The sequence below is a fragment of the Cheilinus undulatus genome, linkage group 15 (genome assembly GCF_018320785.1).
Source record: "Cheilinus undulatus linkage group 15, ASM1832078v1, whole genome shotgun sequence".
NCBI classification, from domain to species: domain Eukaryota; kingdom Metazoa; phylum Chordata; class Actinopteri; order Labriformes; family Labridae; genus Cheilinus; species Cheilinus undulatus.
This window is the reverse complement of record NC_054879.1, coordinates 2,291,753-2,352,700: the sequence shown is the minus strand read 5'-3', so window position 1 is coordinate 2,352,700 and position 60,948 is coordinate 2,291,753. Positions and strand designations below refer to the sequence as shown.

The 60,948-nt window shown below is 43.2% G+C and overlaps 2 protein-coding genes across 2 annotated transcripts; both read left to right on the top strand.

The window, feature by feature from the left end:
* The first annotated feature begins 9,974 nt into the window (after nt 1–9,974).
* Nucleotides 9,975–33,009, top strand: LOC121522573 (MAGUK p55 subfamily member 4-like). Its single transcript, XM_041807103.1, has 17 exons — nt 9,975–9,996; nt 12,672–12,793; nt 12,875–12,952; nt 14,564–14,647; nt 14,723–14,854; nt 21,622–21,703; nt 23,587–23,672; nt 23,912–23,992; nt 25,500–25,696; nt 26,024–26,082; nt 28,122–28,160; nt 29,042–29,209; nt 29,314–29,394; nt 32,155–32,248; nt 32,363–32,471; nt 32,559–32,693; nt 32,824–33,009. The coding sequence occupies exons 1-17, from the start codon at nt 9,975–9,977 to the stop codon at nt 33,007–33,009; spliced, it is 1,755 nt and encodes a 584-aa protein (XP_041663037.1).
* Nucleotides 33,010–59,321: 26,312 nt separating this feature from the next.
* LOC121522921 (olfactory receptor 6N2-like) lies at nt 59,322–60,242 on the top strand. The gene has a single exon (XM_041807619.1). The coding sequence runs from the start codon at nt 59,322–59,324 to the stop codon at nt 60,240–60,242; it is 921 nt and encodes a 306-aa protein (XP_041663553.1).
* The last annotated feature ends 706 nt before the right edge of the window (nt 60,243–60,948 follow it).

Here is a 60,948-nt window from a genome sequence, read left to right as displayed (position 1 = left end):
AAATTATTATGCAAATGACATTTTTCTCTTATTTTCCTAAGTAGTTGATGCAAATGACAGTCAGTATAATTTTCAAGTCATCAACCATCAGAGCATAAATCAAACTTCCCAATGATAACTTTTTTTCCCAAAAATAAAAAAACTCAAAATGCACTGTTCCACATTATTAAGCACAAGAGTTTCAAAACATTTTATAGGTTGTAAAAAACTGAAAATGGTCATTTGTTGAGTTTGCAGCATTAGGAGGTCATGTTTACTGAAATCAAAGCTATTTCAATCAAAAACATCTGAACAGGCCAAGTTCCATGTTAACATAGGAGCCCTTCTCTGATATCACCTTCACTGTTCTTGCATCCATTGAACTTGTGAGTTTTTGGAGAGTTTCTGCTTGAATTTCTTTGCAGGATGTCAGAATATCCTCCCAGAGCTGCTGTTTTGATGTGAACTGCCTCCCACCCTCATAGATCTTTAGCTTGAGGATGCTCCAAAGGTTCTCAACAGGGTTAAAGGTCAGGGGAGGATGGAGGCCACACCATGAGTTTCTCTCCTTTTATGCCCATAGCAGCCAATGACACAGAGGGATTCTTTGCAACATGAGATGGTGCATTGTCATGCATGAAGATAATTTTGCTACAGAAGGCATGGTTCTTCTTTTTGTACCATGGAAGAAAGTGGTCAGTCAGAAACTCTATGTACTTTGACGAGGTCATTTTCACACCTTCAGGAACCCTAAAAGGGCCGACCAGCACTCCCCCCATAATTCTGGGCCAAGGCCAAAACATGACTCCGCCCCCTCCTTGCTGATGTCACAGCTTTGTTGGGACATGGTGGCCATCCACCAACCATCCACTACTTCTCCATCTGGACCATCCAGGGTTGCACGGCACTCATAATAGGGTTGGGTGATTATGGCAAAAACCTAAATCATGATTAATTGAACTTTTTACCTTGATTAAGATTAATGAGCAAATATTCCACCCCTAACCTGCGACTCTGTTTGTTCTGTAAATATTTGTGTTATTTTAAAATAAATAGTTGAAAAGAACAAGCGCAGATGAACAATTTTCGGTTATTTACTGAAACAACTGAAATCAAAACACACATTAGCTGAAATTAAAAATTTTTTGTATAAAGTCAAATTTTCCAAGAAAAGTAGCAAATAAACAACTTGTATGTCCTGCTAGCAACCAATGGTGTGCACGGGGGGTAGTCGCCCACCCTCGTGGCCCAATTGTTAAAAAACGCGTGTTAGTGTGCCCTCTTTGGAGCCAAAACACATGCTTAAAGTGCCCTCTTTGGAGCCAAAACACACTAGAAGTGCCCTCTTTGGAGCCAAAACACATGCTTAAAGTGCCCTCTTTGGAGCCAAAACACATGCTTAAAGTGCCCTCTTTGGAGCCAAAACGCATGCCAAAGTGCCCTCTTTGGAGCCAAAACATGTGCTTAAAGTGCCCTCTTTGGAGCCAAAACACATGCTTAAAGTGCCCTCTTTGGAGCCAAAACATGTGCTTAAAGTGCCCTCTTTGGAGCCAAAACACATGCCAAAGTGCCCTCTTTGGAGCCAAAACACATGCCAAAGTGCCCTCTTTGGAGCCAAAACACGTGCTTAAAGTGCCCTCTTTGGAGCCAAAACGCGTGCCAAAGTGCCCTCTTGGAGCCAAAACACACTAGAAGTGCCTTCTTTGAAGCCAAAACACACTGGAAGTGCCAAAACGCTAGCCAAAGTGCCCTCTTGGAGCCAAAACGCATGCTAAAGTGCCCTCTTGGAGCCAAAGTGTGTGTTAAAGTGCGCCCTTGGCTAGTTAAAACATGATAAACTGCCCACTTGGGTTGCAAAAAGGCATGTTTAAGTACCCTCCTCGTTGGCAAAACAGACTAAACTGCCCTCTTGGGTGGAGAAAACACACTAAACTCCAAAAGACCGTTAGGACCAAGAATTACTATGAAACATTACTGTTGCAGTGACTTTTATGTTGGGCCCTTTTTTGATCTATATTGATCCAGAACTATATCTCACAGAACCAGTTTGGATTATCTGGCGCTAATATGGTGTTAAAAAGCACTACAGGAAATGGCATCTACTTCATTGAAGAGGATGGGAAGACCCCCAGACCCCCTAGGGATTTATTTATTTATTTCTGTGTTGTTCACAGTCCAGCGTTGAATCTACATGTTTCTTGTGGATGCTGATCCTAACTACAAACTAACTTGAGTAGTCTGTCTAGTTAGTCTGTTTAAGGCTATGTAATGTGCTGTTTCTAGAGCATATAAACATGTCTAAAGTGCCCTTGAAAACACGCCAAACTTAGTGCCCTCTTCAGTGGCGAGAACGCGCTGTATGTGCCCTTTTTTCCTTTTTGCCCCTGCCCTTGAAAAGTCTGTGCATGCCACTGCTAGCGACATACAGTCCAATGTGTGCTCAGAGGATTGAAGACAAAAATCCTTTGAAATTGTCCTTAAGTTTGTGGTTTCCCTCATTTTTAAAATAGTTAAAGATCTGGACATCTTCTAGTGTGTGGTCAGCTGTATGAGAGGACGGTTTTATAAAGCAGAGTCCTCAATTCAAAACCAGAAGGAACCAGCAGAGCTGGGCAATGTTTGTCTGTCGTCAACATACTGTGTGATTGTTTTGGTTTGGAGCCACCTGGACTGTTTTACATACTTTGCATTTAAAGCTATGGATGCACATTATTATCAGTATATTACCAGAGTGTTAGCTGATTATAGGTAGTTTGGGATGTGGATTTTAAGAAAAATAGTTGTGAAGCCACTGTCAACTATTCAAAGAAACTACAAAGATTCTAAGAGCTAACCTGGGATGTACATCTGAGTTTGTTAGCTCTGTGCTAACATGAAATAGAAATTGCTGGCGCTGTTAACAGAGTTAGCACTGCTTTTATATCAAAAAACAATCTTCACTTCTATCCATCCATCTTCAAGGCCAGAGACGCAGCTGTAGACTCCATTGTAGAGTTCCATGAGTGCTTTTATTGTGAACACCCACAGCAGGAAATATGTTGTTTTTAGTAGCAGCTTGTTGAACCTCAGCAAAAGAGGAATTAAACATGAAACTACAGGTTCAGTTATAAAGAAGAGAATATACAGAGAGACTTTGAAAAAAAACGTGCATTCAGGACTGTAACCCCTGAATCTACATCTAAAAGCATTATTATTCAGTTTTGCAATACCGTGATTATACCATTACTGTGAAGGGCAGAAAAATGCAGTGATATATAGGAATGGACAGGAATATTAAAAACAGCCATGGTAATGCTCTAATTACCATCATGAAGAAGGTACTGTGTAATGAGTGAATGTTTATAATACATTCCTCTAAAATGTGTGTCCTTTTCCAGCAGCAGCACCACCGTCTGTGTGAAGATGATGACAGAACTCATGTTAATGACACGGGGCTAATTTGGCAAACAATATACACACGCAGTTACAGTTGAAACCAGAAGTTTACATACACTTTATAAAAAGGCACATGAACTTTTTTTTCTCACCGTCTGACAGTAAATCAGATTAAACTTTTCCTGTTTTTGGTCAATTAGGATTATCAAAATTATTTCTATTTGCTAAATGCCAGAATAATAAGAAAAGGACAAAAAAAGACTATTTTTATTACGTTCTTTAAAGTAAGAAGTTTACATACACCAAGATTACTATGCCTTTAAACAATTTGGGAAAGTCCAGATGATGATGTCATGTCTTTGGAAGCCTCTGATAGGTTTATTGACAACATTTGAGTTAATTAGAGGCACACCTGTGGATGTATTTTAAGGCACACCTGAAACACACTGCTTCTTTGTGTAACATCATGGGAAAATCAAAACAAATCAGCCAAGATATCAGGAAGAGAATTGTGGACTTGCACAAGTCTGGTTCATCCTTGGGTGCAATTTCCAGATGCCTGAAGGTGCCACGTTCATCTGTTCAAACAATTATACGAAAGTATAAACACCATGGGAATGTCCAGCCATCATACCGCTCAGGAAGGAGACGGGTTCTGTGTCCCAGAGATGAATGTGCTTTGGTCCGAAAAGTGCATCTCAACCCAAGAACAAAAGCAAAAGACCTTGTGAAGATGCTGGCTGAAGCTGGTGAGAGTGTGTCATTATCAACAGTCAAACGAGTCCTGTACCCACATGGGCTGAAAGACCACTCTCCCAGGAAGAAGCCATTACTCCAAAAGAAACATAAAAAGCCAGATTACAGTTTGCAAATGCACACAGGGACAAAGACCTTAATTTTTGGAGACATGTTCTGTGGTCTAACGAAACTAAAATTGAACTTTTTGGCCATAATGACCATCGTTACATTTGGAGAAAAAGGGGGAAGCTTGCAAGCCTGATGAACTGGTGCACTTCACAAAACAGATGGCATCATGAGGAAAGAACATTATGTGGAAATACTGAAGCAACATCTCAAGACATCAGCCAGGAAGTTAAAGCTTGGGCGCAAATGGGTTTTCCAAATGGACAATGACCCTAAGCATACTGCCAAACTGGTTACAAAGTGGCTTAAGGATAACAAAGTCAATGTTTTGGAGTGGCCATCACAAAGCCCTGATCTCAGTCCCACTGAAAATTTATGGGCAGAGCTGAAAAGGCATGTGTGAGCAAGGCGGCCTACAAACTTGGCTCAGTTACACCAGTTCTGCCAGGAGGAATGGGCCAAAATTCCTGCAAACTATTGTGAGAAGCTTGTGGAAGCATATCCAAAACGTTTGACCCAAGTCATACAGTTTAAAGGCAATGCTACCAAATACTAATGAAATGTATGTAAACTTCTGACTCTCAAGAAGATAATAAAAAAAAGTCTAAAAAATGATCTCTGTCATTATTCTGGCATTTAGCAAATAGAAATAATTTTGGTAATCCTAATTGACCAAAAACAGGAAAAGTTTAATCTGATTTAATGTTAGACGGTGAGAAAAAAAGTTTATGTGCCTTTTTATATAGTGTATGTAAACTTCTGGTTTCAACTGTATACCCGTGCACCATGACCTGGCACAGCTCTGGCACGGCGCCCTGGTCATCTCTGAGGTCAGCCTGATAAGCGTCAACCCCTGGCTGTGATGTGATCCACAGCTATGGGAGTTTGAAAAACACTTTAAATTCTTTTTTCTGCAAGTCGATCAGCAATGACGAATGATAAGGCTTATCAGTATCCACAGGTGCTGCGTCCTTTTGTAGGCTTCCCGTATAAAAATGAACTCACAGACAGAACTTGCCATCGAAAATCAACGTGGAAATAATATTTCATTCTGATTTCTATCTGTTTAAAAGCACATGGAACATTACTTCACATTTCCAGATCCTATATGATAATAGTTGATCATTATTTCTCATACCACCTCAGGAAGAAGTGAGGGAGGAAAAGAGAGTGCATATGTGTCAACAATGGAGAGAGAGAAACTTTGACCCTCCTCAGATCCTGTTGAAATTGTGCTGCGGTGTAATATATCAAAAAGCCAAACAATCAGTTGTTTTAGGCATGGTTCATTTGATTTTTAAGGTTGAATTGTTTTTATTTCTTTTCTGTATCTCACCAAACAGTTTAACTTGAATTCTAAATACTTGTAAAGTTCATCATTTATAACAGACTCTAGCAGAAAAAAGTCTTCATGCTGTGTCTCAGACTTTTAGAGTTTCTGTGAAGCGGCACTGGCTCAGTCCTATTTCTAATTTTACCTCTAATTCTCATGAAACGGGAGGACCCTTAAAGACCCAGTTATGTCATCAGTAGTCGTTGATGTATGATGTTTTACATAAACATTAACCAATATTCTCTGAGTGTGCCCCTAAAAAGTCTCTGTTTAAATATCCATGTGTGGCTTCCATTTAACCCTGCCAATCCAGTCCAACAAGAAAGAGGACACCCTACCCCTAACGTAAATGTGTGTTAGTCTAAGGCCGGCCACACACTACAGGTTTTTAAGCCCGATTTGGGGTAAGATTTGCCTCCCCCGACAATCGTGGGGGCGTGTACCGACTGGATCCTCGTCTCAAACGATTATTTGTCTGAGTAGTCTGCATGTGTGTGGTGTCAACACGATTCATTTACTGCACCAAATCGCGTCGTAGCCTCCCACACCCTGAATCGTAAATTTCAAACATGTTTGATAGGTCGTAGTGCCGCTGACGGAGTCCCCACAACAACCAATGAGATCAAGCACACCAAGTAGCGTCACCAGATGAATCACATATACTTTCACCGCTCACAACCACAAATACAACTGTAGCTTAATTCCAGCCAGGATTTCGTCCTGAGTCTTTTCCCCTGTTTTATGATTGTTGCTGCACCTGTAGCACACGCCAGGACAGCCTGTTTGTGGAGAGACAGCAAGACGGTATCAACAGACATCTGTGTTTTGTTTTTTTTCTGAAGTCACATGATCACTGAGGGTGTAGGCAGGTCAGCAGGTGTGTGGTCTCCAGTGATCCGACAGTCTGGCCGAGTCGTCTAGTGTGTGTTCAGAGGATTAAAGATGAAAAATCTTTGGAAACTGTCCTGAAGTCTGTGGTCTCTCACGGTTTTAAAATCGATTAAAAACTGTGTAGTGTGTGGCCGGCCTAAGTCAGAGGGAGAGTGTATTGGGATTGAGCTTTGTGTGCAAGTTGTGCTTGAATGACTCTCAGGTGTGTGAAAGCTCTTCCTTAAAGAGAAACGGAAGCTGAAGAGAGATTAGAGGCTAAAGAAGGGACGCAACCTGAAATTAGCTCACATTCATTAGCCTGCTGCTGAAAAAAGAAGCTTCAGAATAACCCGAGCAGTTATCTGATTGTTCAGCTCTTTATTTGTCCCATGATACCAGGATCATAAACTTTTATTGATTAAACTGAAAACAAATCAATCCTTTGATATACTGGCGACAGAATGAAAGACCTAGGTACCTGATAATGGATCATTTCTTAATTTTTCAATATTAATATAGCCACTATTTTTTTGCAATGGCAGCGCTTATTTTTAATCGAAATCTGTGTAGCTGTAACCTGACATGCAAGATGGATGTGTTTCACACATCCATCTGGAAAACCTTCAATACACAGTGTTTGGGAAAGGGCCAAGCCTTTGAAAAAAAAGTAAATGAGCAGGAAATAGGCCTCCCTGTGGACCTTTAACTGAATATTTGTCATTTTTAGCTGTTGGTAGTGTTTGCTGATGATGCTGTTCATGTGTGAGAGAGATGGTAAGAGTGGTTTCGTCGCTGTTTGTTGTCCCAGCTTCACTGTACAGAGTGAGCACTCACGCCATGTCCTATCAGCATGCTAGAGTCCGACAATGCAACGCATTGTACAGCAAAGCATGCTGGCTGTCCACACTGGATCCCTTAAATGTTTATTTCTCTGTCTGATGAACTTCAGTTTCTAGTGACATCTAGCTTTTTTATGGAGAAATGGAGGTGTGGCTTTGTATTTATGAGCCTTTAGCAGCTTTGAGCTGAATAGTTTTGTGTGTGTGCTGACACAAGTCTGAGTTCAGTATCTTTCATACATGAATTTAGATATTACTAAATAGGGCTGAGAAATTAGTCGTAAATTAGATTAAATCGCTGGTCTGCTGCAATTTTCAAATCGCAGAAGATCCAGTTTTTCTTTAACCTGAAATTTGTGTCAAAATACCAGTTTAAGACTTTATTGCAGCAGAGACTTTATGCATTACATATCATGCAAACATTCCAGTGGCATATTTTTAGGATAATGAACCAAAAAAATCCTATTTTCTTAATTTTTAATGTTTCTTGTTTGATATGAGAATTACATATAAAGCTCATTCCCTTCAATACAACCGTTCATATCCAATTTGCAAAATGAGCTGAAAAACCCTTATTTTAACCTCCGTCTGAAACGCTTCGTTTTCACTGCTGTCTCTTTAAACCCCCCCCTCCACGGACCTGCTTTCCTCTGATTGGCCGATTTCCCGGAGCTGGCTGGTGGCAGGACTCAATGTTTTGTGCCTGCCTCCTCCAATGTGGCTATGTTGCTATGCTAGTACTTCTAAACTTTGAATGAACCGGTCCGACTGAGTAAAATATGGCGAATTTTGATATACATCTGTACGTGTTAGACCCTGATAGTTTGGTAGAGAGAGGGGGAAGGAAACCAGCAGCAGCAAAGGACAGAGCAGGACGTACAAACCAGTCAGGAGATCCTATAACGATGACCTCATCAGTTCGCTCCATTGAAATCTCATCTCGGGAAGATCTTGGAGAGATTTCGGAGAGATTCCCAATGAACCGTTTTCATCACCGTTTACACTCTAATTCCAAGATTACTGCCACATACATTTATCTTGTAGTTTGAAAATTTGCAGACGTGAAGTATGGACAACATTGTGACTTTGTATTTATGTTTTAAAAATCGGAAAAGTATAATCCCCCTCTTTAACCTAATATTGTGCTGGTTATAGTATAGAAAGAATTATTGCTCGTTTTTGTTAGGAAAATGCATGAGATGAGGAATGTAAAAGAAATAATTGCATAGTAAATCGCAGTCACAATGTATGGTAAAAAAATTGCAATTTATTTTCCCAAATCATTCAGCCCGTTTACTGAAGCACAGCTATCTTCACTTTGTAAAACAAGCTAACAGCTCTGCAGACCTCGCAAGTGACAGAAAAATCAAAGGAACATTCTGTTTCTGTTTCTGTTTCTGTTTGGAGGCGTCTGAGCAAACTGGTGAAAAAAGCTGGCTCTGTGGTCGGAACCAAGTTGAAGTCACTGGAGGATGAGGTGGAGAGACGCACAGTGAAGAAGGTGGAGGCCATTCTGAGGAACATGGATCATCCACTCCATATCTCCCTAAATGACCAAAGAAACAACGGTGGTGGACGGCTCCTATCCCTGCGCTGCAGGACAGAAAGATTTAGAAAATCTTCCATTCCATCAGCAGTTAGACTTTATAATTCTACTGTAAACAGATGAGAGTCCAGACAATTGAATTTCCCTGCAGGGAAAAATAAAGTTATTGTATTGTATTGTTATTGTATTGTTTGGCACTCATTGTGTCTTGTTATCCATCCGTTTTCTTGAGCTTCTCCCACCTCAATGTGAGCAGCAGAGAGGAAAAACGGCATCCTCACTCAGGATCGTATAAAAGGAGTCAGTGTAATGGAAATGATCTCAGTCTGATGCTGGCTCGCATCTCTCTCAGTGAGGACACGGTGCCAGATGTGGCTGACCATCAGATCTACAGCCTGATGTTCTACCACAACTGATGCAGCTGGAAAATGCACTTTACTGGCCGTGTCAAAGGTCAGAACCGTCCTGGGCTATCAATTATTAGGTTATCAACCGTTCTGTTCTCTTCCCCCTCAAGTTACAAAAAGACCTAAAACTTAATGACCAGACCACATAAACCCATTAAAGCCTGAAGACACAAATTATTGCCAGAAAATTCTAATTTTATGTTTTGTATCTCATTTGATACATTAGGTGTTTCTGGTAACTCATAATCCACTTGAAGGCACTTTTATCATTTTTCAGATGGTACTCAGAAGTTTTTTTTTTAGTACTTTATGATCAAATTGATTAGATAGAGGTATTATAAAAGTATGATACAACTTTAAGGGGTCAGAACTCTCTGAAGCTACAGTACATCCTGTTTTCCCGCTGCTGTTCTGTTGCTGTATCTCATTCACGTTTTCTGCTGCTCTCCTGTGATGGACCACGATTATTCTCTGACATCAGCTCCATTTTCTGTGGCTCAGCTCCTCCAATCAGAGTTTGTTTTCAGCAGGGGTGGGGAATGAGAAGAAGCGTTTCATTCCCATGATTCCCAGCTATCATCAGCATTATTTTTTATTGTTCTGCTTGAGATCCCCATGCTGATGGAATTCACATACTTTACATTTAAATTTAGGGGTTAAATGAGTAAATAGTGAGTTTTGTTCTCCGCACATACTAAAATGATTTCTTCTTCTTTTTCACAGTGGAATACGCCTTTTCTTCCTCTGCTGTGACAACCACCATGAGACAAGCCATGGAGGATGGTAGGAAGAACGCACAAACACGCTCATAAATACCCTTGAATATCTGACTTTCATGTAATTAACAAAATTTGCAAGTTAATTTCTGCACACTGTCAAAGTTACATAAAAACATTGTCAAGATTTCAATGCCAAAATGTTTGTTTTCAGTGCTCCTTTCTCCCTGCAGCCTCTTCTTTAGAACACGACTGAAGAATAAGCCTTTACCATCCATGGAAACAACAGATGCTGAATCATTTTTAAATATTTCTAATGATTGAAGTACTGAAAAATGTGGCCACCTTAGCCTTAACCTTGAACTTTGGCATAAAAGCAGACGTGGTCCCTGGGTTTAATCTGAAACCTAATTCAGATGGTATTAGTGTCTGTTAACGAGGTCACGGCTCCTCGGTCGAGTTAATCCCATCGGTCTGTTTTTACCTTCTGCTCAGAAGGAACTTTAAACATCTGCTGTCATATTAATCACTATTAACACGATATGTAATCCGCCGCTGACCCAAGAAAACGACACACACGACCCTGAGTGGCTCCAGCGTACGCAGCGATTTCACTCATGATGGTGGAATTTTAGATATTTGATATATCAATTATTCATGAATCAGCCTTTAGAGAGGAAACTTTATGCAGGAGACATGAGCAAATGATCACAATCATGATTTTAGCACCGTTCCGTTCTGATTTTTTCAGGCTAATTTCTAAGTTACTGTTCAGAAACAAACAAAACCATGTTTCCTTTTTATATTTAGATGCACAATGACTGTTCAGGCGTCAAGTCTGTTTAGCGTTCTTACTCTTTCTTCTGCTACAAGCTGATGATCAATGCATGAGGTATTTACATTTTTGCCTTTTCATAGTCAGTACCTTTAGGAAGGAGGGGTCAGGGGGTTTCTTCAGAGTGTAGAGCACCAAACATTTATCTCCCTGCTTTCTAATCGTGTGTCCAGTTTCTGCACCACTTTAGATTTATGACTTACTTGTGTGTCCTTCTTGTGTTTTCTGTTAAATGTTCATCAGACACGTTGTACACTGTAATATTTATTTAAAAAGCTTAAATTAAGTTCTTACTGCTGCAGCTTTATACAAGTAGCCTGTTAAAACCAGCAAAAATTATAAAATGAGATTATTGAAACAACTAGACAACTAGAATGAGGTTAATTTCTGTGGCATGTGGTGAAGGAGTAATCATTTTTGATTTTAATAATCTTGGTTTCTATTTTTAAAGCGGTCAAGAGAACATTTTGTATAGCGGTTAGTTTCATGAGGAGAGAGAGCTGCATGTAAATAAATGCTTATATCATTTAACAGTTTTTATTGATGATTGCAGTCAGGACCTCTGGGACATCTCCACCCCTGTAAAAATAACAGATCAAAGAAATTTCTGGTTTGATTGTCTATCTGGTGTAGAGCGTTGAGCAATGAAAGAGCATCCAGGCCAGGACTAACTCTGCAGCCATGAATCCCTGCTCCAGGGCTGTAAGGCAGCGCAGGGGTTAGCGCTCACAGTAACCCTTTCTGTGCAGAGTTGGCATGTACTCCCCATACATGTGTGGGTTCTCTCTGGGTACTCCGGCCTCCTCCTGCCACCAAAGACATGCTTGCTAGGTTCACTGGTGACTCTAAATTGTCCGTAACTGGGAGTGTGAGCGTGCCTGGTTGTTTGTCTCTGTCAGCTCTGGGATTGACTGGTGACCAGTCCAGGGTGTGCCCTGCCTCTCACCCAGTGACAGCTGGGATAGGCTCCAGTCCCCCGCTACCCTGGACGGGATAAGGGGTGTAGAAAATGGATGGATCCCTGTTCCACCAGGAAGCAGAAGGGGAGGTGTGAGTGATCATGAATATATAGACAACTAGAATGGAATTCTACAAATTTTCAGCTTTGGGTGTTTTCTAATACCTTCTATTTATATGAGGCTGCCCTCGCTGCAGTGCATACTGGCACGCAATAAAGACTCGACCCCATCAATGACATGATCTGCTGCATTCTGCTAGTAAACTAAAGCACGGCTTGTTTTACGTCAGCAAAGCCGTGCATGTAGCGATGGGAATTATGACTCTTTTTCAGAGATCTGGGTTATTTGTCTCAGCTCAGTAATAAAAGGAGGTCTTAAGCTTTATTTGGTATCAGTTTGCCTGTTTTATATCTGTAGAACAAAAAAACCCCAGAAAATAAAGGAAACTGCCTTGAATGGAGGCTGGCTCACAGCGTTCACAAGCCAGCTCTGTGAACTGGCTCGTCTGTGAACGACATCACTGTCGTTTGAATTTAGTTGTAATTTTAATCTGCCCATTACCACACAGGATATATTTACTTGATGGTATATCAGCGTGCCCTTAAAAGCATGTTTATGACAACATGAAGAGGAAAAGCTGTTAGAGAGGCCCCACTAGCCTCTTAGCTTGTGGCTAATTGACCCCCATTTGTTCTTATCGGCTGCACACAGCATGCAGGGATACCAAGAGAGCTACAGAAATAATGTAAAGGCTATTGTTAGAATAAGAGGAGGGACAGTGAGTTGTTATCTGAATGCCCGCTAATCTGTGATAATGCATCATCTGCTGTCTTTTGACTCATTGGCAGGGTCAGTGGGCACAAAGCTGCATTTTCCTGTTATGACTCAGGTTGTTTGTGTTAAATTGTGATTATTCATGTCTGTCTGTTTGTGGTTGTGTTTGTGCAGGCGTCAGTGAGGTGCTGTCCAGCGTGGTGGAGGATGTCAGTCATGCCATGGACAGAAACATCAGCGGAGCTCACATCCTCCACGAGCTACTGAGCGCTCCGTGGCTGCGTGCCGTGCTGAAGGTAAAAAATAAAACTCAGCTGAACAGCTGTTCACCACCCAGGCCTCAAACAATGACATCATTTCCTGTTTGGTCCCTCCAGATGTACGAGTGCCTGTTGCACTTCCAAAGATTGAATCCCAGCCCCTTTCTGCCTTATGCCTCAGGACTATCACATGAGGTAATACACGCAAGCACACACACTGCTTCACTAAATACTTTCTCCATTTTCAATGAATGCATAAAAGAACAGGTACATCTCATAAAAAGGGAAACTTTCCTTCAGTCTGGATTCATATTTAACTACCTTTTATGGGTTTAATCTTCATGATTGATGCTCACAGCTCTCAGAAACTCAACATACTCTATTTTGAAGTCTTAGAATATTAAAAAGAAAAAAAAATAAATAAAATAAATAAAAAAAACAATTAAAAAAAAAAAATGATTTAGATTGAGGGATTTAGGTACTTATGGTTTATTGTAGATGGCCTCCCATGGCCCACCTGCAGTACCTTCAGTGCCCACTACAGGGCAGCAACTCACACTGAAGTTTCCTGCAGGATTGATAAAGTACTAACTACTTGCCTATTTTCCAGCCTACCTATCTACAGTACCTAGCTGTTAATTTCCTGACTGGCTGACTGACCAACCTACTGACCAACCTACCCTCTTACTTGGCCAATCAAGCACAGTAATACCAACCTACCTACCTACCTTCCTACCAACCAAATGACTAACCTACGGACAGACCAACTGATCTACCTACCAACTAATCTCCTGTCCAACTCACCCACCTACCTGTGAACTGACCACCCTCCTTCCAACTGACCTACGCACCAACCTACCTACCTACAAACCGACCAACCAACCAAGCTGTATTCCTACCCAATGACCTAACTTGTTTCCTACTGACCTACCTTCAACCCAACAGACCTACCTAATAACAGCCAGACCAAACCATGCTACACTCCTACTGACTGACAAAACTACCAACCAACCAACCAACTGAAAAACCTGTAAGTAGGTAAAGCACTTAAATCTGAGTTTTATAGTATAGTAGTATTCTGTTCTGTTGGTATCACATGTGTCAGTGTCAGTGTCAGTGTCAGTGCCAGTGCCATATTTGTGTTGCATTTTGTTACCCACCCCTATTGTCAGAGGTGGCCTGATCAGAAATAGGACTGGGCAATTAACTGAAAATTAGTTTAAATTGCAATTTGGCCTGATGCAATTGTCAAATCACAAAAGGTGCAATATTTCTTTGACCTGAAATTTATGTAAAAATACCAGCGTTTGACTTCTTTGTTGCAGCAGAGATGTTATGTATGACATATCATGCAATCATTCAGGTGCCATTTTTTATAGAACAGTCCGCAAAAGTCCTACCTTCTTCCTTTTTGTACTTTTTTTTAATCAAATATGAGAATGACATAAACTCTTCAATGCAACAATTCATATCCAATTTGCAATACAAGTCAAAATCATCAGAATTAGACACTTTTAAGGAATTGTTCAGCCCTTGTTAAGGAATAAAAGAACATTAAGGAATAATCGTATATCAAATCACAGTTGCAATATTCATGAAAAAAATCGCAAAAAGATTATTTTCCAAAATCGTTCAGCCCTAATCAGGAATCAGAGAAATCTAACATTTGATATCTATGATTCCAGGCTGGGAGGCTCTAATTTGATCAGGACTAGTCAAATAAAGGTTTTGATTCCACACGCTTGAGGATTTGGATTATGTAAAGTACAGACGTGTTAGATCAGCCTGTGTTTGTGTTTCCATCAGATCATGTCTGCCATACGGAAGGTCCACTGTCCCTCTGCTGAAGCTCGAGAGCTCTACAGCCTCCTCATCTCACCTCACATCCAGGTCTGATGTCACGTAGAAACCTTTAGAAACCTCATATTTGATTCTTTGTTTTAACTGCTGTTCATCTTCTCTCAGGCCCTCCTATCGTCCCACGATAGTGTAGCTCAGTCTGACTACGGGCCAGTTTTACCGCCTCTGCCTGAAGAGATGCCTGAGGATGAGGAGGCCATGAGGATCGTCTGTTTGGTGAAGAACAACCAGCCGCTGGTAAGACAAAACAAGGCCCATGCTGTCTGCTTTAGATCTCAGAGAATAAAATGGAATTAAACTGTCCAGTAAAAACTGTGATACTTCAGTGAAACTACAAACTAAAAGTGAAGTTGGCCATAACATCTGGTCATGTTCTTTGGCTAATGTTGATCCCACAGTAATTCTTTCTAAAGTCAAGAAGCATAATTTAAATGACAAAGAGCAAATAGAAAGCCATTTTTAGCTGGCATTAATGTGCAGACGTAGTCCTAAATGTAACTATTTAGCATGGGGGGGTTTATCCAAACTACCTAAGGCACTACTCCACCCCTGTATTTAACCAAAATGTCAAATTACTCAGTGGTTTTGTTTCGTTATGGTAATCCTGGAATAATAGCGGTGTGAATCTCTCCTTCTCAAGAACATTAGATTCGAATCTCGGTTCACAGACTACGGATCGATTCACTGACAATTCGTTAAAATACAGAACGATTTGGTTCGATTTGATCCGGTACAATCTGATTATTGAATCAAAATAACTTTTTGCTCTAACAAAAATTAGCCAAAAAGGGGACAACAAGAGAATGTCATAATAATCTAAGTGTATTTGATCTTATTTGTTAAACAGACTAAATGCCAGGCCTCCTGTGCTAACATTATGAAATGATGTTTCAGAAAGTTGTCATCACACCCAGGCATCTTACTTTGACATTAAAATTGGGCAATAAATATTAAAATGAGTTTTTACTGGTACATGTTCATCCTTCTGTACTTGTAACTTCCTTAGCATTATTAATCCCAATAACAGTACAAACTAAATATCACGTTTTCCCAAGAAGCACAAATTAAAACAAATTTAAAGTCACAAAGAGACTTGGATAGACAGAGCTCTGTGTGTCTGCTAGTACAGGAGAACAAGGGGTTAAAATAATGTTGAAAACTGTCAAACTAAAACAGCTTCCTATACCTTTTTTTCTTTCATAATTCCTCTTAATGTAAAAAACATGGTTATTTCCTTTCTCTCTGTGTCTGACCATTCCTGATTGTTTTCATTCTTGAATTCACTGGAGAACAGCTGGTCTAAGCTCAGTGAAGTCCTCTCTGTTTAATATCATATCAGTGGGATCAGATGGATTGATTATGTCACCAAATCAATCACTCCCAGCAACACGTCACGGTTGTAAACCCAGTGAATAAAGGGGCTGTTGTTACTGTGATAACTGAAGAGTTTTAACTCAGAAGTGTTTATGTTCGGCTCTGTTTGTGCTGCATTTAGCATTAGCATCTTAGCTAAACTTTAGCTCCGCCGTCTCAACAGGTGAGATTTATGAGGTGCCGTAGTTCTTAATCGCTTTTCTCCAAAACGTACAGACGGGCAGACATTTCTAAAGTTATCCTTACCTTATATTTAGTCCACGTGACTTTTTCCTGAGGTGCAGGACTGAAAGACGCTGCGGCGATGATCGGTGAAACATATCCCGCTACCTGGCGAGCACCTATGGCGAACAGAACTCTCGTATAAAGGTCAAAGGTCACCGCTGGTCATGCGAGATTACAAACGCTGAGCCAGAGCATGGCGGAAAGGGCTATGAGAGCAAGCAGCAGAACCTCAATTAACCGATATGTAATGTTAAAACTGGTTCAAAGACCAGTTTGTGTCGCATTTTTACCCACGCCGATGAAATCGGCAGGGTGTTATATAAAGGGTTCCATATCTTTGTTTGTATGTGTACAAGATAACTCGAGAACAGAAAGTCGGATCTTCACCAAACCTTCAGGGAATATTGGGATAGTGACAGGGAAGAATCAATTCGATTTTAGTGATGATCCGCGCACCCATTCAGTTTTTCTCGGACTTTGAATTTTGAACACCATAGTAATCAATGGGAGCGCGAGTTCCTCGGTGGCGCTGCTTAGGCGTGGGTCTGCTGCCTCAGACGGCCATTCTAGTTACCGATCCAGGCACTCTGACCGCTGATGTCAAGATTGGTTGACTGATCCATATCAGATTATCTTTACACCACTATAGAATAAGATTCTTTCTAATCCCAGAGGAACTAAACAGATGACAAGAGGTTGGTACATAGTTGTTGTTAATCAGTGTTGAAGTTTCTCTAAATTTTATCCTGATGTTATTCATAAAAAGATGATTAAAACTTATTTTTCTTTCTGTTCTCTTTAGCATTCTTTGTGAATGAATGCATATTGAGTGTATACCCACAGTCTGTTTGTGAAACTACAAAAACAAAGATCCAAACCCAGCTGACCTGAGCCGGAGCATACAGCCTCCTGTGTTAGCTGGAGGTCAATAACCTCAGCGGACTTTTTCTTTTGTAATCCCAGCCCTCTCTTTACCTAACTGACCTTATTATTACCTTATTAATATTAACTGTTCCAAACTGGAAAACAGAATCTGTCCTTTATCTTTTGTCATCAAAGAACAGAGAAGAGCAAAGAAGAGGAAGTATAGGTGAAGGAATAGGGATGATTCGCAATCGCTGGAGCAGCCTTCGTCGCTTTACATTGGACCGCCTTGTCCCTGCAAGGAGGGCGTGGTCAGGGGAAGAGCTTAGAGCGACTGAGAGTGAAACCAGGCCTTTGCCCCTCCCCAGAGGACAGTCACGTCCTTTTCTACCTCGTTACGAGTCCACAGGAAGCTGCTGCTCGTGTCCTCAGACTGCAGAGCTTCAGAAGAAAAGGCTCAACCAGTCAGCCCCCTCTGTCTTTGGTCCCGCCCCCTGCACTGGTAAGAGGAGGAGAAGACAGGAAGTCACATAATCACTGCAACCACCAATCATCAGTCTGTTTTCATCACATCTCTGACATCATTCATCACAGGCTGGCATCAGTCAGAATTTTGATGCTTTCTCCCAGTTAAACTCCCATTTATATTAGATTTATTTCATCAACCAAAGGAAAAAAAAAAACTGTTTCTTTGACGCTCTAGAAGTCAGATCTTCTCATTCATGCCCCCATGTTTGTTTTGGCAGTCCATCTCTTGGCTAAGGTCACACCTGCACAGGTAGCTGACAGCCGTCAGAAAACAGAGTAAGGTGTGTACTCGTTTCCTTTCCAAGTTGTCCAGGTCACAAAATTGGGTTTCCGAAAAATCAGGACAAGGGCTTATACAAATTTCTTGAACTGGGATTTACAACCCAGATTCCAAAACGTTTGGGCATTGAGTAAAATGTATATAAAACAAAAGTCAATGTTTGTCAAATCTCATAAACCCATTTAAACCCAGAAATGAGACATTTGATCATTTCATGAAAAATATTAGCTCATTCAAAATTTGATGGCTGCAACACATCTCAAAAAAGTAGGGACAGGGCCGTGTTAACCAGTATGTAGCATCCCCTCTTCTTTTAACAACAGTCTGTAAACGCCTGGAAGTGAGGAGACCAGCTGATGGGAGAGGAATGTTGTCCCATTCTTGTCTGATGTAGGGTTCTAGCTGCAGGCAGACCAGTTCAGGACCCGGACTATTCTCCCCTGAAGCCGTGCTGTTGTGATGGATGTGGTCTGTGGTTTAGCATCGTCTTGCTGAAATAGTCAAGGCCTTCCCTGACAGAGACGTTGTCTGGATGGGAGCATAATGTTGCTTTAAAAGCTCGCCCTACTGTTCAGCATTGATAGTTGCTTTCCAGATGTTAGAGCTGCCCACGCCATAAGCACTAATGCAACCCCATACCATCAGAGATGCAGGCTTTAGACCTGAGCCAGGAGAACAAGCTGGATGCTCCCTCTCCCCTTTAGTCCACAGGACACAGCATCTGTGGTTTCCTCTGACCACAGAACAGTTTTCCATGTTTCCTCAGTCCATGTTAAATGAGCTTTGGCCCAGAGAAGACGGCGGTGTTTCTGAATCCTGTTCACATATGGCTTCTCCTCTCCATGAACCTGCTTTAACTGTCATTTGTGGATGGCACGGCCAACTGTGTTGACAGACGATGATTTCTGGAACGTTCCTGAGCCCATGCAGTGATTTCGGTACAGAATCATGCCTGTTTTTAATGCAGTGGCCCCTGAGGACCCCAAGATCACCTGCTTCCAAGACCGTTTTACATTCTTACTTTTCCAGCCTTTTGTTGCCCTGTCCCTACTTTTTTAAAAATGTGCTGCTGCCATCAAAATGAGCTAATGTTTTTCATGAAAAAATATTAAAATGTCTCAGTGTCAAAATCAGATTAGTTGTTTATGTTCTATTGTGAGTAAAAATGTGGGTTTATGAGATTTGACAATCATTACATTCTGATCTCAGTTACATTTTACACAGCGCACCAACTTTTTTGGAATTAGTTTTGTATATGCTCTGACTTAAAACATGACAGCCTTCAGAATCAAACCTGGATACCTAAGTCCATCATCCATTTCTGTATGAGATGATTAAAAAGTGAAAACCACCCAGCTTTCAGCTCACCAGCTTCCCTTTTGTCCTCAGCCATTATTTTTGCGTCTCACCATCATTTGACAACTTATTCAAGTTTTTTCTTCTTTTTCGGTGACGTTTCAAACTTTCCTTCTTGTCTTTGTCTGCTTCCCAACATGGAGGCTCATTTTTAGAGAAACCAAAACATGGGAGCAGTGATGACTACGCCTACCCTCCTCCTCCAGTCCCAGCTTACAGTCTCAGCCTACCAAACTCCCCAGTCCTGTACAAAAGGGGCGCTACAGGACATTCAAGGAACATCCCTACTCCAGGTAGAACCTCCTCTGGCACTGGGACGAACCCTCTTAGAGCTCACACAGCACCTTCAAGCCCTGCAGCTCTTCGCGCCACTCTGCAGCAGGGAGCTAGTTCTCTACCAACCACTGCTGGACAGCAGGGGGGTCCAGTTAGATCCCACAAAAAACGCCAAGAAGAGCCTTCCTCAGTGAATCCCTACTACACTGGCAGTCGTCACAATGGAAACCTGAACCGACTGAATCCAAGACAAAACGAGCAGCTGAAACCAAAACATCCTCAGCCTCCTGATCTCACCAAACAGTGCAGCGTTGAAGAGATCAGGTCTGTTCATACCAGCAGTATCGGGCACAGCACTCAGGATGTTTTACAGCTCGGCCAAAAAATGGTGGTGGCCACTGAGAGGATCACAGACAGCACAGAAGAGAACACTCAAGCACTCAACCTGCTGGTTGAGGTGGTCGACAAGCTTCAGGGACTCATCGTTGCCAGCAAAAACCCAGAGGTATCACCGTCACGCAGGCCGAAAAGGTCCACTCCCCCAACACCACCTCCGAGGGTCTCATCTATCTCTCCAAAAGTGGTCCGAAAACCTCCCACACCGTACCCACGCCACTTCTCAGAGTCTTCTTCATCATCCTGCTCCACATCCTCCTCATCTTCATCTGACAGTGAAGACTTTGGTACCTCAAAGAGTCCAAACCGGATAAATGGAAGCTCCAAAAAGGCAGCGGGGATGTTTGGCCCCACCCACAGAGCGAGTGGCAGTGGTAGTAATGGGCAGGTCAGGCTCAATAATGGAGCGGTTTCTAGAGCCCCAGTGGAGACCAAACAGGACTCAAACAGCACAGGATGTTTGACTACCAAGAAGAAGAAGAAGAGAAAAAAGTAGAGCAGAAAGATCTCATCCCTTCCCTGTCTGCTCTGGTACTGAAAAAAGACGATGAGACTGACTGAATACCTCAAGTTTTCAGGTCTGAGATGAAGATAAACATCGCTTAGTTCCTGTCAGTCATTTTAAGGACCATTAAGGACCTACTTTTCACCGTATGCCAGAAGCAGACAAGTATGAAAAACGGATGAATCTCTGGATTTACCTCTCGAAAAGGAAGAGGGATGGAGAAATATTTTAAGGTACAGAGAAACTACATTTCTCCATGAAAATCTCCCTTTCATCCAGCTTTCCTGAATTTATGACCATCATTATTGAACCGTTTGCTTCTTTGCAGCTCTTCTTATTCAACAGTTCACCCATATGTTTTCTTTGCCCTTCATTTGTGAAATACAGTGTCCAAATACTAACACTTGTGTCAGATCAAGGTAAATCTGGGTGTCGACTGCATACTGTGTGATTCTCTTGTTCTGCACATGTTCAAATGGGAACTGTTAGGTTCTATGAGTAGTGCAAAAGAGCAAATACTGGCATCCATTAAGGTCAGCTTGAAGATCATGCCAGCATTCTGGCCTTAGCATGTAGCTCACAGCACAAAGAACAGCATCATAGAGCTGCTCACATTGCTGAAGAGTTTATGAGCATGGAGCAGATCCAGATAAATGTCAGGAAACTGGATTTGTGACCAGATATCAGTATCCACAGACTAGGAAACAGTTTAGATCTCTATTGGGTCCAAATATCTCAGATTTAAGCAGATGTTAGTCAGTTTTTCTCCTGTTTTCGCTGCTCCTCACAGCGTAGACTTCCATGTTTTGCAGCCTGGAGCGGAGCAGCTGAGCAGTCATGTCGCACGCTGACGTGACATCAGTACAACCCCCTATTGTTGTGTGTAGCTCCACCTTTTTGGTACGGATAGGTCAGATTGGTACCCCTAAGGGAAAGTGGGACGGTACGGGTCGTTTTTTTGGGACCCTTTCCAACTTTTGCTCCATGGAAACGCAAAAAAAAGCGTGCTGTTCTGCACCAAACTGAAACGACCTACATGATAAGAGTTTGTGAATCCATCGTCTGTTAATTTCATCCCAGCCGCCATTTTCACCCTTTCCCACTTACTGTGTGCAGATCTACAGCAAAGCATGCTAATAACCACTACTGGAGCCACTACAGGGAGTAAAACTCAGAGTAACCATGTGTCTTTTCTTTCAGGGGGCGACCATAAGGAGGGACGAGGAGACGGGAGAAATCTTCATCGCCAGAGTGATTCATGGAGGACTGGCTGACCGCAGCGGTGAGAGAAGGCTGGAGATTAACTTTATACTCTGTCTTTATGTTGATTATGGTTGTCATGATGCTAGAATGTAAATGTTGATGCAATATTAGAAAAAAACTAAAGATGAAGAAACATTTCTACAACAGAAGTAGAAGCCCAAGATACCTAGAAATAGAAATGTTTTTTGTTTGTTATCAAAATTTCAGGTGAACTCCAGCACATTTGGGTATCATTTAGCTCAAGCAAATGTAAATGCAAATGAATCATGCTCGAGTACCAGGTCCAGGCCCACTTGGGGAGGTGGTCTCATGTACAGATCAAGTGGACTCTAGACGGTTCAGAGAGATCTGAATGCAGCCCACAGAGGCAGAGAGTTGGCAGCTACAGGACATTATGATAAAAGCAAAACTTCTTTACCCTGCGCTGCACTTTGTTCACATTTTTCTCAGTGAACGGTGGAAATTGTCAGAATCAAGTCAACAAATGGTCTGTTATAACTCACATTATGGACGAACAACAGTCCACAAGATGAGACGCAACGGCAACAAACATCTCCTGTCACGTCAAAAACTGCTGTGTCTGCGCAGTGCAAGCCCGCCTAATCCTCTGAGCTGCACGTAGATGTGTAGATGCAAAGAGGGTCATTGCTGGCTTCTTAGAAATGACTTCAAAAAGCTTTCATGGTGGCAGGAAGGATGACTTTGCTGGCTGTAAACATTAACAATTTTGGCTCACCTGAGTTTCTCCTCCTCGTGGATTTACAAACCAGCTATGTGCAAACCGCCACCTGCTGTATCAGACAGTACCAAAGCAAGCGGCCCTGCAGCTCGATGCTGCTAATGTGAAAGCAGACCAGCGAGGGAGAGAAGAGGGGGATGAACTGCTCCACGGCAGGTTTCAAAGCAATCATGCTGAATGGGAAAACGCCCTTAGTATTAAATACTGTTGGTAAAAGGAAAGTAAAGCATGTTTTTATAGTAATTTCTTTTTCATTGATATTTTTAGATGGAAAGAGTTTATTTGTTTGGTTGTTTGATCGTTTGTCCTATCGCCCGGCCGAGCTTTTACCCCTATGCCTTTATTTCCAGTGCTTCCTCTTTGAAACAGAGTGTAGTGGTGAAATCTTCCCCTATTACATGGGGTAACCCATCAAGTTCCTGAAACATCATCAGCAGTCTTTGACAGCATTTACCAAAACAGACAAGACAATTCCAGACATTTATACTTTAAGTGACTCTTTTAAATGCTTGTTTGACCATAATGCATTCAAAAACATTGAATTATGATATTAGATTGTTGTTTTATGTTGTTGTTTTATTTTCAAATCTTGCCAGTGATTCACAAGGCATTCTGGGAGATATCCCACAACACTCAGCTTGGAGAATTCCTCTAGGAAAGCTCTGCAGCGTGGCATGGAGGTGTTGAGGAAGATGAGAGACACCAGACCCAACAATGCAGATGACCCGAAGGCCGCTATCAAAGCAACCTGGGCTTCAGTTACACCTGAGCAGTGCCACAGGCTGATCGCCTCCATGCCATGCCGCATTGATGCAGTAATTTATGCAAAAGGAGGCCCAACCAAGTATTGAAGGCATAGAAATGAACATACTTTTCAGAAGCCTGATGTTTCTGATGAAAATGTCCTTTTTTATTGATCTTATGTAATATTCTAATTTTTTGAGACACTGAATTTTGGGTTTTCTTATCTGTAAGCCACAATCATCAACATTTCAAGAAATAAAGGCTTGAAATATTTCACTCTGTGTGTAATGAGTCTATATAATAAATGGGTTTCACTTTGAGAAACAAGTGACAAAAATATTTAACTTTTTCATGATATTCTAATTTTTTGAGAACCACTAGTAAATGTCAACTATTGTGGGTTCATGTCTGTGCTGCAGGACTCCTTCACCCTGGTGATATGTTGGTGGAAGTGAACGGGAACCCTGTGGTGGGACTGGAGCCAGAGCAGGTCATCCAGATACTGGTGGGTCAACTTAAATATAATAAACTTTAAAACTGATTTACTGAAATCCATCAAGGAAATCCTGTGGCCTTGGTGGAAATGGTAATGTGTTCAGAGTGTACATTATCTATCAGATTTGTGAGTAAGAAAAGAAAGGAAGTAGCTTGATTCAAAAGAACTCACTGCTCAGGCTACTAGGTAGAATAGGAATCTTTCTCTGAGGATGGTTGAAACTGATTTTCTATTGAATCTTTTTGCAGATAAATTCCCATGGAACCATCCTGTTTAAAGTCATTCCTAACGCAGCCCAGAGCTGCAGCAGCAGCAGCAGCCAGAAGTCGGTAAGAGAAAAAAAGGGCCTTTTTTTGTTGTTGCAACGTCAGATAGCTAACTATGCTGCAGAACTTTGAAAACAAAGAAGTTGCAGATAGGTTATCATTTTTTTACAAGTAATAAGAAGGATTGCCAACTTTGTCAGTACCAAATGAACAACAGAGCCCTGATTTTAGGAGCCCAACAGTGTGGGTCTATATACAGTCATCAACGAAAGTATTAGCACCCCTGGAATTCTTCTAGAAAATACACCATTTCTCACAGAAATCGTTGCAGTTACAAATGTTTTTGGTATACACGTTTATTTCCTTTATGTGCATTGGAATAACACAAAAAAACTGAAGGAAAAAAAACTAAATTGACATAATTTTACACAAAACTCAAAAATGGCCTCGACAAAGTTGTTGGCACCCTCAACTTAATATTTGGTTGCACACCCTTGGAAAAAAAACTGAAACCAATCACTTCCTATAACCATCAACAAGCTTCTTACACCTCAGAAGCCTCACCTCACCTCACCTTACACATCAGCTGGAATTTTGGACCACTCTTCTTTTGCAAACTGCTCCAGGTCTCTCAGATTTGAAGGGTGCCAGCAGTTTTGAGATCTCTTCATAGGTGTTTAATGGGATTTAGATCTGGACTCATAGAACCCTACTGCTGGCTTTTTTATGTCTCTTTGCCAGCAGTAGGGTTCTCCTCAGTCTCCTGCTGTAGCCCAGTTTTTCTCTTCCATCCACGCACAGGGAGATTTCCCACAGCTCCAGGGTTATAAACTTCTTGATTATATTACACACAGTGGACAAAGGGATTTCAAGATCTCTGGAGATGGTCATGTAACCTTGAGATTTTTTTTCCACAATTTTCACCACAAAGGTTAAGTCAACTTTTATACATTCTAACTGGCTTCAGGTGTGATTTCTAGATTGCCAGCACCTGTTACTGCCACAGGTGAGTTTAAATGAGCACCACATGTCTGAAATTAAATGATTTATCCACAGTTTTAAAAGAGTGCCAATCATTCTGTCTGGCGCATTTTTGAGTTTTGTGTAAAATTATGTCCATTTTGTCTTTTTTCTTCTGCTTTTTTGTGTTGTTCCAATGCACATAAAGGAAATAAAAATTTGTATACCAAAAACATTTGTAATTGCAACAATTTCTGTGAGAAATGGTGTATTTTTTAGGAAAAATTCCATGGGTGCCAGTACTTTTGTCCATGACTGTAGCTGTAATGTTTCAGCACAAAAATGTGTATTTGATCGGCTTTTTTACTGACACAGTATGATAATGTAAGTTTATTTTAATAAACCTCTCTTTTTTCCTAAAAGGACCCCTAACAGTGTCCTAACAACGAGCATTTGGTGTATGTAACATTTGGTGCTTCTATTTTAAATGCAGAGAAACAGAAGTATGAATTAACATTTCTATTAAAACATGCTGGTATTGCTTGTACCTTTTGCTAAATCAAAATGTCTTTAAGAAGGTTTTAATTTTAAACTCTCTTTGCTGTTTCAGGTGTACATGAAGGCAATGGTGGACTATTGCCCCCTGCAGGACTTGTCCATCCCATGTCCAAATGCAGGTATGGCTTTTAACAGAGGTGACCTGCTGGAGGTGGTCGACCAGTCTGACGCTCGGTGGTGGCAGGCCAGGAAGATGCCCTGCTCTGTTTCCTGTGCCGGTCTGATCCCATCTGCCAGCATGCTGAAAAGGTGACCATATTCATCCAGACCGGGAATCATGAACTAAAATCAATCCATCACAATCATTTAAAAATAAAGATTGTCACCACTGATTAAGTAAGTAGCATAAAAGCAATCATTTTTAAACTGTCATATTCCTAAAAAGTGCTGTTTACGGCTTAGCTCTACGCTGCAGTCTGTATGTAATAAAATCTAATAAGTTTGCTTCTGACTAGCAGAGTTCTTTATTTTCATTCCAGTGGATTTGTTTTTGCATTTATTCATCACAGAATCAGCAGCAACACACTTTTAACCATGATTAATGATTAATTCCTCTCTCTCTCTGTTGTTCTGCAGTAAACAGAGGGAGCAGTGGTGGAGTCAGCCGTTACAGGTTCATACCTGCATCAGACCATGTAAGAACACACCGTTACCAAAAGCTTTGATGTTAACTGATGAGTAGCTGCAATCACAAGGATCCCAGCCAACATGGATGAAACACAACACTGACACAGAAACTACTGAGGGAGTTTTATTTGGGCCGTTTAACCACATATCAAGTCTTTAGCTCTTTGGTCTCTAACCGTTCATATCCCAGTGATATACAAAGCACTGATTTTCAGATTATCAGGAAAGGACATGAAGAGAAGTCATTTGAATGTTTTTATGTTTTAGCCCCTGGTCTAGAAGGGTTTTTGTTTTCTGCTGTAGTTACATCTTTCTTCCTACAGATGGCAGCGTTAACATTAAAAAGGTTAAATGTTTAGTGGAGCAGCATTTGTCACTGTTTTTATTAGTGTTTCTTCCTCTGTTTAAACCCTGCTGTCCTCAGTGACGCTTCCTGATGATGGTATTATTGCTGCAGCACTTTAAACATGTTTTTAACTAAACATTTGATCCTGTAGTTTAGTTCCCTCTTGTGTTTCTATAGTGACTGTGTGATAAATTTATGATATCCACTGTAGCACATTTTGGTGAACAGCTCCCAAACAGTATCTTCATCTTCTACAGACCCAGGCTCTGCACATGCAACCTCCAGGTAGTGACACTGCTGATGCTCCATCAGTTTCATAACAGAGAAAAAAGAGAGAAGATGAGGTTTTCATCTACCTTTAATCTGGCCCCTCACTGAGCATGGGTTGGAGCAGATCATACATAGAGAACAAGCAGATATTTAGAAACACAGGTACTAAAAACTAGCCAGATCCAGCCATAGTTCATGTGTGGGTTGGTGTTATAGTGATGTTCAGCTGTGTTTCAGCAAACTTTGCAAAAACCGTCCATTTTCTGTTTGTTTTAGAGGAGGATGGATCACACCCTGATGACAAACTCGTCCTAGCAGGTAAAAAAGACACACATAAACAGTCAAAGCTGTTAAGAATGTATATTTTTAAAATATAGACTCGTGTAGACATCCCATCTGTTTATGTTCATCAGTCATTCTTTGTGCAGTTTTCAACTGTTCAATTCAACACACATAAAGTCAAGCAAATATACCCAAAACTTTAGGTCTTTAACCCAAAAAAATAAAGAATGAACTCTGTGGAAATGAGACCTGTCTGTTCTTTAAGTGTCACAGTTACAGCTCACCTAACCAGACTTTGTCACAGTAGATAACAGGATTTTACTGTAAGAACTCCCTGCACTTCATATGAATTTATGTCAGGATTTGTCTTCAGTTTAATCAGTACTGTGCCACCCCTTGCTGGAAAACAATGCAAAGCATCAAATCTCCCTGTTTTGTTTCCTCTGATTTTAATGCTTCAGAAATGTCATGATTTTAAAAAACTGCTTTGGCTAGTATTCAGTACAAAGGCTTGAATCAATAATATTCAGAACGGGACACTGACGGGGCGCAGGTGGCCTAGTGGTTTAAGGCGCACCCCATGTACGCGGACGGCCTGGGTTCAAATCCAGCCTGAGGCCCTTTACCGCATGTCTCTCCCCGTCATCGTCCCTGTTTCTGACTCTATCCACTGTCCTTGTCTAAGAAAGGCACAAAATAAATGAATAAAACTGGACCCTGATACGTCACCTTTAAAGAAGAAACAGAACAATGCATGCTGGGTTTTATGGAAGCCCTCAGCAGACATGCATTCTCAAACTTTAGCTTTGATTTCCTGCAATAATTAGCAAATGTCAGCTGTTTTTTTATCTGATTATTCTAACTCATTTGTCTTGTAATCATCTTAAGATAAAAATGTTGGTGTTCATGTGATAACTCACTTGATCAGTCACTTGATCTAGAAAAAACAGCTGCAGTAAAGTCTTTATCAAACTCCATTAGATAAAATCACATGGTTGCACATCTGTTCAGGGCTTCCACAGTGTGTGACCTTATTTGAGATACTCATTAGATCTTAAGGAGAATGGTTTTTTGATAGCTATTTACTTAGAGAGAGACAAGTTCATTTTATTGTGTTAATGATAATAATTTCGTTTTTCTCCCTTTCAGATGAGACTGAGTGTGACATCAGTGAGGGCATCTACCTGCGTGAGTGATAAGGGCTGTCATAATATTTTAATTTTCAGAAATAAAGAAGCCGTAAACCTAAAATGTGCCAATTTATTGCTTTTAATTACAAAAAAATGTAGGCAAGCTCCTGCAAACTCTGCAAATTGCACAAGTACCAAACTAAATTGCCAAGTTTTTGGAACTAAAACACGTCCTACATTTTTTCCTTGTTTATGTTGGCTGTACATGAGTGCAGACCATTTCAGATGTTTACTGATTATGTTTTTAGATAAATGTGAAAGGTCCTGATTGGCCAAATCAAGACCAAAATCATCAAACATGGGCCATCTTTTTCTCTACCTAAATCATAATCATGCTGGCTTTTTAAAGGACATTCTGGGATTTTTGGAGTTCGGCACCTCATACATCGCTTGGCATTAGCCTCCAGTGACACAGAGGGGTTTTGAGAAATGAAGTGCTTTGTACGTTATTTCGACACAGTGTACAGGAGTGCCAACATATTTTCTTGGCTCATTTTTTACAAAAAACTCGTTAAACTACACGGATAAAATGATCCCATCAACAGCCACTGTACACGGATCTCTCTGAGCTCATAATAACCGCAGGATCAACTTTCACTGAAATCACTGGAGGCTAATGCCACTACTATAACCAAGTACTTCCCATGACGCAACTCCAAAAGTCCTGAAATATCCCTTTAAAGGTTTTTTTCTTTTAATTTGTATTTCAAACAAAACCACTAAAATCTTACCTGATTAACTGAAGGCCTGTGTGGCTCTCTGACGCCCTCTATTGACCAGCTGCCACTGGTCGAGCTGTTCCCATAGTAGTAAAAAGTTTTTCTGTTGTGCTGACTGGCCAATGACAGAATGGTTAAATTCACCTCCTCCTCTAATCAGCTGGTTTCCGGCGGAGTTTCCGTCTTTGGAGGAGGACGTCGTTCAGGAGGAGACGACAGTCCTGCACCTCCTGCTCCCCAAACAGCAACACTCTGTGCACTCCGTACGAGGAGGTGGCTCTGTACCAGCGCCCCCCACAGGAGAACCACCGCCTAATCATCCTTACAGGTGATTTTTCCTAAAACTATTATTCTGGAGCTGTTTCTCCCATCGTTTCTTGTTAATGTCTTGAACTGTTGAATTAAATATTTTTTTTTGTCCCCTCTGATCAGGAGCTTCAGGAGTCGGAGTTTCTGAACTGAGGAAAAGACTCATCAAACACAATCCAACACAATTTCAAGGACCCACGCCTCGTATGTGCCTCACTTAAGATTAATTCAAATTAGGATTGATTTAAACATTAGAGTTGATTACAACCATTACTGAAAATATTAGACACACTCATCCATAACCAAGCTTACAGAATTACAAAGGTCAACACACCAGGAAGCTCCTGTTAACAAGCCCATAACAAGCCTAAGGAAAAACATGTAAGCTCAAAATGAGACGTCTTAGTGAACAAGTCTATAACAGGAGTTTCCTGTTTCTTTAAACTTACAGTGAACAAGAGACCACACAAGAGGATGATGATATTTTATTAGAGAAGTGTGACTTTTGAGAGAAGAGTGGGATTAACATTAAGTCTTATTTTACGTCTCATTGATCAGAAAAACTTCATGAATCCCCAGGGAAGATTCAGAGGTTACAGACACCCCTGTACAGCAGTGGGCATGAAGTGACACTTCCACACTGTAGTGAGTCACTGAAGTGATGTTGTTGGCTGCATGTTCAATGGGTGCTGGGTTATAATGCCTATAATGCCTGAGGCATCATCCATTAATTCCATTTATTCCACTAAATCCTTCTGTCACTCCCAATCAGTCAATTCCATTCACATCCCATCCGTTACTCTGTTAGTTCAGTGGTTCCCAAAGTGGGCCGTGGGCCCCCCCAGGGGGGCGCAGGGTCATCAGGGGTTACAGCTGATGACTTCAGGCCTGTAAAGGGGGGAAGTTAATTGGTTTATTGTAGTCTCAAGTCCAAGACATTGTCACCATTTTGGATTGGAGTGAAAAAGGAGTGGTAGTAGCTCGGTGCTAGAGCCTTTGCCACACTTTTACCTTTTGCATCATCCTGTTTCAGGATGTTGCAAAAGGCTGGTGCATCTATAATGCAAAATCAAATCATAGCTGGACATTGAAAATGAACTGAGAATGGCAGTCCCACAGCTGCACTCAGGACGCAAAAAGATCAGTAGCACCAAAAAAACCCACAGTTGTCACTAAAATTATTGCAGCACTGGGTGTATAAATCTTAAAGATCTATATCAAGATTTTATACCCAGGGAATTGTTCATCTTTAGAGAGTCAGGTTTTTAAAGCTCAATAGTTTTAGGTTTTATGTTGGGATATATTCTGAAAAAAAAGGAATTCCTCTCAAAAATTGTGAATGACAGTGTGTTTTGTCATACATTTACATGTTTTTACATGTGAATTTGTACAATGAAGGGTAGGGAGGGCCTGAAAATATTTTCATCCGCCAAAGGGGGCCCAATAGAAAAGGTTGGGAACCACTTTGTTAGTCCATTCCATTTAAATCAGCTATTCCATTCAACTCCATTTCATCCCATCCTAATCCATTCCATTTATATGTTTCATTTCATCCTGTCAGTTCATTTTGTTGTGTTCCGTTCTGTCATCCATCCATCCATCCGTCCGTCCGTCCGTCCATCCGTCCATCCATCCATCCATCCGTCCGTCCATCCATCATCCATCCATCCATCCGTCCATCCGTCCATCCATCCGTCCGTCCATCCATCCATCCATCCATCCATCCATCCGTCCATACGTCCATCCATCCATCCATCTGTCCATCCGTCCATCCATCTGTCCATCCATCCATCCATCCGTCCATCCATCCATCCGTCCATCCATCCATCCGTCCATCCGTCCATCCATCCATCCATCCGTCCATCCATCCATCCGTCCATCCATCCATCCATCCATCCATCCGTCCATCCATCCATCCATCCATCCATCCGTCCATCCATCCGTCCATCCATCCATCCATCTATCCATCCATCCATCCATCCATCCATCCATCCGTCCATCCATCCATCCGACCATCCATCCATCCATCCGTCCATCCGTCCATCCATCTGTCCATCCATCCATCCATCCATCCGTCCATCCATCCATCCGACCATCCATCCATCCATCCGTCCATCCATCCATCCATCCATCCATCCATCTGTCCATCCATCCATCCATCCGTCTATCCATCCATCCATCCATCCGTCCATCCATCCATCCATCTGTCCATCCATCCATCCATCCATCCGTCTATCCATCCATCCATCCATCCGTCCATCCATCCATCCATCCGTCCATCCATCCATCCATCCGTCCATCCATCCATCCATCCATCCGTCCATCCATCCATCCATCCATCCATCCATCCATCCGTCCATCCATCCATCCATCTGTCCATCCATCCATCCATCCGTCCATCCGTCCATCTGTCCATTCATCCAACCCAACCTCTCACCTAGCAGTACCCCCCTTGTGTTCAATCACCTGAGTATATGAAACACGTTTATTATTTATTTATTTATTTGAATGTATTTAGCCAGGAAATCTTCACTGAGATGAAGAATCTCATTTAGAAAGACAGGAAGCAGCACACAGCAACTTAGTAGGATACCTGATACATGAAGCAGATCTCCTCCACGGACTAAGTCATCTTTGAATTTTGTATCTTGCATGTTTTTATGGTACCACATACAATCTGACTGTTATCTGACTGTTAGACATCACTAATATTCCCAGTTTTACTCCTGTGTATTTATGGGGACTGATTCACTGTAGGAGACATTCCCTAGTGGACAACTGAAGAACTAAAGGTTCTAGAAGTGTAGTTCTGTCTTTAAGGTTTCAGATCAGAGATTTTTAGCAGTTTTTAATGTTTTCATGGTTTCCTTTGGTTCATTGTCATTAGTAGTAATTGACAATAAACACTGGTCATTGGTGAATAAATAATGGGCTGTTCTGATTGGCTGTTGCTTTTTCATCCAGACACAACTCGTCCAATCAGAGCAGTCGAGCAGACGGGCCGAGAGTACCACTTTGTCACCAAAGAGCTGTTTGAGTACATGGTCTGTAACAACAGGTTGGTCTAAATGTTCTGTTTGACACTTCTATTGGCTGTAATTTGATTTCTTTCTTCTGATTTTAACTCAGATGGTTTTTCAGTTGTACTGATGTATCAGTCGCTGTTTTTCAGGTTCATAGAGTACGGTGAGTATAGGAGCCACCTGTACGGGACCAGCAGTGATGCTATTGATGACGTGCTGAGAAGAGGACGGATGTGCATCATCGATGCTGAGCCTCATGTGAGTAAAGTCCTGGTATGGATCATTTAGTTCCCTTTGTTGCTTCAGCTCTACTGAGTTAGCTCAGATGTGTTGGTTTTGTTGCAGACCATCCAGGCACTGAGGACAAAGAAATTTAAGCCTTACGTGATCTTCATTAAACCTCCGAGCCCAGACCGCCTAAGACAAACTCGCAGAGATGCTCGAGTCATCATCAATTACAGCATCAACAGAGCCTTCACTGTAAGAGAAACAGCACTTTCTACCCAGATTAACTTAAACCAGTGTTTAGGTGTTCTTTCAGTGGAGAATGTAAAGAAAGCAGTGGCTGAAGTTAAAATCGTTCTCTGTCCTCCTGTTGTCTCTCCTCAAGGAGGAGGACTTCGTGGAGCTGGAGGACTCGTCCCGTCTCTTTGAGCTGAAGTACAAACAATTCTTCGACAGCATTCTGGTCAATGACGTCCTGCAGGACACCTGCCTGCATCTCTGCTCCATCATCCAGGAGGTGCAGGAGGAGCCACAGTGGGTCCCTGTGAACTGGACCCGAACGGAGGACTAGTGGAGATGAAGAGAGAGCAACAATGAAAATGCCCTCAGTGAGTGGATTGCAACTCACTGATGGTGTGGTAGAGAACAGTCAAAGCCACCTTAGTGTTAGCACTGGGGGGCACGTACACAGCAGTGATGACAACACAGCTAATCTCTCTGGTAGGTTGAATGGTCTGCAGTTTACAGTCAAAAGCTCAATGTCACGGAGCAGGTGGCCTAGTGGTTAAAGGTGCTCCCCATATACGCAGGTGGCCCGGGTTCAAATCCAGCCTGAGGCCCTTTACCGCATGTCTCTCCCCCACTCTTGACCCTGTCTCTGACTCTATCCACTGTCCTCCTCTATCTAATAAAGGCACAAAAATAAATCTTAAAAAAAAAAAAAAAAAAAGCTCTATGTCCAGTGAGCAATGGCTTGAGACAGTCCTAGCATTTTTACACCAGTTGTTGTTAGTGTAAATACACAATCCACCCCCCAGGGATTTACCGTAAGGTCACAGCTCCTGTCGGCACGGAATGTAGCAAGTCCCTTGATGCTAACAGAGTTGTCCAGGATCGATGAGTTCAACCATGTCTGTCAGAATTAAGGCACAGCAGTTCCTCATCTCTCATTTTGATGTTAATTCCAGCTGCAGATGATCCATTTTTCCATCCAGGGAGCGGACATTGGAGAGGAAGATGGATGGAAGCAGCATTCTGTAAGGATTAGCTTTTAGCTTAGCTGTTAGCCTGCCCCAACAGCTGCACTACCGCCTCCGGTCACACTGCCTCCACTTGCTCCTCTGTCGGCTTGTGCTGGTAGGCGAGTCCACCACTCCGCTGGCGTCTGGGTCTTGCTGGCGTAGCGCTCCGAGGCTACGTAAACACTCCTGAGTAGTTGTATCTATGAACCCAAAGTCACTGGATGATGGTAATTCCAGCAGGTGCAGGCGATCATATACTAACTTATGGCGAGTGTTGTTCTATTTTTCAGCATTGTAGGCATAGTTTTTTGGTCAGAATATCCAAAACTGTCTTGAGCCCATGCAGCCGCAGCTGAACAGGGCGCTGCCATCTTCTGTTGCATGGTTCACCAGAATCGTTTAAAAAAACAAACTAATGAAGCTGGCCTGGACTAAAATGATGGTACCCTTAACGTACTTTTTAACGTACAACCTTCTGAGGCAATCACTGCAATCATGTGATTTCTGTAACTCTCCATGAGACTTCTGCACCTGCCCCAGGTATTTAGGTCCTCTTCTGGTGATCAAACTGCTCCAGCTGTCGCAGGTTTGAAGGGTTCCTTCTCCAGACTGTTTCAGCTTCTTCCACAGATGTTCTCTAGGTATTAGATCAGGGCTCATAGAAGAACTCTTCAGAACAGGCTCATGATCCTGTTTTCTGACTCTGACCTTTGGCTCCAGAATGCAGCGATAGTCTTGAGGTTTCATATGACCCTGCACAGATTCCAGACCCTCTGTGCCAGATGCAGCAAAGCAGCCCAGAACATTAGCGGGCCTCCTCCATGTTCCACGGTAGCTACAGTCTTCTTGTCTTCACTTCATTTCTGTGTCTGTGAACATAGAGCTAATGGGGCTGTCCAAAAAGCTGCAGTTTTGTCTTGTCTGTCCAGAGGTCATTCTCCTGGAAGCTTTGTGGTTGTCAGTATGCATTCTGGGAAATTCCAGTCAGGCTTTTTCATGATTAGCTTCCAACAGTGGAGTCTTCCTCAGTCTCGAGGGGTGCCTTCAACTTTGGCCAGTTTCATTATTTTTTTTAATGATTCTGTTGAACCACAATTTAAAAGCCATGTCTGATTTTCATGAGTTAATTTTCATTATTTTGTTATTTCTTATTACTTTTGTCAGTTTCCGGTTGTTTCAGTGAACTCTTTTTTTTTCTACCAACTAATTTGTCAGAGTGTGTAAATACCGCACATGTATTAGTGACAGTAATTGTATACAGATCAGAGCATGTGAGCAGAGCGGAGCGGGAGCGAGCGGGGAGCGCAAGCGGAAGGATTTTGGCCAGAGCGTGGAACGTTTTTCTTTTGTTCAAAAAACCTGGACCGGCACCTTATCTTGCACTCCATCCCGCTCCAATTTCGCTCCAGTACCGCTCACACCATGCGTCTCAAGCATGTCTCACCCAGAATGCATCTGCAAGAATTTGTATCCGTGAAGCATCCTATGTTGGTTTCACTGCTCCTGCAGAGAGACAGCGACATCCAGCTCGTCAGACTGGGCTTTCCACCGGAATAATCCGAGAGACTTGAGATGCCTGCACAGTGTTGATATACTAATATTAACACCATCATCATTTTTTAAAAACATCAGTATTTCCCAGTGTCTGAAACCGAGAAGATGGTAATGGTAATGCGCTTCCGTGTTTTCGTTGAGTGAGCGGTGAGTGATCTGAGTGGAGCGGGAAGAAACTTGAGTGGAAGGTGGAGCGATAATGAGCGGAGCGGCATGAATCCCCTCTGAGCGGACGAGGGGGCGCAAGGAACAGCGCTGTGAGCGAGGAGCGGGAAATCTCATCGCTCCACTCCACTCACATGCTCTGATACAGATGCATTATCAAGCAGTAGTCTCTATTATTGTTCTCCTAAGAATTAGGCTCTTTAGCCCCCACACTTACATTCACCTCTCACTTCTCTTTCCCTACTTGCTAATACCAGATTCAAATGCATGTCAGGCTCCATGCATTAGGCTTCAGCTAATCTTCCTTCATGTGCATAATGCCTGCCAGCTTTTCTGAACAGATGCTTTTGTAATGACTTTGAGGAGTTGACTTCGCTCTCAGCAGTATCTCCTTTCTACGACCTCCACAGGCCATCAGCCTTGAGCTCTCAGGCTCCGGTGAAGTTCACAGCACTGTCTCTGTGAGGTTTTATATGTTAACAGGGAAAATGTTATCTGAATATCAATAACACATTTGTCACCACCTGTTATTCTTTTTTTAATAATTCTGTAGCAGTTTTCCTAGAAGTCTGTTTATGAGCTATATGATAATTTATTTTATTAACGTATTTATTTTCTATTCTATTTTGTAAATTTAGTTTGTTTTCCAATGAAAAAAGAAGTTATATGGTGTTTTTGTAAAATCACTATATATTAAAATTGACAGAAAATAAATCCCAGCATGCAGAGTGACCTCTATTTTTGTTGTTTTCAAATAATAAAGAAACTGCAGCCCAGGAGGTTTATTTACCAAACAACAAACCACCATTTTCATCTCATGAATTAACTGCAAATGATGAGGGAGAAAAGCGGGTTAAAGTGACCATCCTGGTTTGTGCCACACACTAATCACACAGCAGTCTTGGATCACTCGTATTACGAATCAGGAAGGACACTTTTAACTGCTTTTCTCCTTCATTATAGAAAACAGTTCTTTACAGTTTTTAAATACACTTCATGGAGTGGAGATTTTGTGGATTAGCATCCTAACAAACAAATCAGGAACAGGGATGGAGCTTTATAGTTGGAGCTTGATAACACAGCATTCAGCCAGGGCCACTCATAAGGGGGGATAAAGGGGGGAGCCCAGCCAAACTGGGGGCCCATGGAGGTCAGGAGGTCATGGTCCATTGCCAAGTCAAACTGTGATAAACAGCTTTTAATAGAAGTTATAACCTTAGCAAGGATAATCATGGTGGCTCTACCATGGCGACACGCCCCTTTAAAATTACGGATTTATTCGTCTTTAAACTGTTGGAAGTATTTCAGGTAATGCAGCTACTAAACAAAAAACAACTAAGAAAATATCAGTTTTTGGTTATGTGAACATTTCAGTGCAAAAAAATCTACATTTAAGTGAAAAACCAAAAAAACTCTGTAAAAGTTTTCTTTGGGTCCAGAGAGGGTGTAATGGCTGACGGCCCAACACTTCTTTCTCTAAAGAGAGATTATATGTTTTTCCTGACAGAGCCTTTGAACCGAAGTGTGGGCTCATTTCAGAGGACTTCTAAAGAGTCTTACTGTCCTCTCAGAGTGGTCCAGAGATGATTAAGGCTATTAATATGTTCAAAAAAGTACACTGGAGATGCACAAATTACAGAGTAAAAACTGAAACCAAACAGGTCAACGGAGCCTGACTGTCATATGAACACTGAAAGACTGTTTCATGTTTGTCTTTTCTAATTCAGATGGGAAATCACTCCTCCAGCCTTCTTCATAAACATGTGATTAATTAGGCATCTTGTTAACTCTAGCATAGGACTCTCATGTTTACAGTCCCTCTCATTAGCAGGTGTGCTGAGCAGAAGTACAACGCAGACACACATGTAGACAACTTTGAGCGCAGACACACAAGCGTGTTCCCTCATGCAAATCTATTTCTGAAACACACATACCTAGAACAGACACCCACAGAGATGCAGGTGCGTTATGCAACCCCAGGTACTGGTGGCAGTTTGGTCTGTGCCAACTCATTAAGAACACAGCTGGACTGAAGGCTTAGAGCCGGGCAGACCCACGGGTTCTCAGACAGGTGTCTGATTAGATTTTCCCACAATGCTCAGGACTCTCAGAAAGTTACTGGAGCATCTGTGTGACTTTAAACCGTGAAACTGGTTTAAAACAGCAGCTCCATCTGAATGAAGTAAAACATCTGTGGTGTTCTGGATCTAATCACCAAGCTCAAAACTCATTGAAAGTTGTTTCCACTCCACTGTGGATGCAAATTTACTTTTAATACATGTTAAAATACTAAACATGATTTCAAAAGACCCTCATAGAGTTCAGTTTAGACTGCACCAGTCCCCTTCATTGGAGTCCCTAAAGAAAGCTACAGGCCACAATGTGCACATTTGTATGTGTTTTCTGTTGGTTAGTATGATTTCATCCAGGGTGTGACTTGACCAGAAGCAGGCTAAAAGATGCAACACATCATGCAGCAATTCAAAGAAATTCAAGAACAGATGAGAGCCAATGTCATTTATATTTATCAGTCTGGAAAGAGTTACAAAGATATTTCTAAGGCTTTAGGACACCAGGGACCATGCTAAGAGCCATTATCCACAAATGTAGAAAACTTTGAACAATAGTGAACCTTTTCAGTAGTGGTTGGCCAACCAAAATGACTCCAAGAGTGCATCAAGGACTCATCAATGAGGCCACAAAGAGCCCAGAACCACATCTAAAGACCTGCAGGCCTCACTGACTCAGTTAAGGTCAGAGTTCATGATTCAACAGTTGGAAAGAGACTGGGTGACAATGGCATGATGGGAGAGTTTCAAAACCGAAACCACTTCTGACCAAAAAGAACACAAAGGCTGGTCTCACATTTACCAAGAGTGCTTGATGATCTCTTCCTTAAACTGATGAGATATTTGTTTAACCTTTTTGGAAGGTGTGCACTTAAATACATCTGAGGATGTAGGACATTTCATATGATTTGATAAAAAGAACATCATGCCAACAGTCAAACACGGTGGTGGCAGTGTGATGGTCTGGGGTTGCTTTGCTGCTTCAGGACCTGGACCACTTGCTGTGATTGATGGAACCATGAATTCTGCTGTCTACCAGAAAATCCTGAAGGCCAACATCCAGCCATCGGTTCATGACCTCAAGATCAAGCACACATGGGTTATGGAGCAGGAAAATTATCCCAAACACACCAGCAAGTCCACCTCTGAACGGACTAAAAACACAATGAAAGTCTGGACTTAGACCTAATTCAGACATTGCATGACCGTTAACAGGCCATTCATGCTTGAAAATCCTCTAATGTGGCTGAATTAAAACAATTCCACACAGAATGGGCCAAATTTCCTCCACACTGGTGTGAGAGACTCACTGACAGTTATCACAAACGCTTGCAGTTTTTGCCACCAAGGGTGGAACAACCAGTTATTAAGTTTAGGGGAAATTACTTTTTCACATAGGGCCAGACAGCTCACCCTTATAAATGAAATCATCTTTTCAAATCTGCATGTTTTATTTACTTGGGATGATCTGAAACATTCAAGTGAGACTAATTTGTAAAACACATGAAATCAGGAAAGAGGCAAATACTTTCTCACAGCACTGTAGCCAGAGGTTCTGATGTTTAACAATGAATTACTTACTTGAAGTCAGAACAAACAGTCCTGAGTCAGTCATACATTTAAATGTCTTAATGATAACTTTCTGTAGGGTAGCAGAGGTTCGCATTAGTTAGGAGAGCCTAAGAATCACTCTATGGTTTCAGTCTGCTCCTCCTCTGATAGGTGTCAGTCTGTTTAAGGGTGTTAGGAGAAGAGGCCTGTATCTTTGACCTGGAGTGTTTCCAACCACAGAAAGATTTATAGCTCTGACTGAGCCGATGTCTCACAGCACAAAAAGAAAATTCGTCCTGTGTTTTTACGTATCCACTGGCCGTGGTTTCATGGCAGATATGGCTCTATGCCTGCACCGGTGAACCTACGCTGATCTCTGAGTTTCCGCGCTGCCTGCGTCGCTGGTGTGAGACAGCACTCAGTTTGTGTCTGCAGATTTCAGGGAATTTCATAAACTTCTCATGTGAACACGTTATACAAAATTCAGCGCACTGATGTCTTGACTGCAGCGGATTTTCAAAATGTTTCAGCATTCCGAATAAGTTGATAAGACTTATAATGAATAATGAATAATGAATTGACACCAGTTAAATAGAAACATGTTACTGCCTCAGACAGACTGAGACTAAAAAAATAGGTCAAAGTTCATCATCAGGAGTCAACAGGTCATAGAAGCAGCTTTATCCCTTAAATGTGGTCTCCATGTTGGTGGATGGTGTCAAAAGTCAGATTTTTATGGTGGATGAATTCACAAACAAAAATGTGCAAAAATTCAAAATAAACTGTTTGAAGAATAGACCATATTGATGTAATCTAAAGGTTGACCTTTCATCCATCACCTCTGTGTGAATGATAGTGCTTTATTCTTGCTAGAATATGAAATATTACATTCATGCATAAACTCGAGGATGTTAAAATGATGAAGTGTCCCTTTACTTTAATGACAAACTGGAAAAAATAAACTACAATAGAAGAAATAAAGTGTTGGCAACAAAAATGTCCTGGGAGAGGATCCCTAAGACCCCAAATATGGCATAATCTAATGTCATTATTTAACTTCCTTTCCTCTTAACTTTAACAAATGTAAATTGCTATCAGAACTTCATTGTAATTTGTAAAATATATTTTCTTTAGAGAACCTGTTTATACCAATTTTTACTTTAGAAGTAGTTCATTTAAGGAATCTTCTTTTCTCATTTGTCTAATACTACTTCTCTTGAAAAAGCAAAAGTGACAGATTAAAAAAAGGGGATAGCTATTAGCGGATAGGTCACACCCCTTGTATGTTGATGACCAGGGTTTAAAGTCCTGGGTGAAAGCCCCCCCACCCCAAGACATCCCTGTTTCTGACTTTCCAGTGCCCTCTTTCAGTTTTGTACTCAAGCCAAACTAGAAAAGCACTCAGAGAGTGCAGAACTCCGCCATTAGTCCTATCCCCCAATAGTGAAGATTCCTTTAAAAAGTTCCTGGATCCAGACTGTGATCCGGATCACTCCCAAAAGCTACTCAGTTCTTCCTTATGCTATTTCTGACATTTCCTGAAAATTTCATCAAATCCATCCATAACTTTTTGAGTTATGTTGCTAACAAACAAACTAACTAACAAACTAACAAACCCTGGTGATCACAGAACCTACTTGGCAGAGATAACAACTTTTCTGTTTTAGGGCTGGATGAACCCCCTAGGACGAGTTAATCATGTCAAACTGAATCTACCCACTAAATGTAATCATTCTTGGACAAAATTAAAGGCGGGGGCTTTATCTTTGAAAAGTGATTGAGGACAGTCTGGAATGTGCAATTTCCAATCTAGGAACCCACAAGAAATATCAAATTTTGCAGGTCCTGATGCATCTGCAAAGTTTCCTGAGTTTAGAAGCCTGCTGAGGCCCTCAAAGGTTTAATGAAAGCTGAAGAGTAATAATCCTTGGACTTTAGAATTACAGTTGGGTCCTTGTGCTGAGGTCAGTGCTCGGGCCGTAACAAGTTGTGTAAACATGTGCATCAGTACTGACTTAAATTAACGTGGAGATATATTATAGGATATCTGCAGAAATATAATACTCATCCCTGTTTAGTTCTGTTGTATTTGTTTGAAGTGGTTTAAGGTTGGTAAACCAAACTTTTCAAACTTTGTTCTTATTACAGCCAAAGTTATTGTCATATTGTTTTTTATGTCATCATTTCTCAGTTGTTTGTGATTAGCGAGGTGTTTTCTCAGCAGAATGCTCCCTGAGGTAGTACGCGGTGGCCACAGGGTCATAATGAGCTGTTTACAGACTGGCTGTAGTCCGGCCGTCCCCTGACGCCGCCTCTGCTGTTCTCTGGTCACCGGGGAGGTGACAGTAGAGACACTAATGACTCTCATTACTGTAACATTACATCAGCAGGGTGGACATGATTGTTAGTGTCAGGACAAGTTGCATCATACTGATTAGTGCTTACTTTTTCTCTCCTTTCCTCTGAGACCGTATGCACACACACTCACAAACAGTCCTTTCATTATGATTCACTTGTTTGATTTTTAACCTACTCATCTAAGCCAGGGACCAAAGTTAACTTTTTTTTCCTGGTCTTTTTTCACTTTAGAAGGGACGAATCCATATGAGGGCATCAGGGACATTATTCAGGATTACCATTCACACACACATATGAAACAAAACGTATTCACACACTATAGTAAAAACCTCACACACTTACGAGTGAAATGCTTTCACACACACTACACTAGAGATGTCCAAATCCAGGCCAAAAGGTTCAGGGCATTGTTTGTTTCGAGGTTCTGGTTCAGCTGACTGTTTTGGGGCATAATAAGTATACCATACTCCTCCTTTATCCTCTTCTGAGTCAGATTCAGACAGTTTATCAACTTGTTCAGGTGTCATAGGGAAGCTTTCAGATCTTTTTGATTTTAGACGTTTGCTGACTCTCTTTTTAGGTTTTTGTGGGTCTCTGTTCTTTTCTGTTTGCAGTTGGACTTCCTGTCCAATAGGCAGAATATGGTAGCAATGCAGGACTTTTTCAGGACCTTGTCCACCCTCTGGCTGTAGTTTAAACACAGGCAAACCTGGCAGTTGACTTTTAACAACGTAAGGATTATCTTTCCATCGATCTGCCAGTTTGTTCTTTCCTTGAAGTACAAGATTTCTGATTAAGACTCTGTCACCTTCAGCAAGGGGGCAGAAACGGACTCTCTGGTCATAACCTGTCTTATTTCTGGCGCTTTTCATTCTTGCCTTACTCTCAGTTAACTTATAGGCAGCTTGGAGCTCCCATTTCATGTTCTTGACATACCTCAGGTAAGATTTGGTAGATGTTCCATCACTTGAGATCCCAAACGTCAAATCTACTGGTAACCTAGCTTCCCACCCGAACATGAGAAAATATGGAGAATAGCCAGTTGACTCATTCAAGGTACAGTTGTATGTGTGACGTGTAACGTGTGTAGTGGTCGGTAACTACAAGGACATTACAGATGTTTCAGGAGTCGGGCTCAACAGATAGAAAATCCATGCACACAAGATCCATAGGGCCATCACTATGAAGATGTGACATTTCTGCAGTCACTTTTGGCAGGGTTTTCCTTTGAATACATGCACAGTTATTGCAGTACTTTTCAACTTGAGTTTTCATCCGAGGCCAATAGAACCTCTCTCTAACCAACTCAGAAGTCTTTTCAAACCCAAGGTGACCTGACTGATCATGCAGAGACTGAAGCACTGTTTCTCTGAATTCTTCTGGCAGTAGCAGCTGTTGTCCACATGGTTTGTTGGGTGGTTTGCTGATTCTGTACAGCACTAAGTCTTTAACTAGCAACTTTTCCCATTCTTTGAGTAGCAATGCTACGTCTGGATGCTTGGCTTTATCAGCAACTCTCAAAACCTTCTGAGCAGCTGCTCTCCACACTTCTCCAACACAGTGGTCGGTCTGCTGAGAATGTGAGATCTGTTCGTTTGTCATTTTTGGTAAGTCATGAGAACAAAACAACACTAAACTACATTACGTTTTAGGAACAGCAACTTGGACGAGCCAATCATGTCAATGGCTCGGTGTGGTCGCCTTTGGTGTCTGACTGTAGTCATGTTACAGACAGCTTGAACTATGGTTGCTGGCATACATTTTCCCTCCTCACTACCATCTGCATGAGGACGCCTTGACAATGCATCCGCATCAATGTTCTGTTTACCAGGGCAATACTTCAGACTAAAGTCATATGTTGACAATTCAGCGAGCCAGTGATGTCCAGCTTAGCTGTAGTCAGCACATATGTTAGAGGGTTGTTATCTGTCTGAACTTCAAACTTGGTACCATAAAGATAGTCATGAAGCTTGCTTGTAACCACCCACTTTAAAGCCAAAAACTCTAGCTTATGAGTTGGTTAATTTTTTTCTGTGGGCGTGAGACTTCTGCTCACAAAAGCTATAGGGTGCAACCCCTCTCCTTGATCCTGATACAGGACTCCTCCTAACCCTTCTCTGCTCGCGTCAACATGCAACACATAAGGCAGTTGAGGGTCTGTGATTGCCAAGACAGGTGCCTCTGTAATACTCCTTTTCAGAGTTTTAAAAGCTTTCTCACAGCTTTCATCCCATCTGACTCCAAAAGGCTCCATCGAATGAAACCACACTTTTTTTTGTCAGGTTCTTTTTCCTTTCCTCTGTTTTTGTTCTCGTGAACATTTTTTCTTGGTCTTCCAATGCAGCCCTGCAGTAACTGGTTGAGCGGATGACAGGCTTTGGAGAAATCTTTTACACATCTCCGGTAATATCCACAGAAACCCAGGAAGGAGCAAAGAGATGTGACGTTCTCAGGACGTGGCCAGGACTTAACAGCCTCGATCTTTGAAGGGTCAGTGGCAATGCCGTTACTGGACACTATGTGGCCAAGGTACGTGACAGAGGTGAAGCAGGATTGGCATTTGTCTAAAGACAGCTTTAGTCCTTAATCTTTTAAACGATCCAGCACTTTGAGGAGGCACTGCTCATGTTCCTCCAGTGTCTTCCCAAAAACAATCAAGTCATCAAGGTAGACCAGCACTTCACAGAGATTCGTATCTCCCACTGTTCTCTCCATGACACGTTGAAAAGTGGCTGGGGCCCCACAGATTCCTTGTGGCATCCGTTCGAACTGATAAAACCCAACAAAGCAGATGAAGGCTGTCTTTTCTTTGTCTGCTGCACTTAGAGGGATCTGGTAATAACCACTTCTGAGATCAAGCACGCTGAACCATTGGCTACCACTGAGACAAGACAGAGCATCTTCCACACGGGGGACAGTGTTTTGGTCAGGAACTGTCCTCCTGTTCAACGTCCGATAATCCACACACATGTGTATGGTTCCATTTTTCTTCCGAACCACAACAATTGGGGATGCATATGGACTCCTGGACTCAGAAATGATTCCCGCATCTTTGAGATCATTGATGTGTTTCCTTACATCATTGACGTCACAGGGAGGTAAGCGTCTGGAACATTCTCTGAACGGTTTCTCATCAGTCACACGGATGGTGTGCTCTGTGGTCTTTGCACAACCAATGTCGAATTCACTGCAAGAGAAAACTTTCTTTCTCTCCGTCATCTTCTGAGTAAGTCTCTCCTTCCATTTAGAAGGCAAAGAAGAGTCACCAAAGTTAAAGGAAGATGGTGACAGTTTAGATGTAACAGGCTTAGACTTCTCATTTAAAGGCACTGTTCGAGAAGGACAGCCTGAGACGAAAGACTTCCTGGAAACTTTGGTACACCCATAAGAGTTGCTACTCTACCAGGTGCCAGAGTGAAAGGTTTGGCTCTGGTGAACCAGACTGTTCCTCTTTTTGAGTCTGAGGAGTCATCAGGACTCTCCTGAATCTGCTTGTAAGCCTCTTTAATAACAGGATGGGCAGAGAGGCTGTGAAGAAAGTCCTCCCCTCTTTGAGTTCTACAGGATTGATACAGTCCTCTAACAATAGAAGTGTTTGTTCCAACCACAGTGGAGTTATCACCTTTCATAGCCAGATCAGGACACACCAGGTGTATAGCTCTATAGCTCTATAGCTCTAAGCATTCAATAGGGGTCAGTGGCAGGTGCTTAAAATGCTTATCGTAAAAGGAACGATACAGCAGGGTGACTTGAGACCCACTATCAAGTAAGGCTTTGCCATGGACACCTTCAATTTGTACAGGGACAATAGAGCTTGGTCCAATTAAACCTTCTGGGAGGCTAGTCTTCTCTGCGTTTAGCGTGTTACACTTGGTGGAACGTATCTTCTCCGGGGCGTCAGGCCGTCCCTCTACTGAGCCCCTTGGAAGTTTCCCGCAGGCTGTTTCATTCTCAGTAGTCGCTTGTTAACTTTTCTGAGGTTTTCTGGGTTCTGACATTCACATCGATAATGACCGTCTTCACCACACCTGTAGCAGAACACATCTACCCAACATTGAGGGTCAGGCGCTCTCTCTTTATTGCGTGCAGAGGGGGTTGCAGTGCTTCTCTGTCTGTAGTTTAGGTTTTGTTGCTGTCTATTGCTTTCTGAGGCAGTTACTGAAGCAGAGAGCAGGCATGTGACATCACTTTTAAGACTCTGAACCTCTCTTTTAAGGCTTTCTATTGCAGTGTCATCTTCAAGAACAGGGGTTGAAATGACGGGTGCAGGCTCTGGCTGAGCAGAGGTGATGGGAGCACTGGAACACTCAACACGTTTCACTCAAGCTGTAGAAGTCACTTTCTTTACACTTTGTCTCTCAAGGATCATGTCTTCCTCTTCTCTAACATCACGCAGCAGCTCAGTGAAAGTTGGAGCAGGCTTGAGTTTGTATGTCATTCTTATGCGCAATGCAACTAAATCATCAGACAGAGATTCCCTCGCCACTTCGTCAATACGAGCGTGGTTCATGTCAGCCACCTCGATTCCACCTTTGTGATAGACTGCATGCAACAGCCTATCCAGTCTGAGTAAGTAGGCTGATAGTCTCTCACCTTCATGTTGAAATGTGTTGCAAAACCTCACCATAAGATCAGCTGCACTCTCTGTGGGACCAAAAGCAGTTTCTAGGGCCTTTAGATAGTCTTTTGCAGTTGAGAAAGGATTACTCACTCTTAATGAACGAACAATATCTGCGGCTGGCCCCTTAAGACTTTCAGCAATTCTTTGTTTCTTAACTGTGTCGGGGGCACTGCCATTCCTCCAACATATGTGTTGTCTGTTCAGCCCAGGCGTCGTACTCCTCTTCTCCGTGGGGAGTCGGTTTAACACCTGAGAACAGTCGAAGCTTGCGGTAGCCTTGCCCATCTGCAGGCATGCTTTGACACTTTTCAACTAAAGAGGAGATTGCACTCACTAGATCTGTGTTCAGATCTTGAAGAGTGGGTGGAGTAGGAGTATGCAAACCTGAGACGTCAGCCAAAGTCTTACCTTCATTAGCTAAAAAGGTCATTAACTTGTTCTGAAAGTCGTCTGGTTCACCAGGGGCATTTTGAGTCTCAACAACACTAACCAGCCAGGGTCCAAGACCACCTGTTGGCAGCAGCTGTTCAGGTATGTCAGCTGAAGTCATGTCATTGCCTTACTCCACTAGTATTAGCTGTTTTTGTCAGTGTCTGCTAAACACCTCCCTCTTATTTTGCAGCAACCAAAAACCTTGGCCCCATCTAGTTCTTGGTAGATAGCCTCATCAGTTACATCAACTGGAATGTTACTTAGCACAACAGCATTTTTAGCATTGAGGTCTTTTTCTTTACACCACTCTGTTATCTGCTCAGACTCCATGCTGTACTTAATGATTGACTTAACTGTTTGTTAACCATGACAAAAAATTTTTTAGCCCCCCCCCCCCAAAAAATGGGGTAAGGGTAACCAAAGTAGCACGAGTGATTTTTTTTTTTTTTTTTCAAATTTTTTTTTCAATTTTCAAACACAGTAGATTATCCCGGATGAGCCCCCACGTGTAGCCCTCCTACCAAGCTCTAATCTTACATGTGCAAGAGAAAACCTCTAATGACTCTCAACTAACACTTAGCATGGGAGAAAGAGCTGGTAAGAAAGTCTACTGATAATTTGTTAGTAATGCACAAGACTGTAAAAGATTACCAGGTTACTCTGCCTAGGGTGAAGAAAGGCCCTGTTAGCAAATACTTAGCTTTACTGTGAGAAATTTGAGCAAAAGGGAACTCCCATGCATATATATTTTCAACACTTTACCCCTCTTGGCAAAGTAAGCACAGACCAAATTACTTTACAACATTAACAGTTACAACAGTTCACTCATTTATTTGTGAGTCAAAAGTTTAGAATATGAAATATAAAAGTAACCTGAATACCCGGGATTTTCTAAACTCAGTTTCTGGTACCAGAACGTTATGGTGAACAGAACATAGTTCCTACCACACTGAAACCTTCGTCGCGTTTCCTCTTGTCCTCAAACACAGGTATCAGCCTCCGATGTCGTCCTCTGCTACTCCTTACACTTCCGTGGTCTCCCCTTTCTCCGCTGCAGGACACGCGTCTCCCTTCTCCAAAGGTGGCAGCCAAGCTAGCCTGTTAGCTCCTGCTTCAGCTGAGCAACACCCACTCCTAGCGGCAGAAAACAGTCCAGAAGGGCAGAAGAAAACTAACACGCACACAAAAAAAAAACATGGCTGAACAAGAAAACAGTCCAAACATCCAGCAGCATCCGAAAAGTGGTCAAAACCACCCATCCTTTAGCCGCTGTGAGAGTCTCTCCCCACTCCATAGCGTGGTTTGTTGTGTCCCTTCTTTCCCTTCACTTCCAGTTCAACTCCCCAAATCAGACGGGAAACAATCTCTAAACAGTCATATCCATTATTTTTCTTTCCCCCATAACAGAAATATATATAGTTCTAGCTTTAAACTAATGGCCAACCCCCAAATGAAATATTTGTAAGTGTACATAGTTTTAAAATAAAATTATTTATGCATCTTGCTATTTATTCTCTGCAAACCAAACTTTACTGAAAATGACAGCAGATAATACAGCAGGCACTTAACAATACTGCAGAATAATTATGTGTTCATAACTAAAAAAAAAAACATTTATGACTGAGATTTATCAGGGTACTACATTAGTAATAGGTTCGTTTCCTTTAGTTGCGGTGCAAGCTGTTTCTAGATCTGGGGGGACTGATATACCAGCTGCACAGCTAATGCTATGGAAGCAGATGGAATTTTTTTCTTTCCCTCATCAAGCTCATCAAATACACAATCCAAGAAGCCTTTCTTTCACACCTTACAGGTAAGCAGAGATATGTGAGGATGAAACCATCCTTAGTCTCCTTTTTCCTCTCTCTCGCTCTCTTTCTCTGCATGTGTCTGTGCGTTACAACTTATCTATATGATATCTTTACCCTATTGTACGAGGATAAATCAAAATAAAAATCCACAACTGTTATTATACAGTATCTATGAGTGTGAAGGGATGTCCCGTGTGCTTCAAAACAGATAAAGATTGGCCTTAATTATTTATATCTGTGTTGTACAGCCTGGTGAGCTCTTTCTTGCCGTGGGTTTACTTTAAAGGAAGCTTATTAAAAGTCACAGACGACTTAAAGTGGAGTACACACATAAGGATTTTCTAAATCTCAAGAGATTTTTTATCTGTTAGAGACTCCACACATGAAGTTAAAAAAATCAGGTATTGAACAGTTTTGATCGTACTGTGTGGCGTGGTCCAATAATCTGAACACAGCACACCACACACATCATGATTCTGTCCCACCACCAATTTAGAATCTCATCCTCCAAGCCAGAAATCTTGCGTGATCACACGTGATCTAACAAAAACAAAGAAGAGGAAACATAGCAACAACCGGAGAACACAACACCCAACATGGATGAGGACACACAAGAAGAGGGAATGATGGTGTTCTTGGGACTATTTTTAACGGAAAAATCCCGAACTAAAAAAAAACAAACTTTATGATGCTTCAGCAGGTCAGTCATGCTTGTTTTTATGTAGGCCTGCTTCCTTGTTCCTCAGTCAGCTACATTCAGTTTCACGTAACAATTCACCGAGTCATGACTCAGGAGTCGTCGGCTTTCCCCACACACGAAGATTTTTGGTAGGAAATATTGAACAAGTTTAATATTTACAATCGTCGGCCCGACCGTTTTTGGAGCCTATTATGGGGACAAATTCACTCTTAACACACCTCAGACCACAGGGTAATCTTATAGGATAATCTTATAAGACATAAGATAATCGGGTGTTTGCCGTCCTTGGTCGGGAAGGGGGAAAATCGGGACAAAAAAAGCCCTACCTGTGAGTCTAATTCTTGGTAAAATGAAGATATTGCCCAGCTCTTAAAAAGTTCTAGTCAGTACAGGCTGATCACAGCGTTCCTCTGTTCCCATGTTTAAGCTGCCAGTTGGAGATTCAGCCCAGCTTTAGGAAAAAAAGACTAATAACTCATTTGTCCCTGCTGCTTTTGGCTTTTTAAATGGATAAAGTGTCAGCTTGTTTTATTGTAGTTAGGGCGATCTCAGATCATGAAGAAATAGAATGTATGTGATCTGCTAAATTGTTTTATCGTAGAATCATCAATTACTTCTAGTTCTTTGCTCGCTCCCCCCCTCCTCTTCTGCTTCCTGATGCGGCGGTCACTCATGCTGCAAGTTAAAGTGACACTAAGATTTAGTCCTTGAGAAGATTTTTAAATGTCTTACGTGAAGCTCTGTCTTGGTTTTCTCAAAATTTTCGGGGCTAGGAACCCCTTACAGGGCAGACAATTTTCCAAGGACCCCCACACCGACCTCACGCTGATTAAACAAATGTTGACTGCCATAGATGCTGCATTTTAAACTCGTCAACCTAAATACAAACTCTTGTCCTGTTGAATTTGGCTTCTAACTTTCTGCGATCCTTTGAGCAGCCACATAAGAAGCCCTCTTTTCTTTTCTGAGGTTGTGGTCAGGTTCCCCATTCATGTTTTCTTGCAGATGTAGTCCTCACCCTGTGGTCTGAAAAATCTTTAGTTTTTACTTAAACTCTGCATGCTTTGTTATCAGATGACGCTTTAGCTTGGCGGGCTTCATGGCTTCACGTGAAGACAGAAAGATGCTTTCACTCTTTTGCAGACCTGCGTCAGCATGAGTATGTGACAGTTACAGGAGGAAGGGGTTACCTGTGGTGTGAATGCTTGTATACCAGGCCTGCTAGTGGAGTGATAGCTTAGACTTAGCTGCAGCTGCAGTTTTGTCTGAACTGGACCATGTGTCTTTATTAAAACAATGTGCCCTACTCCTGGTCGGCTTTGGTATGGGTATTTTCTCCTCACCGTTCTGCCAACATTAGCGCTGTGGGTGACTAGATGTGTCTGTGTAGGAGCATGTGTTTCTATGTAGCCAATCAGACAAAAGACAATCAGGAGGGGAGGGGGGGGTGACGTTGCTCAGGGCTCTAGGTACCATTCAGTCTCCACAGAGAGAAATTTTGGGAAATATTTTGACAAAGAAGGGTTATTTATTTTATTATTATCTTTATTTTAATGGAAATTACAGAAGACTACTCACTCTGTGTTTTATGTAAAAAAAAATACATATATATATGTATGTGTATATATATATATATATATATACTGGATTCGACCTTTCAAAAGTCATAGAACTGATGCTTGATTGTCTACAAAAATGTCATTTTATATCAAGCATTATGTAACCTTTAACCGTCGTGATTATAACCGTTAGTATAGCCTTGTTCAGTTGGTTTTAAGGTTTTTCATTTTATTTTGGGTGCAAGTTAAGCACAAGTCAGCAGCTCACCTGTGTAAAGCAGAATAATGGACACTAATAAGCGTGTATTTGAATGTAAATATGCAGGATTACTGATTCTCATAAGTGTAAATACACTGAGTTTCTCCCCACACTGAGGCAAATATGAACAATAGGGTGTTGAGGATAATTGTGAGGTTAGTCATTTACATCCCAAACGACCTTAAAGTGCTCCAAGTATTTACAACATGATCAGTTTCTTTGCATCCTGAGATCCCGCTGATGTTTTGGACACTCTCTGTGGGCCATGGACTTTGCTGTAACCTTCAACTAAGAAAATGTCAACTTTGTTCCTAAGATAAATTTAATGTGGGACTGATCCACGTCGTTTTAAATGAATTGGGGTGTATTGACTGTTTTATGTGAGTTTGAATATCATTGACCTCATAGTATGATTGCCTAAATCATATTTTAAGGTTAAAAAATACGACACGATGAAACAGCAGCAATAGGAGTATAGTTAGGCACATATTACAATTTTGACAAAAAAAGGACTTAGGCAATTATGCTGTGAGGCTAACGATATGATTGGTTTGTTTGACACTGCTGCATTCCCAAATATAGAAATATGCACCTGTATGCAGGCAGGTAATTCTATGTTTTTGTTTTTTATTTAAAAGGTACAACACAACCCAGCCAGCTGCCTCTCTGCAGGCTTTCTGGATTCCTTGATTCCTTTCAACTGGAAAAATGTGAAAGAGTAATCTGAGGATTAAAACAATCACTGACAGCATTTGTCCCAGCACCCTGCAAAATACATCCTTATAAATGCTGATGGAACAGAAAAATACCCCTACATCCTCAGCTGTTGTTTCCTCATCTTGTATGTCTTGATAAAATGTCTCAGTGTTGTTTCAGCTTGGGTAAGGTGAGTCATCAACCTATCAAAGAGGTCTGCTGCTGAACGTCCCAGCGTAGAGGTCTGCTGCTGAATGCCCCACTGTAGAGGTCTGCTGCTGGACACCCCACAATGGAGGTCTGCTGCTGAATGCCCCACTGTAGAGGTCTGCTGCTGAACATCCCATCATAGAGGTCTGCTGCTGTATGTCCCTCCATAGAGGTCTGCTGCTGAACACCCCACCGTAGAGGTCTGCTGCTGAATGCCCCACTGTAGAGGTCTGCTGCTGGACACCCCACCATGGAGGTCTGCAGCTTAATGGCCCACCATAGAGGTGTGATGCTTAATGCCCTAACCGTAGAGTTCTGCTGCTAAAAGGCCCACCATACAGGTCTGCTAGCAAACGCCCCACCATAGAGGTCTGCTGCTGAAGGCCCCACCGTAGAGGACTGCCGATGAATACCCCACCACAGAGGTCTGCTGCAAAAAGCGCAAATGTAGAATTCTGCTGCCGAGCAACCCCACTGTAGAGGTCTGCTGCTGGCCACCCCACCATAGATGTCTGCTGCTGAAGGCCCCATTGTAGAGGTCTGCTGCTGAACACCCCACTGTAGAGGTCTGCTTCTGAACGCCCCACTGTAGAGGTCTGCTGCTGAACACCCCACTGTAGAGGTCTGCTTCTGAACGCCCCACTGTAGAGGTCTGCTGCTGAACACCCCACCGTATAGGTCTGCTTCTGAACGCCCGACCGTAGAGGTCGGCTTCTGAGCGCCCCACCGCAGAGGTCTGCTGCTGAGTGCCCCACTGTAGAGGTCTGCTGCTGAAAACCCCATCATAGAGGTCTTCTGCTAAACGCCTCACAGTGGAAGTCTGTTGCTGAATGCCCCATTGTAGAGGTCTGCTGCGGAAGGCCCCACCGTAGAGGTCTGCTAGTGAACGTCCCACCATAGAGGTCTGCTGCTGGACACCCCACCGTAGAGGTCTGCTGCTGAATGCCCCACTGTAGAGGTCTGCTGCTGAACGCCCCACTGCAGAGGTCTGCTAGTGAATGCCCCACTGTAGAGGTCTGCTGCTGGAAACCCCACCATGGAGGTCTGCTGCTGAACATTCCATCATAGAGGTCTGCTGCTGTATGTCCCTCCATAGAGGTCTGCTGCTGAACGTCCCACTGTAGAGGTCTGCTGGTGGACACCCCACCATAGTGATCTGTTGCTGAATGCCCCACTGTAGAGGTCTGATGCTGAATGTTCCAACATAAAGGTCTGCTGCTGGATGCCCCACATAGAGGTCTGCTGCTGAATGTTCCACCATAGAGGTCTGCTGCTGAATGCCCCACTGTAGAGGTCTGCTGTTGAATGCCACACTGTAGAAGTCTGCAGCTGAATGCCCCACTGAAGAGGTTAGCTGATAAATGCCCCACCATAGAAATCTGTAGTTGAACGCCCCACCGTAGAGGTCTGCTACTGAATGCCCCAATGTAGAGGTCTGCTGCTGGGCAACCCCACTGTAGAGGTCTGTTGCTGGACACCCCACCATGAAGGTCTGCAGCATAATGGCCCACCATAGAGGTGTGATGCTAAATGCCCTAACCGTAGAGTTCTGCTGCTAAACGGCCCACCATACAGGTCTGCTAGCAAACGCCCCACCATGTAGGTCTGCTGCTGGACAGCCCAACACAGAGATCTGTTGCTGAATGCCCCACTGTAGAGGTCTGCCGATGAATGCCCCACCATAGAGGTCTGCTACTGAATGCCCCACCACAGAGGTCTGCTGCTGAATGCCCCACCGTAGAGGTCTGCCGATGAATGCCCCACCATAGAGGTCTGCTACTGAATGCCCCACCACAGAGGTCTGCTGCTGAATGCCCCACCGTAGAGGTCTGCCGATGAATGCCCCACCATAGAGGTCTGCTACTGAATGCCCCACCATAGAGGTCTGCTGGTGAATGCCCCACTGTAGAGGTCTGCTGCTGGACACCCCACCGTAGAGGTGTGCTGCTGAATGCTCCACCGTAGAGGTCTGCTACTGAATGCCCCAATGTAGAGGTCTGCTTCTGAACGCCCCACTATAGAGGTCTGCTGCTGAATGCCCCACTGTAGAGGTCTGCTTCTGAACGCCCCACTGTAGAGGTCTGCTGCTGAACGCCCCACCGTAGAGGTCTGCTTCTGAACACCCCACCGTAGAGGTCTGCTGCTGAGTGCCCCACCACAGAGGTCGGCTGCTGAAGGCCCCACTGTAGAGATCTGTTGCTGAATGCCCCACTGTATAGGTCTGCTGCTGGACACCCAACCGTAGAGATCTGTTGCTGAATGCCCCACTGTAGAGGTCTGCTGCTGAACGTCACAGTGTAGAGGTCTGCTGCTGAACGCCCCACCGTAGAGATCTGTTGCTGAATGCCCCACTGTAGAGGTCTGCTGCTGGACACCCCACCGTAGAGGTCTGCTGCTGAATGCCCCACTGTAGAGGTCTGCTGCTGAACGCCCCACCGTAGAGGTCTGCTGCTGAACGTCCCACCGTAGAGGTCTGCTGCTGAATGCCCCACTGTAGAGGTCTGCTGCTGGACACCCCACCATGGAGGTCTGCTGCTGAATGCCCCACTGTAGAGGTCTGCTGCTGAACATCCCATCATAGAGGTCTGCTGCTGTATGTCCCTCCATAGAAATCTGTAGTTGAACACCCCACCGTAGAGGTCTGCTTCTGAACGCCCCACCGTAGAGGTCTGCTTCTGAACGCCCCACCGTAGAGGTCTGCTGCTGAGCGCCCCACCGCAGAGGTCTGCTGCTGAATGCCCCACCGTAGAGGTCTGCTGCTGAATGCCCCATCGTAGAGATCTTCTGCTAAACGCCTCACAGTGGATGTCTGTTGCTGAATGCCCCACATTGAGGTCTGATGTTGAATGCCGGACCATAGAGGTCTGCTAGTGAACGACCCACCATATAGGTCTGCTGGTGAACAGCCCACCATAGAGGTCTGCTGCTGAATGCTCCACTGTAGAGGTCTGCTGTTGAATGCCCCACTGTAGAGGTCTGCCGCTGAACGCCCCACCACAGAGGTCTGCTGCTGAGTGCCCCACCACAGAGGTCTGCTGCTGAACACCCCACAGTTGAGGTCAGCTGCTGAATGCCCCATTGTAGAGGTCTTCTGCTAAATGTCTTACAGTGGACGTCTGCTGCTGAATGCCCCTCCATTGAGGTCTGCAGCTTAATGGCCCACCGCAGAGGTCTTCTTCTGAACATCCCACAGCAGAGGTCTGCTGCTGAACGTCCCACTGTAGAGGTCTGCTGCTGGACACCCCACCATAGAGGTCTGCTGATGAATGCCCCACTGTAGAGGTCTGCTGCTGAATGTCCCAGCGTAGAGGTCTGCTGCTGAATGCCCCACTGTAGAGGTCTGCTGCTGGACACCCCACCATGGAGGTCTGCTGCTGAATGCCCCACTGTAGAGGTCTGCTGCTGGACACCCCACCATGGAGGTCTGCTGCTGAATGCTCCACTGTAGAGGTCTGCTGCTGAATGCCCCATTATAGAGGTCTGCTGCTGTATGTCCCTCCATAGAGGTCTGCTGGTGAACACCCCACCGTAGAGGTCTGCTGCTGAATGCCCCACTGTAGAGGTCTGCTGCGGAAGGCCCCACCGTAGAGGTCTGCTGCTGAAGGCCCCATTGTAGAGGTCTGCTGCGGAAGGCCCCACCGTAGAGGTCTGCTGCTCAACGCCCCAGGATAAAGGTCTGCTGCTGAAAGCCTCACCATAGGGTCTGCTGCTGAATGCCCCACCGTAGAGGTCTGCTGCTCAACGCCTGACCATAGAGCTCTGATAGTGAATGTCCCACCATAGCGATCTGCTGCTGAACAGCCCACCACAGAGGTCTGTTGCTTAACGCCCCACTGTAGAGGTCTGCTGCTGAACGCCCCACTGTAGAGGTCTGCTGCTGAACGCCCCACTATAGAGGTCTGCTGCTGAATGCCCCACCGTGGAGGTCTGCCGCTGAACGCCCCACCGTAGAGGTCAACTGCTGAATGTCCCAGTATAGAGGTCTGCTGCTGCAAGCCCCACCGTGGAGGTCTGCTGCTGAATGCCCCACTGTAGAGGTCTGCTGCTGGACACCCCACCGTAGAGGTGTGCTGCTGAATGCTCCACCGTAGAGGTCTGCTACTGAATGCCCCAATGTAGAGGTCTGCTTCTGAACGCCCCACTATAGAGGTCTGCTGCTGAATGCCCCACTGTAGAGGTCTGCTTCTGAACGCCCCACTGTAGAGGTCTGCTGCTGAACGCCCCACCGTAGAGGTCTGCTTCTGAACACCCCACCGTAGAGGTCTGCTGCTGAGTGCCCCACCACAGAGGTCGGCTGCTGAAGGCCCCACTGTAGAGATCTGTTGCTGAATGCCCCACTGTATAGGTCTGCTGCTGGACACCCAACCGTAGAGATCTGTTGCTGAATGCCCCACTGTAGAGGTCTGCTGCTGAACGTCACAGTGTAGAGGTCTGCTGCTGAACGCCCCACCGTAGAGTTCTGTTGCTGAATGCCCCACTGTAGAGGTCTGCTGCTGAACACCCCACCGTAGAGGTCTGCTGCTGAATGCCCCACTGTAGAGGTCTGCTGCTGAACGCCCCACTGCAGAGGTCTGCTTCTGAACGACCCACCGTAGAGGTCTGCTGCTGATTGCCCCACGGTAGAGGTCTGCTGCTGTACTCCCCACCATGGAGGTCTGCTGCTGAATGCCCCACTGTAGAGGTCTGCTGCTGAATGCCCCATTATAGAGGTCTGCTGCTGTATGTCCCTCCATAGAGGTCTGTAGTTGAACACCCCACCGTAGAGGTCTGCTTCTGAATGCCCCACTGTAGAGGTCTGCTTCTGAACATCCCATCATAGAGGTCTGCTGCTGTATGCCCTCCATAGAGGTCTGCTGCTGAATGTCCCACCGTAGAGGTCTGCTGCTGAATGCCCCATCGTAGAGATCTTCTGCGAATGCCCCACAGTGGATGTCTGTTGCTGAATGCCCCACATTGAGGTCTGATGTTGAATGCCGGACCATAGAGGTCTGCTAGTGAACGACCCACCATATAGGTCTGCTGGTGAACAGCCCACCATAGAGGTCTGCTGCTGAATGCTCCACTGTAGAGGTCTGCTGTTGAATGCCCCACTGTAGAGGTCTGCCGCTGAACGCCCCACCACAGAGGTCTGCTGCTGAGTGCCCCACCACAGAGGTCTGCTGCTGAACACCCCACAGTTGAGGTCAGCTGCTGAATGCCCCATTGTAGAGGTCTTCTGCTAAATGTCTTACAGTGGACGTCTGCTGCTGAATGCCCCTCCATTGAGGTCTGCAGCTTAATGGCCCACCGCAGAGGTCTTCTTCTGAACATCCCACAGCAGAGGTCTGCTGCTGAACGTCCCACTGTAGAGGTCTGCTGCTGGACACCCCACCATAGAGGTCTGCTGATGAATGCCCCACTGTAGAGGTCTGCTGCTGAATGTCCCAGCGTAGAGGTCTGCTGCTGAATGCCCCACTGTAGAGGTCTGCTGCTGGACACCCCACCATGGAGGTCTGCTGCTGAATGCCCCACTGTAGAGGTCTGCTGCTGGACACCCCACCATGGAGGTCTGCTGCTGAATGCCCCACTGTAGAGGTCTGCTGCTGAATGCCCCATTATAGAGGTCTGCTGCTGTATGTCCCTCCATAGAGGTCTGCTGGTGAACACCCCACCGTAGAGGTCTGCTGCTGAATGCCCCACTGTAGAGGTCTGCTGCTGAACATCCCATCATAGAGGTCTGCTGCTGTATGTCCCTCCATAGAGGTCTGCTGCTGAACACCCCACCGTAGAGGTCTGCTGCTGAATGCCCCACTGTAGAGGTCTGCTGCTGGACACCCCACCATGGAGGTCTGCAGCTTAATGGCCCACCATAGAGGTGTGATGCTAAATGCCCTAACCGTAGAGTTCTGCTGCTAAAAGGCCCACCATACAGGTCTGCTAGCAAACGCCCCACTGTAGAGATCTGTTGCTGAATGCCCCACTGTAGAGGTCTGCTGCTGGATACCCCACCGTAGAGGTCTGCTGCTGAATGCCCCACTGTAGAGGTCTGTTGCTGAACGCCCCACCGTAGAGGTCTGCTGCTGAACGTCCCACCGTAGAGGTCTGCTGCTAAAAGGCCCACCATACAGGTCTGCTAGCAAACGCCCCACCATAGAGGTCTGCTGCTGAAGGCCCCACCGTAGAGGACTGCCGATGAATACCCCACCACAGAGGTCTGCTGCAAAAAGCGCAAATGTAGAATTCTGCTGCCGAGCAACCCCACTGTAGAGGTCTGCTGCTGGCCACCCCACCATAGATGTCTGCTGCTGAAGGCCCCATTGTAGAGGTCTGCTGCGGAAGGCCCCACCGTAGAGGTCTGCTGCTCAACGCCCCAGGATAAAGGTCTGCTGCTGAAAGCCTCACCATAGGGTCTGCTGCTGAATGCCCCACCGTAGAGGTCTGCTGCTCAACGCCTGACCATAGAGCTCTGATAGTGAATGTCCCACCATAGCGATCTGCTGCTGAACAGCCCACCACAGAGGTCTGTTGCTTAACGCCCCACTGTAGAGGTCTGCTGCTGAACGCCCCACTGTAGAGGTCTGCTGCTGAACGCCCCACTATAGAGGTCTGCTGCTGAATGCCCCACTGTAGAGGTCTGCCGCTGAACGCCCCACCGTAGAGGTCAACTGCTGAATGTCCCAGTATAGAGGTCTGCTGCTGCAAGCCCCACCGTGGAGGTCTGCTGCTGAACGCCTCACCGTAGAGGTCTGCTGCTGCAAGCCCCACCGTGGAGGTCTGCTGCTGAACGCCTCACCGTAGAGGTCTGCTGCTAAACATTTCAGTGTAGAGGTCTACTCAAGGTCTGCAGCCAGATTCCTCAAATCTGTAAGACCTCCTTTGGCCAGTAAGCTTTTTTTCATGAGGCTCTAAAATATGGACTGCAATACCACCTGAAATGATATCAACACAAGCCAGACAGAGTTTGAATAAAAATGTTAAATGGTGGCTGAAACAAAATCAGAGATGTCAGCATGTTTGCTGCAATTTTATGTAACTATGATGTCAAATCTAGCCATTTTGTCTTTTAATTTCATTTTAAAATCAGCTCTCTTTATGACAGGAGACGGAAACTAGCAAAAGCTATAATGCCTCAATGTGAAACACCACTTACTTTTAGCTTGTTTTAAAAGGCTGTTGCACTATGCACTTTGCTTTGTCCCTATCAAATCATTAGAATGAATAAAAATAAAAACCAAAAACTTTCTGACTTCCTACAAAAGTAAAAAAAAAAAATATTTTTATGATTGAAATAGTTCAAAACTTTCATCATCACACACAAGTTGGAAAAAAACAATCTAAGATGGGCTAATGACCCATTAAAACTTCAGACATGAAGGACTCTAGAGTTTTCTGAAGTAGTCAACATGTTTACAGAAAGTTTAATGAGATCCATGGAGGACCAAACTGAAATCATCCCAGAGACTCAAACAGGGAACTTTCTGAGAGATAAATATGAGTCAGGTCTGCATCATTCAGGTCCTGGTCCTGAAAACTAATGATATTCATTATCAGGTTGTATCTCTTTACATGTTTTATCTTCATGAATGTTCTTTCTGTGAAACTCCTCAATCAAATTCAGTGGCTTTGCCTGTAATTTACCCTTTTATAACAGAGATGAAGCTTTGTTTTGACTCTCTCAATGGATGAAGGTGTGAATGTGTCGTATATAACTCTAGGTGGGTATGTAGGACTAGAGAAATATAGCTATGTTTATTTTCTCATCATTCTCACTGTATATATTTTAATCATCTGCTTTAATGCAACTATTGTATGGCTGATTGTGACTCACCAAAACCTCCATGAACCCATGTATATTTTCATTGCAGCACTGCTAATCAACTCTCTTCTCTTCAGTTCTTCTATCTACCCAAAGCTGTTGGTTGATGTTCTATCTGAGGAACAGGTCATATCACATCCAATGTGCCACTTTCAGTTCTTCATGTTTTATTATTTGGGTTCATCAGAGTTTTTATTGCTGTCAGCCATGGCCTTTGACAGATATGTGTCCATCTGTAAACCTCTGCAGCATCCAGTTATCATGAGGAAAACTACTGTTATTGCTCTCTTAGTGCTGGCTTGGTTTCTGCCTGCTGGTCAGTTTTCAGGACAGGCTATACTAAGTGCACACAGAAAACTCTGCAGCTTCACCTTAAAAGGAATCTTCTGCAACAATTCTGTGTTTAAACTTCACTGTGTGAGCTCAAGTGTATTAACTACATATGGGTTGTTTATTTTTCTAAATCTTGGGTTTTGTCCTTTCCTCTTCATCATTTTCACATACTCAAAGATCCTCATAGTGTCCTACAGAAGCTGTGGAGAAGTCAGGAGAAAAGCTGCTCAGACGTGTTTACCACACCTGCTGGTTTTGTTGAATTTCTGTCTGCTGGGTACATATCATGTACTTGAAATTAGACTGGAATCTCAGATTCCTAAAACTGCACATTTAATAATGACCTTACAGCTGATTCTGTATCACCCTCTCTTTAATCCGATTATATATGGACTGAAAATGAAAGAAATTTATAAACACCTCAGAGGTTTGTTTGTTAAAGTGAAATAATTCTATTTAAGTACGTCTGTACTATCATTTCTGAGAAGGTATTGAAGAGCTGTGATTCATAGCTTTGACTTTCAGATGGCTCTGTGTCTGACTGACTGAGTGTTCCTGCCTTCAGAGCCCTAACCTACAGAGTGGGGTTTGCTTGTATTAAACGCTGTCAGTGATGGCTGCCTCCACTGTGGTAAATAGAGACATACAGTGCTTAACAAGTTTATCAGACCACCTGTCATATTTGTCTCAGAGACCATCCAGCATCATGAAGTGCTTTAATGCGGACTCTTTCATTTTCAGTCAGCTCTCCACGTTTTACCATTTTGAACAGGAATGAGGAATTTCAAACTGAATTCACCCAAATTTGAGTCGGCTCACTGGGCTTCTCTGAGAAGTCAGAAATGAATCAAGCATAACATTCAACCACTAAAACTCATTTTTCTGCTCAGGAATGACAGTAAATAACTATAATTTGACATATTAATCAAGAAATATTCATGTGCTTTACTATCTTTTCAGTTTTTTGTAAATCAGTAAATTTGAAAAATCATGGATAACAATAATAATTCTATTTTAGCATTAAAAATATCATTTGGGTTAAAGAGCTTCTACATATTGGTGTATTAACCATTGCAGAAACATCAAAAATGATTTTGGTAATTACCAATGCTGTTAATTTAGGGCAGCTGTGAAATAAACCTTACTTTGGTTAGGG

Coding starts and splice junctions, on each gene's coding strand:
- LOC121522921 (XM_041807619.1), top strand. CDS start 59,322: ATGGATGAAGGTGTGAATGTGTCGTATATAACTCTAGGTGGGTATGTA.
- LOC121522573 (XM_041807103.1), top strand. CDS start 9,975: ATGAGACAAGCCATGGAGGATG. Junction 9,997..12,671: donor GAGACAAGCCATGGAGGATG/GTAGGAAGAACG, acceptor GTGTTTGTGCAG/GCGTCAGTGAGGTGCTGTCC. Junction 28,161..29,041: donor CAGTGAGGGCATCTACCTGC/GTGAGTGATAAG, acceptor TCCTCTAATCAG/CTGGTTTCCGGCGGAGTTTC.